We start from the raw sequence: 58,297 nt of genomic DNA on the forward strand, positions 1-58,297 counted from the left end.
AAAAAAAAAAAAAAAACAAGTTGATTTTTTAAAAAATGAAAAATTTTAATTTAAAAATAATATTTTTAAAAAAAATGAAATTTTTTTAATTTTTTTTAAATCGGAAATTTTTATTAAAAAAAACAATTACGAAAATTTTTATTTTTTTAAAAGGAAATTTTTATTTTAAAAAATTATAAAACTAAAATTTTCAATTTTTATAAAAAAATTAAAAAAAAAAAATCAATTTTTTTTATTTTTAAATTTGGTCACCGCTTGGATTTTTTTTTTTTCGTTAGTTTTAGATTTTTTTTCTAGAAGTTTTAGTATTTTTGTTCCTATTTTACTAAGGGTAATTTCATCATTGGGGGAATATTAATAATTTTTTGTAGTTTGGGAAAGGACATTGTCACATGCAATTGAAAGTTTGGGGGACATTATCAATTGAGTGGTAGTTTGAGGGGAGTACGTGGACTTTTCCCAAAAATAGTTTCTATTTTCTCTCTCTTTCCCCTATTATTTAATTTAAAGAATATTTAAATTGTATAAATAAATGATAAAAAGATAAAAATAAATAAAAAGTTATTGTAAAGTTTATTTGAATAAGGAAGTAAAAAGTAGTTTGGCTTCCTATATTTAACAAAAATACAAAAGATTTTTTTTTTTTTTTTTTTTTTGGAATTGTAACTCTAATCTTATAAACTCAAAAGTTGCCAGAATCAGCGATTATAGCCTTACGGATACAAGGTGGGCATTCAAGCCTCCAGTATTCCTCATTTCTCACGGTAAGAGCCAACTTTGCTAACCTATAGCTAGGCAGCCTTGTTTCCTGTCCTCTTGACATGTCACACCTCTCATTGACCAATCAAATTAAGAAGTCGTTTTGCATCATCCACTAAGTGACCATATCTCCTGCAGCATATTGTCTCCTTACATAAAGCATGAACTATTTCGATGGAGTCTCCTTCAACCACCATGTTTTATGCACCCAGTGTTGAGCAGAAACCCGCCATACTCCAATCCACGAAAGCTTCTGCTGAGACAGCATCAAGTAGGTACGGTTTCGAACCGCACATCGCAGCAATCACTCTCCCATCGTGGTCTCGGGCTAAAATACCAATGCATGTCCTCTCCTGCTTACAATCAAGAGCAGCGTCCCAATTTATTTTATAAATCCCCTTCTAGGTCGCTTCCAAATAGTTTCCACTGGGGCCCTTGGCTTGACAAGTTGTTCCCTCCTTTCCTGGTCTGCTACATAGAAAGCTTCTAATTGATCTTTGGCCTATCTCACTACTATCGATGGGGGAGTGAAGGTTTCGTCAAAGACAAACTTGTTTCATCGAAGCCAAATCTGCCTCGCAATGATACTAATCAACTGCATATCCTCCTCTCTGAACCTGCCATGCAGCTTGATAAAAATATTCATGAAGTTATCTACATCACTCGAGCACTTTTGGATTTGTGGGGGACTTTCTAGCCATACATCTCAGGTGGAGGTACAGCTCCATAATGCATGCCCAACTATCTCAGCCTCCATACCACAAATCGGGCAGAGAGCATCTGGAATAACCACCCTTTTGTAAAGATTATCTTTGGTAGGGAGAATACTACCCTCAGACCACTCATTTGTTACTTGTGCTAAATGGTACGCACCTTTCACTGAGAACTTGACGTACGTGGAACCTGCCCATACTAGCCGATCACATTGTTGTCATGGGCAAAGGGCTAGACTGCATACGAGGTCCGCCTCCTCCTTGTTGAAAATTGCGTGAACTAGATGTTTGTTCCACCATTTAGTATCGGCATCTATGAGTGAGCTTACCCGAGCCTCAGCATCAAGGATACTAACTAGTGACTGAACGGAATATGTTGTGGGTGAAGGAATCCATCTATCCAGTGGCGGATTTACACAGGGGCGCCCTAGGGGCAGGCGCCCCTGGTAAATTTTTTTTTTAAAAAAATTTATTAAGCATTTTCATTCAAAATTTTATGGTGCCCCTGGTAAAAAAAAATTACCAGGGGCACCCTTAGCCTTCTATTGGTCGTTAAATGGCCATTATGTAAAGAAATGAGGCTATTTTTTATTAAAGAGAGAGAGAATAAAGTTATATTTTATTAGTGGAGAGAGAATAGATAATAGTTTATTATTAAAAAAAGATAGTGGGTGGATTTTTTAGTGTTTCTAGTCATAGTTTATAGATAAATGTGATTTTTTTTTTTTTTTGGGTAAATTTAGATTATAGTCTCTTTTATGTAGGCTTAAACTCTAATATAATTTATGTTTTGAGATTTGAGGCTTTTCTAAAAGAAATAGCCGTATGCTAATAGCCCACTAAAAGTACTCATTTTTCTTAGACACTAGTAGTCATTTAATTGTGCTTAGTTTATTTTGTAAGTAGTTTAAATTATTATGTGTTTGTGATGTCGTTAGATGAAGATTTTTAATAGTTACTTTGATTTTTTTTTTTTTTTGTTGGGTAATTTGATGAGTTTGATTTGATTTGTGATACATATATTATGATATAATTTATTTTTTGATTGTATTTACCGTATTATAAAAAATATATATAATACATAAAGAGAAAAAAAAAAATTAATTTTTTACGCCCCTGGTAACTCCTATTCCTAGATCCGCCACTGCATCTATCCTACCATATTTTGATCTCTCTGCCGTCACCTACCCTCCACACCAAGTCATCTTTTAGTACTTTTTTTACTGCCCATATATTTCTCCAGGCATACGATGGTCTCCTTCCTAATTCGGACGGGAGGAAATTATTGTTTCGGATGTATTTTTCTTTGAAGATCTTTGCCGCCAAGGAGTCGGGGTTTTGAATCAAGCCCCACCCATGCTTGGCCAACAATGCCAAATTAAAACATTCTAGGTCCCGGAAGGCCAATCTACCCCGTTCCTTCCCCCTCCCCAATTTCTCCCAACTCATCCACACCATTTTTTCTTCATTTTTCTTATGCTCCCACCAAAATTTAAACATCATGGAGTTGATATCCTTACAAAGTGTTTTTGGGAGGAGGAAAACACTCATGGTGTACGTTGGGATCGCTTGAACTACAACCTTCAAAAGTACTTATTTCCTAGCTTGAGATAAAAACTCTCCCTCCATCCATTAATTTTGTCCCATATTCTCCCTTTGATGGTAGTAAAAGCACTCACCTTGGACTTACCAATGAGCGCGGGTAGTCCTAAATACTTCTCATATCTCCGAGTTGACCCTACTCCCGCATTTGAAAGAATAAGCTCTTTCGCCTCTTCTTTGGTATTCTTGCTGAAAAAAAATCGAAGTTTCCTAGCTATTCTTTGCCCCGAAGCTTTCTCGTAAGTTTCAAGAATGGCCTAGATGCATAACCACTCAAAAATGCTTGCTTTACAAAAAAAAAAAGCTATCATGCGCAAAGAACAAATAGTTTAGCCAAGTACTCCCCCTATAATAGACGCCCAAAAGCCCATTCCCTTATGAGGAAATTTAAAAAATAAAATAAATAAATAAATCACACACATCAATTTCCTTATATTTTCCCTAATGTAGCTACCCAAAGGTTTATATAATCATAAAAAATGGACGTATCTCTCCTCTCTCCTTTATGCGTCCCCATTTCACTTTCATTTTACCTCCATATGAAAACGGATCCTCGCGCGAGATAGAGAAGAGCAACTCCATAAAAAAAATAAAAACCAAAAAAAAAAAAAAAAGGAAACCAAGTATCCTCATGCCTTACCATCTTCATTCTTCACCTTCTGCACAACGAGAGAGAGAGAGAGAGACGGCAGTAGATCTCGATAGGTGCATGATTAGGGTTTTATGTGTAGGATTAGAATTACACGCCTTATTTGGTTTGTGGAATGGGTATTCTATTAGAAAAAAGAATATGTATTACTGTGAATAGAAGAGGTTGGAATAAAATAATTATTTCAATTCTTTAGTTTGGTAACAACACACATGGTCTAACTAGAATTGAATCAAAATTACTAAAAACCCCCTACATTATTTTATTTTTTCAATAAAATAAAAGATGGTCAGCTACCCACAGAACCGGTTGGGGGTGGTCGCACCACCCTCGATGCCATTGTTGAAAATCAACAAGGGTGGCCGTGGCCACCCTCGACGACCTGCGGGGGTGGCTGCGACCACCCAGAGGAGCAACCTGGATGAGCATCTAGGGTGGCCGTAGCCACCCCGAGATGCCACAGAGGTGGTGCAACCGCCCCCTGCCTCTTCTGTGCGGTGGCCGACCACCCCAATGGGTGGTTGGCCACCCCCTTTAATTTTCTTATTTTGCTTTCTTTTTTTAAGTTTATATATATATATATATATATGGGTGTTTGTGTAAAATGTATTACATTCCTCCATGTCTAATTTTTTTAGAGGAATAGCTATTCCTATGTGTAAGAAATTATTGATTCCCACGAGAATCACTATTCCTTTGAATAGTCCATTACGAAACAAAAGAATGACTATTCTGTATGAATAACCATTTCATTCCAAGGATCTACTCCATATACTAGACGAGTCCTTAGTGTTTTGACTCATGTTAGAATATCATTTGCATAAATGAGAAGTTTGATCTTTTTATAAGTCCGAGATTGGACTCGAGTGTTCTAGGTAAGTAATCACCTACGGAAACACCAAAATGCTTTGTCATCCAATATGAATATTTATCTATAAATTGTCCATTTTGATACTTATGACCCTTATAAAATTATGTTATGTGTCTAATGCCATGTCAATGATGTTCCAAAATTGCATTTATATTGCCTGCTTATTTATAAAATAATTTATGTTCTCAATTGAAATCTTTGTATGGTTATGTATTGTACATAGTACGGATGGTAGTTACTCAAGTAGTCCCAATAATGAATCGGGAGAGTTCTAGCTCCAACACATAAAGATATCATCCCACTTGGCCCTATGGCTTAAAGATGATAGATTATGATGCCTTGGATCCATTGGCCAAAGTGACCATTTCAGCCATGTATGAATAGTGGTCACAACTTTGGGCATCGCTAGTGGTATGTATCACTCGAGGTCAAATATGGTCGGGCCACTAGCGATGCCTAGCTACGTACCTTGCAGGGCATTGGATTTGTACAAAAGGTCCAACAAGACGCCCAAACCTTCCATAAGAGGGTTATATGTACATATAGGACATGTGGGAACAGTTATAGATTGTAAATTATTATGACTAATATATTGCACTCTTTATCAGCATGATTTTTTTCTAAATTAAAATATTTTGTGCATTTTTCCCAGAATTATACCTTAACTACTTACAAAATATACTACTTTTCTCTAATAGCGTAATACCAAAGGCAATACTCATCAAATTTATCCAAAACTCATGATATTTCTAAGTGCTTATTTTACTTATTATTTCAAATTAAAATAGGCTCATTGCATAGGCTAAGTTGTGGTCTTACACTTTTCACTTGTAAAACATCTTTGTTTTACAGTTAAGCAAGGTTGCCTCCAGAGAGCAAATTACAATTGTTTGCAATATTGAAGATGCTGAGCAAATGGCTTATAAATAAAAATTTAGGGGAAAATTCACTTTACCCCCTGAAGTTTCAAGGGTTTTTCAATTCGAATCCCAATGTTTAAAAATTGGCAATGTACCACCCTAATGTTTCAAAAAATTTCAATTCAGACCCTCCTTTACTAATTTTCGTCTAATTGGATGGAAATCATTTCACGTGCGTCTCACATGGGATTTTGATGTTCTCTATTCCAATTTTGTCTTCATTAAAACCTATAAAATTGAGGGTAATTACGTAATTTTATAAGTTTTAATTAGGGCACAATTAGAATAAAGGGCATCAAAATCCCACGTGAGACACACATGGGATGATTTCCGTCCAATTAAATGAAAATTAGTAACGGAAGGCTTGAATTGAAAATTGTTGAAACATTATGGGGTACATTGCTAATTTTTAAACATTGGGGTTCAAATTGAAAAACTCCTAAAACTTCAGGGGGTAAAGTGAATTTAACCCGAAAGTTTATGTATAACATTTTTGAATATATGTATTTGAGATGATATTGTATACTTGCAACTGTTTGTACTTAAAAGTTCTAGTTTGTATTGAATATTGAAAATAAGAAATGACACCAAGGAAATTAGTCTTTCGGCTCAAATCAATGTTTTCACTTTACACTATAATTTACTCTGATATGTGTTGGTTTAGGTAATTCTTTCAATTAATTAATTTTGTTGCACTACTAATAACATTCTATGTCAATTACCTTAGTCAATTAATTTTGGGGCGTCTCAGAAAGTTGCTAAGTGAGTGCTCAAATTGTGCCCTTTAGTAAACACCCACATTGCTACAAGAGAATTAGCTTCTTCTTTTTTTGTTTTTTTTTAATCAAAGGTGCTTGTATTATTTAAGCAGAAGAGGGGGAGGGTATCTCCCCCATAACAATCTCCTGGATACAATCAGGGCATTCATCCCTCCAAGTCCTTATTATATTCTCCCTAATAGCCATCTGGGCGACAACATGTGCCGCATTGTTTGCAAATCGCCTCACTACTTGGACGGTCCATTGTGTAAAATCCTTCAGCAAAATCCTGATGTCTTCCATTAGATGCCCGATAGTATTCCGGTTGGTAGCTTCTGAATTGACAGCATCGACGACCAGCTTGGAATCCCCTTCCATGACAATACACTGGAAACCCAATTCTTTCCCAAAAAATAAAGCTTGCCCACCAGCCTAAGCCTCAGCTGCTAAGGGTAACAGCCGGCCATGTATAACTTTGCTGCGAGCCCCTATTACCACCCCACAGTGGTTTCGAATCACTACTCCCATACCAATCACCCCCCGTTTGGAGCAACTTGCCGTGTCCCAGTTCAGCTTCACATGCCCCTCCAGCGGAACAGTCTATTTTATATCGTCCTGTTCTCGACGAGGAAGTTGATCCAACGAATTCGCCGCCACATAGTCAGCTTGAGCCACCATAGCCTGTTGAACCAACGTAGTGGGATGGAGGAAATTATTATCGTGCATGAACTCATTCTGTCGAAGCCAAATCCGTCGGGCAATCCCAACAAAGAGCCCCAACTCCTCAGTATCGCATATCTTGCACATCTGATCCACCACATGTCGAAAAGAGGGACTACTAGCTGTGCTTTTTTGGAATTTTTTCAAGCTTCCTCCCCAAACATCTCTGGCCGACGAGCAGTCCCATAATATGTGAAAACCAGTTTCTTCAGATAGTCCACAGAAATGACACATGGCTTCGTTAAGGATGTGGCGTTTTTGTAAGTTGACCTTAGTAGGAAGGATCTCATTACATGCTCGCCAAAGGAAATTTTTCTCTGCATTTGAGATTCTCAGCTTCCACAGAAAAGTCCACGTCTCCCTGGAGTCACCTCCCCGAGAGCTCTGTGCCTCCTTCTGGACCTCCCTTTCCTTAGCCAGATGATAAGCTGACTTCACAATGAATAACTCGTCTGCACTACCACTCCAAATCACAGCATCACTTCTGTTGGTACTGTTCAAAGGGATCGACATTATAGCTTCCACTTCCGCCGGGGTAAAAATGAGCTTCAACAGCCTCAAATTCCATCCTTTTGTGTCTTGGTTTATGAGTTCACTGACTATCGCAGTAGCATGTAACAGTCGAGGGGGAGAGTGGATAGCATAACTAGACGGGGATATAAACCCATTTCTCCCCCCATATCTGTGTATCATGTCCATTCCCAATCTGCCTATATAGACCATCCTTTAGTAAGTCACATGAACCCACAATGCTTTTCCACGCAAACGATGGTTTAGACCCCAATTTAGCGTCCAAGATGGAACCATTAGCATAATATTTTGCCCTCATGATGGTAGCTACCAAACTGTCCGGCACATACCAAAGCCTCCAGCATTGCTTCGCTAGAAGGGCCGTATTAAAAGATACAAGATCCCGAAAACCCAATCCCCCTTTTGCTTTTGAAACACCCAACTTACTCCAACTCATCCAAGGAATGTTTGAGTTCCCCCACCAAAACTTTTGCATGAGTGAATTAATCTTACCACACAAAATTTTGGAAAGCCTAAAGATGCTCATGCAATATGTCAGGATCGCTTGTATGACAGCCTTAATCATTATTTCCCTTCCCGCTTGTGAGAGAAGTTTGAGTTTCCAATCTTGTAGCCGCTTCCAAACTTTATCGATAATGCCCGTAAAAGCTTTTGTACACGACTTCCCCACCAAAGCCGGGAGACCCAAATAAGACTCATATTTCTGCGAACTAAAAACACCAGCTACTGAAAGAATTTGTTGCTTATTTGCATGTGGGGTGTTTCGGCTAAAGTAAATAGCCATCTTGGAAGCATTCAATTTTTGCCCCGAAGCTACTTCATAATTCTTAAGAATATTGGACAGTTTGTTTCATTGTCCCAAGTCAGTTCTGCAAAAAAGCAAACTATCGTCAGCAAAAAATAGGTGGTTGATACAGGGTCCCTTAGGAGAAGTGGGGACGCCGATCAACACACCTTCTCTATCGACCCTGGCAAGTAAGGAACTTAATGCCTCAGCACATATCAGAAATAAGTATGGGGATAATGGATCGCCTTGCCGGATACCTCGAGTAGGGAATATCCTTCTCATAGGGATACCATTTACTAAAACTGCAAAATGAGGTGTGGTCACACACATCATTATCAAATTAATCCAAGATGGTGCAAACCCCATTCTTTCCATGACCCTCTTCAAAAACTCCCACTCCACCCTATCATAGGCCTTACTCATATCAATTTTGACCGCCATATATCCATTTTTCCCCCCATTCTTGATTGCATGGTATGAAGGGTTTCATAAGCAACTAGGACATTATCGGTAATCAAGCTCCCCTTAATGAAAGCACTTTGGTTTTGAGATATAATATGCGGTAAAACCAATTTGAGGCGATTTGCAAGGACTTTGGACAAAATTTTATAAAAAACATTGCACAAGCTAATGGGCCGAAACTCAGTAACACACAAGGGGTTTTTGGTCTTAGGAATGAGAGCTATAAAAGTGGAGTTTATGTCTCTATCAATGGAAACATTATTAAGAGAATAGAGAATAACTTTGCAAACATCAGGTCCTATGATATCCCAATTTTTTTGAAAGAAACCAGCATTGTACCCATCCAGTCCGAGTGCTTTAAGAGGAGCCATTTGGAAAAGGGCCTCCTTGATCTCCTCATTTTTAAAAGGTCTCCCTAAAGACTCATGCATGGATTCTGTTACCCGAACCTCCACTGCCCTAAGCACCCATCATAATCCACCCCTTCATTGGAAGTAAAAAGGTTGTCAAAGTAACCTGCAAATGCCTCCCCCATCGCCACATGTGTCTCCTTTCTATCTCCCCTTTCGTCTACAATAGAGCTAATTTTGTTCACCTTGCGTCGATAATTTACGCATGCATGGAAGAATTTCGAGTTCTTATCTCCACCGGATAACCAATTTATTTTTGCTTGTTGCCTCCACTTCAAATCCTCTTGATCCATTAGGATTTGAATATCTTTTTGAATTTCTTCAATCTGTCTCAAAGCAGAATCGTTATCCTCTCCCTGCAGTGCTGCCAGCTGATTACATTTATCCAAGAGAATCTTTTTTGGTCGTCCCACCTCCTCACCCCTCCACCGAGACAAGTTTCTTGTACAGCTCGCCATTTTGCTATGTAGGAGGTTGCACGGATTGAGAATTCCTTCAGCTGGAGCTGGCGGAGTATTCATCCACGTCTGTTCAATGATCTCTCTACATTTACTATCAATTTCCCATCCAGCCTCATAGCGAAATTTGTCTCCCATCTTATGGCCTTCTCCGTTGTTTTTTAAAGACAAGGAGAGTGGAAAATGATCCGACCACGCAGCCATTCCGACCAAGACCTCCTCATAATTAAATAATTCGTACCATTCCGGAGTGGCAACCACCTAATCAAGTCACTCCTTTGTAAATTTTCTCCCTCCTTATGATTACTCCATGTGTACTTGGCGCCTCTATAGCCTAAATCTGATAGATTGCACTCCTCAAGGGCTTTTTGGAAAGCTTCCATCAAACCCCTTTGGCGTCCGTTTCCACCGAATTTTTCGTCAAGGCATAGAATCTCATTAAAGTCGCCAAGACACACCCAAGGTTCCGGGTTCATCTTGGCTATATGCCGCAACAAGCTCCATGACTCCGAGCGCTTACTAGGATCGGGATGACCATAAAATCCGGTAAGTTTCCACGATATATTAGTCGGAAAAGAATGTACTTTTGCGTTGATATGCCTCCAGCTATAATTATGGATTTCATCCTCAGCATCTTTCAACCAAAGTAATGCCAATCCCCCACTTCGTCCCACACAATCTACCGCAAACACAAAATCATACCCCAATTGTATTCGTACCATTTCCATCCGATTAGCACGTAGTTTAGTTTCCATTAAGAAAACTATTGTAGATTTCTTATCATTCACTATACGGCGAAGCTCATGAACTGTCCGAAGGTTCCCAAGCCCTCGGCAGTTCCAACTCAAGATACTCATTGCGGTCGGCGGGGCTGTTGTATAGCCACCGCCATTCCTGATCCACTTTTATTATCTATTTTCACCCCTACCATTTGACTGACCCTTTTTTCCTTCTGTCAGCCTACCCTTTTAATAAATTATCCTCCTCCCTCCACGAAATCACTCACCTTTCTTTTTCCTTGTGCTTCAGCACTAAAGCTCGATATCTGCACCGCTAGCCCCTCCTTCGTTTTTCAGGTCCACGTGGTATCACTAGCTAGTCTTTGATCATTACTATCCCCAAAGCTTTTGCCCTGCATTTTTTTAGCCACGTCTGCCATCGTTAGATGGTTGCCACTACCTTCCTATCCAAATCCCGTAACCTAGCTTCCACTCCCTAACGCCACGTCTTTGCCTTTCATGCTGGGATTAAAGCCATACACCCCCATGTACTGATGCCCCCCCACTCCATTCACATTAACTCTTTCCTTCTCCTTTTGGGAAACATTTGACATACCAGCTGTCTCCTTTTCGCCCATATTTGCGGTGGAATTGTCGGATGGCTGATTGAGACCTTGATCCGCAAATCCAGCCATATTCCTGCCAGAATCCCCCCCATCTGCTGTATATGTAAACTCTCCTTGATTCTCGGCATAATGATCTCTTCCATTATTTCCGCCAGTTGTCTTAATAACGCATGATTTTCCAGGAGAAAGAAAGTAATGACTCCAAGATTCACTTACCATAGGTGATCCCTCCTTGCTCCCCACCGTGCCTGAATCTTCTCCGTCTTCCTCCTGTCCACCTCCTGTTGATCGTTGCCGCTATGGGGTGCGCCACCGACCATGATCGGTCCTGCCATACTCTCCACCATTGTCTTGCCTGAATGGTTCACGTCAGTCAGGATTATGGCCGAGTCTACCTCCAAAAAACCGTTTAGGAGATGGTGCTCTCATCCAAGGTCCAAATTCAACGGGTGCATTTTGTTTTCATGATCCATTTCGTTCCGAACAGCCAGTCACTCCATGTTTAATCACCGCACATTTGAAGCAAAACTTCGGTAGTCTCTCATATTGAAACCCGATCAATGTAGATGCCCCATTTATTTTTACCACCCGCCCTCTCAATAGTGGTTTATGCAGGTCAAGGGTGACCTTAACCCGCAAAAACTATCCCCATCCCATACCCCCATCATCCACATCCACCTCTTCGACGTGCCCAAGTGACGAACCAATGTATTGGCCAATGGCCAAGCTCATGCTGGCCAGAAGGAGATTGAGCATTCTGACCCAAAAGGATGCTTTATCAAAGGAGTATTTTGTTGGGGCCGTTAATCCATCATAATCCTCTACGGCGAACAAGCTTCCCTCGAAGACCCACAGTCTCCCCTTCAGTACTCGTTTTTTGTCTCTGTCGGACACAAATCTACCAGAAAAAGGTTATCCCCCAACACCTTAAAGGCAGGTGTCTTTGATGGCTTCCATCCCCGCATGATCGTGGCTCGAATAATCTCTTTGCTCACCAAGTGATCAACAATCAGCTTTCCAACCACACAAGTCTTCCCCCTATTTGCTCCTACCTCCCATGACTGTTTTTCGATCTCCAACTCTATTCCTTTGACTTTAGAAAGTGAAAGGCTTGCCCACATTCGACTCAGATCATCTGCCATCTGCGCTTCGTGATTCATCGTTCGTAATACTTCCAAGACGTAAAACTGGCTTGGAAAACGGTTCCTTCTGCCCTAGGGTCCACAAGCACCTAGAGAGAAAACGTATATTTCATTTAGGCAAGTTACCACAATTTCAAATCTTGATCCAATGAAGATTACTAGATTTTCCTTATAAGCAATTTTGCAAGCTCTGGAGTCTTCATGTATTGGATCGCTGTTAATGGAAGCATTAATAGGCTAGCTAGCTGCCTTATACGATGAGCCAAATTAATTCGAAATCTCTTTCAATTATTGGCTCAACATGTTCATATTCGTACAAGGGAATTAGTTATTCATTGTTGAACTGAGACTCTGGTGCCCATTATTTTGGTTGCAAGAAAAGGCATAGATAGCCGTCACTTCACTAGATTGCCATGAGTGCTAGGCTTGATTCTCCTAATTTATTGCGAATCCGAGCCCAAATTGACCAAGGCCCCAACTAGCAGTATCATTAAAAATTTAACGGAAGGTAAACAAAAAATTCTATTTGATAATGGTTATAATCTTAGAGAGTAAATCACTAGATTGTCATGAGTGCCGGGCTTGATTCTCTTGATTTATAATGAACTCGGGCCCAAATTGAAAAGGCCTCCCAACTAGTAGTGGAAGATAAACAAAAAGTTCTATTTGATAACAGTTCTAAGCATTGGAAGGGAGAGGGGATGGCATGTGGGGTGGCCGGCCAGCCACACCCAATCCTGTGGGGTGGCCAGTGAGCCACCCCCAGGCCTGTGCGGCAGCCACCCCATGGGGGGTGTTTTTATTTTTTATTTTATTAATTTTTTAATTAATGTCAATTTGTTTCCAGGCCTGTTCAGTGGCCACCCAGCCACCCCATGGGGGGACTTTTTTATTTTTATTTTTATTAATTTTTTAATTAATGTCAATTTGTTTTCTAATTAATTTTTTAAGTTTTTTTTTTTGAAAAAAAAAAAAAAATTCAAGAAAACGACGTCGTTTTGGGTGGCCAGCGAGACACCCCCAGGCTTGTGGGGTGGCTGGGCAGCCACCCCATGGGGGCGTTTTTATTTTTATTTTTATTAATTTTTTAATTAATGTCAATTTGTTTTCTAATTAATTTTTTAAGTTTTTTTTTTTTTTTTTTTTAAGCAAAACGACGTCGTTTTGGGTGGTTGTGAAACCACCCACACTTAGGTTGGCTGGGGTTTATTTTATTTTATTAATTTTTTAATTAATGTCAAATTGTTTTCTAATTAATTTTTTAATTTTTTAATTTTTTAATTTTTTTTTTTTTTTTTTTTCAAGCAAAATGACATTGTTTTGAGTGGCCGGCGAGCCACCCCTAGGCTTGGGCATGGCCAGCGAGCCACCCCCATGGCCTATGGGCGTGGCTAGGCATGGGAGTGGCTCGCCGGCCATTCGCATGGCCTATGGTGTGGTCGGCAAGACACCCTCAGGCCTATGGTGTAACGACAAAGGAAAAAACGCTAGCTACATCTGTGCTATCACCCAAAAATGAGTCAATTTGGAACTTCCCTAGAATTCATTATAAAACCCAGTTTCACCTAGTAACTAAGCAATGTGGGACTTAGCACCCATGACTATCTTTATATACCACCCACTCTATATGAGCTTCTTTTCATTTTCCCAAAATGGGACCGAGGTGTTACAAACTCCCCCTCTTAAATTACTGATGTCCTCGTCAGGGCCACGTCATGCAGTGCTCCAGTACCACATGACCTGACGTTACTAGGTGGCTTTGATACCAAAATTGTAACATCCTCAGCCCGTTAGGGTTAGGTTTGTTAATAATTTTTCTTACTCGCAAAGATCCATAAGGTTTATCAACTAAACAATACTAGTATAACAATGAATGTATGAAAGTCTAGAATATCATGTCCAGAAATAATAACTAAACTAAAATATTCTTGTTTAACATAAATATGTCTCATAACGAGATAGAGATCCTTATTAAAATAAATTTGATAATCTCTGAAAGAAAACTGTGCCAACGCACTTATTAACTTGACTAATATGAAATCATAAGAATTCCTAAATACGCTTGCCCCCATTCCGGCCTCCTAGTGCAACCTGATCACCACCTGAAACAAGAAATAAAACTGATGAGCCCAAAAGGGGCCCAGTAAGTGAATTTACTATCCCTTCCAGAAAAATTATCATGTCATGCTATTTATGCAATTTTGTTTATATTATGGAATTATGCTGCATGAATGACAAGTTTGAGAAAAAGAAACATTGTGAAAATATTGATGTTCATAAAGAGAATTTTGAGAAAATGATAATAAACTCTCCTGCATGTTGCCATAAGATGTACCTAAAGAAGTACAAGAAATGAGAAAAGAGTGTTATTAAATGAGGGCACATGCAGGGAGGTCACCCCACATCAATGACACACAATATCCAAATCAGATTTCTCAGGAAATCACCCATCTTGGTACTACTCCAGCAGAAGCACGCTTAACTACAAAGTTTTGATGGGATCATGACCATCACGGCTTTAAAACACGTTATTTGGGATCAGAGATACACAACAGCAGCGTAGTAAAGCCCTTTCCATAACAATATTGTCCTCTTTGGCGCCTACTAGGAGTCGATCCCACGACCTCCTTACATCCCTTAAGGCTTTGTTCCTCCCTAGCCACCACTAGGCTAGGAGAACGCGTTGTTGTCATTAAGGGTGTAATATACATTTAAGCACATCCTCATCTCCATACTCAGGCTATGTGGGACGTCACAATCACCCCCTCTTAGGACCCAGTGTCCCCGCTGGCGACCCTCATGAGATTAGCCCATTCTTGGCGTCTGTCCTAGCGAGTGCCCGCTAGCGACTTTCATGGGCTTTTGCACGCTCCCCAGATCTCAGGCTGGGCAATGGCTTTGATACCATTTGTAACGACCTAGGAAAAAGCGCTAGCCACATCTGCGCTATCACCCCAAAAGAACTAGTCAATTTGGAGCTTCTCTATAATTCATTAAAAAGCCCAATTTTACCTAGTAACTAGGCAATATGGGACTTAGCACCCATGACTATCTTTATAAGCCACCCACTCTATGTGAGCTTCTTCTCATCTTCCCAATATGAGACTAGGGTATTATAATATCATATCACTTGGAGCAGGGATGTTACATATGATATCAGAGCCATAGCCCAGCCTGAGATGGGGGAAGCGTGCACAAGCCCCATAAGGTTCACCAGGGAGGACACTGAGTCCTAAGAGGAGGTGATTGTGACGTCCCACATTGCCTCGGCATGGAAAAAATGATGTGTTTATATGAAATATACTCTCTCTAAATGGTATGAGGCATTTTGGGGGTAAACCCAATAATAAAATTGTGCGGGCTTGGCCCAAAGCGGACAATATCATACTACTTGGAGCAAGGATGTTACAAATATTGTCCGCTTTGGGCCAAGCACGCACGGTTTTATTATTAGGTTTACCCCCAAAAGGCCTCATACCATTTAGAGATAGTATATTTCATATAAACACATCATCTTTTCCATGCCCAGACAATATGGGACGTCACATATGGGGTGGCCTTTTTTATTTATTTTTTAATTAATGTCAATTTGTTTTCTAATTAATTTTTTAATTTTTTTTCAAGCAAAATGACGTCATTTTGGAGGCCTTTTTAAATTGATTTTTTCCCACAAGGGCATTTTAGTAACTTAACTTGAAAAAACGACGTCGTATTTCATTTTCTATCCAATTTGACAATGCTAACTAACAGAGTGGCCAATTTGAAATTTTTTGGAACTTCATGGGGTTACTTTATTACATTTTGAACAATAGAGGGCCAAATTGCAACTGACCGGTAGTTTGGGGGGCCATTTTATATTTTTCCCAACAATTTATATGGCAATGTAGATGATTGGGTTGGTGATTATTTAGGATGATGGATCTAATTCTCAACAACCGGAATCTGGATCATAATTAAGCCCCAAAATCCATCCATTGTTTTTATTCTTTTTAATAAAAGGGTTAAATACTTCAGACCCCCTGGGGTTTTATAGCTTTATTTTTTTTTCACTGGGGTTTCATTTTTATCACATGAGGTCTTTGTGGTTTTGATAATAGACCAAGTTAGTCTTCCGTTAGTTGACCGTTAGTTAACTTAACGGAATTCCACGTAAACCAATCAAATGTTGACATGTGGCACATACTTAATTTTTTTAAATTAAAAAAAAAAAGTATTTTCTAAAAAATAAAAAAGAAAAAAGATTGGGGGTGGCCGAGCCACCCCCCTTGGCCATGGCCACCCCCATCTGGCCGGATGGGGGTGGCTCCCTGGGCACCAAGGGGGTGGATCGGCCACCCCCTTGGAGCCCAAAGGGGTGGCTCGAATGGTCAAGAGCCACCCCCAATCTTTTTTCTTTTTTTTTTTTAGAAAATACTCTTTTTTTTTAATTTTTTTTTAAAAAAAATTTAAGTATGTGCCACCTGTCAGCATTTGATTGGTTCACGTAGAATTCTGTTAAATCAACTAACGGAGGACTAACTTGGTCTATTATCAAAACCACAGGGACCTCCTGTGATAAAAATGAAACCCCAAAAGAAAAAAAAAAATAAAGTTGTAAAACCCCATGGACTAATTTAGTATTTAACACTTAATAAAATAATGAATGTAAATGATCCATTTCAGTTAATTGATAAAGGGTATAATTGTAATACAATATTGTTCTTCAACACATTAAAAAAAAAAGCTCACTTTCCATGTGAAACAGAGAAGAACACCCCTCACTTCCACAACTCTCTCTCTTTTGAGTCTTTCCTTCTATCTTCCTCCATTTTCTGTGCAGATCTTGGGCAAGGCCTGAGCTTTAACACCACATTCAATAACTTCATCATCACCAAGATATGGGTTTTCTCTCCTCCTTAGCCTCTGGATCCATTACAATGCGCAGCAGCTTTGCTGTTATGCTTGTGCTGTTGGCTTTTTGCTCCACTTTTACTTCTACAGGTAAGTGCCCCCCAAGATGCTTGCTTTCTTGTCCATGTTCACGAATTTAGTGTCTTGAAGCTGTAATTCTCTTTTTTTTATGGGCATTGGTTAGCTACCAGAGATCTGTCCCATTTTTCCTGGATTTTGGCTATTTACTATAATTGATTGACTGGTAGAGAAAACTTGGGATTTGAAAAGGTCTTCGTTTTGTTCATAGAATTTGGGGAGAAGTGAAGAAATGAGTGTTTAATTTTATTGTTGCTTCCTGGGCTTGTAAAGTTTGATTGGACTAAATCATGGGTATTATCTGTGGTGAATATTTCGACATTCTTATTTTAACTCTTTTTTCAACGATTTAACAGAAGTTAAATCCTGAGTTTATGGAGTTGAAATCTATTTCACCCTAAGAAAAACAGAGTTCTCGTGTTTGATCACTTAATTGGACTAGGGAATGATTGGTCTTTAATATCTTGAGGATAAACAAGATACGGAAGTCAATTTCTGTTTTAATGCTCTGTTGCCATATTATAAATAGCAAAAACAGAAAACCACAATGATCCACGTGGATTGAAGCTATAAATTTGTGCTGAAAGGAAATTGAGTTGGTATAAAGTATGAAATTTTCTATGTAGAGACTCTTTAAGAATTCAAGTTTTCAGCTTTGTTTCCTTGATGTTTCTGCAGAAGCCTATCATCCAACTGGAAATATCACAATTAAATGGGATGTAATGAGCTGGACGCCAGATGGCTATGTTGTAAGTTTTATGCACTGTATAATATTTATTTATTTATTTGTTTGTTATTAGCTATATTCAAGCTATTGCTTCAAGAGATCATATCGATTTCCTTGAAATTTTTTCCCAATAATATTAAGAAATTTATTTTCCTTCTTGAATAATGAAGTATAATACTGGTTTGTTAGAGTTTGGCCTAGCGGAAGCACAGTACATAAACAATTAATTAAAAATTTCCTGACTATGCAGTAAATTTTATTGTGATTTGTCCAACTCAAGTCTACATTTATAGGGAATGCCAACCAAAATCCTTGTAAACACCATAAACCCAATACATCCAACGATTTTCACACTCAAAAGAATTACCACACTATTCCTCTTTGTAGGAAGACCTTAAACACTCAATGGTGTTCTCATACTCAAAAGAAATACTGCAAAAGTCCCCTTTATGGGAGAACCACTATGAGCCAAAGCTTCCACTTGAGCTGGAACCACCAAATCCCTACCAATTCTTATATATAAAGCTCCAATTACAATTCATTACTCTTTTTTTGTTTTCTCAATGTGGGAGCGTAACTTTTTTCTAACCTCTCTACTTTTCGATTTGGAATTCACTAGAATTTGAGACAATTTACAACAATATGTTTCACTTTTTGGGTTGTGCAGGCTGTTGTTACTATGTTTAACTTCCAACAATATCGCCATATTCAAGCGCCAGGTTGGACATTGGGGTGGACATGGGCTAAGAAAGAAGTCATTTGGATCATGGTCGGTGCACAAACAACATATCAAGGGGATTGTTCGAGATTTAAAGGGAACATTCCACATTCCTGTAGGAAGGATCCAACGGTTGTGGATTTATTGCCCGGAACTCCATACAACCTGCAGATTGCTAATTGCTGCAAAGGGGGAGTACTGAACCCATGGGAAGCAAGCTCATTCCAGGTCAGTGTGGGTGATGCAGGAACAACTAACAAAACTGTCAGATTACCTAAAAACTTCACCCTAAGAGCACCAGGGCATGGATATACTTGTGGGCCGGCAAAGATTGTGCGACCAAGTAAATTTGTGACAGCAGATAAAAGGAGAGTCACTCAAGCTTTGAGTAAGTTACTTGCTAAAGGCTTATAACTGCATGCATCTCTTGCTGGATTGGTTTAACATATAATTGCAATCAAATATCTCTTTTTTAATTTTTTATGGTTTTAACAATTTTGGCTATGGCAAAAATATTGAACAATATTTACCTTACCTTGCCCTGTATCTCTTGTGGCAGTGACCTGGAATATTACTTGCACATATTCACATATCCTTGCTCAGAAGCGTAAATTATCACATGTCCAAGACTGGACCCGAGCGTTCTAGGTAAATAATCACCTATGGAAACACCAAAATGCTTTGTCATCCAATATGAATATTTATGTATAAACTGTCCATTTTGATACTTATGACCTTTATAAAATTATGTTGTGAATCTAATGCCTTGTAAATGATGTTCCAAAATTCCATTTATATTCGCTGCTTATTTATAAAATAATTTATGTTCTTAATTGAAATCTTTTGTATTGTGATGTATCGTACTATGTACATATGGTGGTTACTCAAGTACTTCCAGTAATGAATCGGGAGAGTTCTAGCTCCAACAAAGAAAGATATCATCATACTAGGCCCTATGGCTTAAAGATGATAGATTATGATGCCTTGGATCCATTGGCCAAAGTGACCAGTTCGGCCATGTATGAATGGCGGTCACAACCTGGGTCATCACTCGTAGTATGTATCACTCGAGGTCAGACACGATCAGGCCACTAGCGATGGCTAGCTACGTACCTTGCGGGGCATTGGATTTGTACCAAAAGTCCTACAGGACGCCCAAACCTTTCGTAAGAGGGTTATATGTACATATAGGACATGTGGGAATAGTTATGGATTGTAAATGATTATGACTAATATATTGCACTCTTTATGAGCATGATTTTTCTACATTAAAATATTTTGTGTATTGTACCTAAAATTATGCCTTAAATACTTACAAAATATACTACTTATCTCTAATAGCGTAATAACAGAAACAACACTCATCAAGTTTATCCAAAACTCATGATATTTCTAAGAGCCCATGTTATTTATTATTTCAAATTAAAACAGGCTCACTGCATGGGCTAAGTTCCGTTAATGATTTATTTATTAAGTCATGGTCTTACACTTTTCCACTTGTAAAACATCTTTGTTTTACAGTTAAGCAGGGTTGTCTCAAGAGAGCAAATTAGAATTGTTTGCAATATTGGAGATGCTAAGCAAATGGCTTGTAAAGGCAAATTTATGTATATCATTTTTGTATAGATGTATTTGAGATGGTATTGTATACTTGTCACTGTTTGTACTAGGAAATGACACTAAGGAAATTAGTCTTTCAGCTCAAATCAATGTTTTCACTTTATGCTATAATTTACTCTGATATGTGCTGGTTTAGGTAATTCTTTCAGTTAATTAATTTTGTTGCACTACTAGTAACATTCTATGTCAATTACCTTAGTCAATTAATTTTGGGGGAGTTTCAGAAAGATGCTAAGTGAGTGCTCAAATTGTGCCCATTAGTAAACACCCACATTTCTACTGGAGAATTAATTATTCATTGTTGAACCGAGAAAAAGTTGATCATGTTCTGCAAACACTAGGTCATCCCTTCTCCCTTAATCACTCTTTACTTTCCTCATTTCCTATTTGTTTGTTTTATATTACCATCTTGGATATGGTTTGATAAAATGCATGAAGTATTTCTCTCATTACTGATGCAGCATAGCACCCATGAACACCTACTGACGCATTATAGCATTGTTGGATACTTTATCGTCACACCATCTGGCATATGTGTAGTGACCAAAATAATTAATTAGGCTAAGATAGCTTGGCTAGAAAATTAATTGGACTCTTGGGTCACTAGGATTAGCTGGAGGGTATTCTAGGAAGTTTTGGGTTTCTGACCGACCGCTCGTGTAGGGGACCAGCCTGAACGTTTGTTGACTTTTGGTTGACCACTGGATATTGCCCAAGCGTACGACTGCAGCTCTAAAACTATTGGGTAAACAGTACTCAAACGTTCAACACAATAGTACCGAACGCTCGTTGCACTACACGCCAACTCCTGCAGAGTCTACGGCTTTTCCTACCCTATAAATACCCCCTCCCAACGCCTTTCACCAACCTATTCTGCCCTCTAAGCCCTAGAGAAACTCTGTTTGAGTGTTGTGTGAGATTTTGAGAGATTTCTTTGGTGTTCTTGAAGAAGGAGGAGGATCTCTTTGAGGATTCTTGTTGTGTGGAGGTAATCGTCTCTCTCTAGTGTTTTTCATAACTTGTTATGCTAGCCTTGTATTTTACAATAGCTTAGTTGTTAGAAATTTGGATGGATAGGTCTTAATCTTGTTTTAACATTTCCTTATCATTTAGCGTATTTCTTGTTACATGGTGACGCTATTTTGGGTTAGGATGGATTAGAGATCTTTTTGTAACCTTAGAACCAGTTTAGGACTGCTTAGGAGATCATTGGGCCATGTGGAGTTCTACTTGAAACTCTCTGGCAGAACGCTTGGCCTCAAGCCTGAACGTTCTCCCAGAAGCATTTTGAATGAATGCCATTTTGCCCAATCATTCAAAAGCCTCTGTTTTCAAAGTTCTAGGTTCGTTTTAGCTTGGACTTAGGACTAATACTAGGTTTTTTCATAGATTTGGAGAACTTGAAACCACCGGAGGGATTTTTTGAGAATTTATACGACCTGGGTGAGTACAAACTTACATAGATACTTGTTATTTCTCCCGCATTGCACAACTATTTTTGTGTATCAAATGTGTATTTTTAAAATTCTTATGAAATACATTTTGCTATGTTATGAACTATACATTTTGTGAAAATGTGCTACTTAACAAGATAACGAATATGATGAGGTTGTAAGAGTATGCATGTAAAATACGGACAGGACTAATTGCATCGTATGACATGGTACACCGGTACGTGTGGGATAACGGCCATGGGCTTACTATACATGTTAACTCTATGGTCAAATGTGGTGTGGATGTGATATATACTCCTTAAATCCAATGGTTATTTCGTGACTAGAGCAGCCTTAATTGGCGGGTCATTATAGGACGTACATCATTAGTAGTGCGGGCCACTCGAGGTCGGACTCGATTGAGCTGCTAGTGTTATGGACGGTAGCGTACAATGGTCGGGGTGCCGATATTGTATTACAGGTCTCCCAGGACAACGCCAACCCTGTTGAGAATGGTAATATTTTAGGTAGACTATACAGTTGAACTATCATTGATTTACATGATTATAACATGTATTGTATTTATACTGCATTCATTAATAGTTGTCATACCAAACTCCTACATAATTTGTCAAATGGAGTTCATTATTAAATTATATAAGTACCATGTGCATTTTTACTCACTAAGTCTTTAGACTTATCCTTGTATTTTTCTCCTCCATTATGTATAAATTGCGCGGTTTAGCTAGTCTAGCAGAAGATGAATTCGGGCAGCCAGTTGGTGGTGGCAAAGGATCTGATACAGGTCATCTTTGAGGACTTAGACCCAGTATGGCTCAAGTCCATGTGGGACGACGAAGGATCGATCCGCGTAGAAATGATAGAGATTGTTATCATGTTAGCTTTACTTAGGCTTATGCGCTAATGTTATTCCGAAACAATTACTTATAGTCTGTAATATTTGATGATTGGTCTTTGACTAGTACATTTGATGGTCTATCTATGTTATGATGCTTTATTATTACTTTGGTTATTGTGATTGTGATTTTTAGTTATTGCTATCTTTATCTTATGGTTAAAAGTCTTCCGTTGTAGTCTCTCTTATACTGGCAGAGCCCGGATTTTGATTAAGGGGTTCAAGATTTTTTTTTTAAAAAAAATTATTATGAATGAAAAGTTTAATAATTGAACAAAATTTAATAATTGTTTAAAATATTTAAATGTAACTTACAATTTATTTTTATCAAGCCTATAGTTAATTGATTCAATTGTTTTTGGATTTGGTCTCTAGCACTAGGATGGTAATGATAAGTTTTTTTTATGCAATGATATATTTGTTAAATATATCTTGACATGAGCTCATTTAGAATTTGATTGAAGCTCAATGAAATTATTGTTGTTCTTTGTAGTCTTAAGTCACTACAATTATATATTTCATACAATTAAAAATTGTAAATATTTCTAAACAATTAATTTAATTTAGCAATCTAAATATTAAATCATAATCGATATAAAAGTTGAATTACGTACTTGATTTTGTTTTTTTTAAAGAGAAATTATCAAAAAAAAAAAAAAATTGATATGAATTGTTGAACAGCTTGAAGAAATAAAATAGCATAATGAAAGAACGACTTCAGAGTTTCGTAGAAATCCATGTCGTAATTTACAATTTCTATTTTTACTGTCAATGTCAAAGCTTTTCTTCCAGATTGAAACCTCAGGCTTTTGGTTTTAAAGTAATGTTTGTTTTTCAGCAATTAACGTTGCCTTAAGTTTGGTTTGGACTAGAAAACCTTTTGGAATTTGGTTTCTCAACCAAATCTACCGCCGTTTAAAAGAAAGAAATATAGTGAGTCTTTTTCTCTTTTTTTTTTTTTTTTTTTTTTTTTTTTTTAACCCCCACGTAAAAAGTAAAAAAGGTGGGATTATAAAGAGTCAAACAAACAGTGCAGTTTTTGTTTCCAATAGGTCGTTTAATTGGTTGAGACCACATCTAATAAAGCAAAGGTCACTAGTTTGAATCTCCTTCCCCCTCTTGTGCGAATATATAAAATAAAAAAATAAAAATAAAAACAACTGTACAGTTTCAAAATAAAAAATAAAAAAGAGTTAGCCAACGTGCGTGTGGTATAAAAAAGGTCAAACAATAAAACTTAATGAAATGGTGTGTTTAATAAAAGGGTATTTGCGTCAATCGCAATCATCTTCTTTCTTTCCCTATGATCTAAACCTAAAGCTTAAAGGTAGAAACTATGACAGAAAAAATTCAAAACATTCTAGCCTCTTGAGTTGTTTGCCTTTAGATGTGTGATAAGTGGGTGTCAATTGCTCTTTATGCGTGGTTGAGCGTGGGCAACCAGGACATCTGGAGGATTTTTTACCTAGGTAAGGAAAATTTTTGGGCATTTGACCAGTCTCGACCTCCCTCCTTCCGCCCTTGCTCTCTTAAGAGAGGTTATAATCTTTAAGTCTTGTTCTATAAGGGACAAGGCTGAAAAGCGAACCATAAAGTCAATTACTAGTTAATTGACTTTCACATGACGTTACAATATGTCATTGTCAGTAAAAACTATTCCTATTAATCACTTTCCCATTATTTTGGTTGCAAGAAAAGGCCTTGGTAGCCGTCACTTCACTAGGTTGCCATGAGTGCTGGGCTTGATTCTCCTTATTTATTGCGAACCTGGGCCCAAATTGACAAAGGCCCCCAACTAGTAGTGCTGTTAAAAATTGAATGGAAGGTAAGCAAAAAGTTCTATTTAATAATGATTATAATCTTAGAGAGTAAATCACTAGATTGCCATGAGTCCTGGGCTTGATTCTTCAGATTTATTACGAACTCGGGCCCAAATTGAAAAGGGCCCCCAACTAGCCTTGCTGTTACAAATTTATCGGAAGATAAACAAAAAGTTTTATTTGATAACGCCATAACGGTTCTAACCTTACAGAGTAAATTGATAAAATTTAAACCATATGCAGAGATTTAATAAAAACTTATACTTTAGGGACCTCTAAAGCATTTTCTTTTTCTTTTTTTTTTAGTTTTTCTTTTTTTTAAAAAAAAAATAAATAACATTTCAAGCTCTAGAATAGGAAAGCATAAAAATAGAGATTCTGTTAAGTCTAATTGGAGGAATATTTATATTAGAATTTAAGCAGTAGAGAATGAAGGGATATAATGTTTTCCCTAAATAGTAGGATGCTATCTCTAAGTAAATAGTATGTTTGTAGAACTCTTAATTGTAAGGCTATAAAGCTTGTTGCTTAATAATAGTTCTACAAAGGTACTATGACTTAGAGATTGCACTATACTACTTGGGGATAACATGCTATTTCTGGTCAGGTTATAAAGTCCATCTGTTGTTAGGGCTTTGTTTTTTTGAAAATAAATGATAGTTTTAAAGGACTTAAGTATATTTTATTTTTTTTTCAAAAAAATAAAAAATTAAAGCCGATGGTAATAAAGTTGATTTTGAGATAAAGATCAACAGTTGATCACATATAAGTTGAATGCACAATAGATAAAGCAAATAAATGAGTCAAAGTCCCAAGAGGTAGCTTAATCGGTTGGGACCACGCTTAATGAAGCGAATATTACTAGTTCGAATCCCCCTCCTCTTTTTGCGCGAACATGTCAAAAAAAAAAAAAAAAAAGCAAATAAATGAGCCAAAATTGGAATAATATATCAATAGAAATATGTAAGTGATAAGGTCATGATCATGCATTAAAAATGATAATTAATTTATTGGAGGAACACTCGTGTGCTTGAGCAATTTGCAGATTGGAAGGTATTTAAATGTTTTAAGAGTAGTTAAGTTGTTGCAATCAGATGTTGTATTTTTGACAATAATTTGAATGCCCAGCTTGCATGATCATATTCCAAGAATACAGCTGTAACCAAATAGTTGATACGTCACATTGATTAATTATTATAAGCTCACCACAAATAAGCCAAACTTGGCTGTATTTATTTATGTTACTAATAAACATACTAGTACAATAGAAATACAATTTAGTACAATAATAATACATGTACAATATTTATAAGAACCCTCCTCAAACTCAAGGTGAATTGTGAGAGATCAATTTGAATTGGATATTAGATCGCGAAAATGCTCTACGAAATGTGACTTTGTAAAAAGGTTCGCGAGCTGATTCCTTTTTAAAGAAAAAAACCACATGGTAGCATGTGCTTTCCTTGATTCCTTCCATGCAAGATATTGGCTGCTGTTAGAACTGGGTCATGCTACAAACCAAATTATTCCTTTTTTTTATTTATTATTATTTTTTTATTCAATAATGGAAAAAGGGTTGTAGTGGAACAAACAAATAAAGCGAGGTGAATTCCCTAACAACAAGACCCAAACGGAAAAAACAATATGGAGAAAAACATAAATACAAATAGTAACAGTAAGCAATGGTTCCAAAAAGATTTTGGGCCTCTCCAAGGATTGCATGAAGTGAAATATAGGTGCAAAAGAACTCTGTTAAGAGTCTCGAGCAGTGTGTTCCAAATATATCAAATCTTTATTGCCATTATAAGCTCAAGCTAATTACTTAGAAAAAAAGAAAATTGCAATTCTAATGGCTTCGCAAAATATTTAGATTCTACTTGTTTCGGCATAAAATAATTTTTTATTTTTTTTATTTTTTTGTATTTTTCAGTGTTTGGTGCGACTGAAAATAATAGTCAACGAAAAATATTTTCGGTTTAACCGAAAATTCTTCTTTAATTTTTGTAAAATGATTTCTATTTTTGAAAATTGTAAACTATTTTTCAAGTTTGAGCTTCTTATTTTAAAATCGACAAATTCAGCCATGACGTTGCTAGGACCCCATTAGAATACGGTTGGGACCCCGTCAGAACACAGTCGGGACCCAAATAGACGGGACACCGCCAGGACTCGCCGAAACCGATCGGGACCCGAACAAGACCCGTCAGGACACCATTGGCACCCGAAAAAAGTTTTCAAGGAAATAATTTTCAAGAAAATATTTTTTGGCAAAAAATATTTTTCGTCAAAACAAATAAAACCTTAATTATACAAAATCTAAACAAACTGAGCCTTAATTATTAAAAAAAAAAAATTATATTATAAATAATGTAAGAAGTTAGGGGGTCAGGACTTTTTCAAAGCCACTTAATTTAAACCACCTTTCATTGGGTTTAGAAGACAAATACAAGGATTTGACAAAATTTGTTTAATTATGAACGACTCATATGATTGTCGGCAGGAATAGGATTAGTCCCATACACAAAAACATGGTTAATAAAAAACAAAATAAAAATGGTAGCAAATTTGGTGGGAAAGAGGGGCCAAATACTTGGTCAATAAAATATAAATAATTCCAAAAATCCCCATTTCACAAGTTCTCCACCGACACAGATGGAATAAGAGAAGGGATGCCTTGTGGTCCACGGCCTTTGCTGTCTACTGTCTTCTTCATAGGGCCATTTTTTTCCATGGTATTTTATTTATTATTTTATTACCAACATGGCACATATATTCTTCCCTTTCCCAAATTATCCCTACCCATCTCCATATATTTGCAAATAACTTTATGAATCTTGATGAAGTAAAACTACACCATCCTTAAAACATATTTTAACAAACAATTGTATGCTCTTTGTAAATTTTTTGTTTTTCTACTTTCTGTATGAAGAATAATGATATACTTCATAAACATTTATCATATAAATATGCTGATATAACGTGCTTTAAATGACTTATAATGTCAATTATTTTTTTTTAAAAATAAAATATAAATTACTTAAAACACGCCATATCAATTAATGTAACATGAATATGATAAATAGCTTTGGGCTATGTTATGTACGTGCCTTAGATTTAATCTGCTTTTAAAAGCTGAAACAGATATGTCCATAAAAAAGTAGTGCATGGATTAGCAAAGACTACTGTCATAAATAGTTTTTGATTATGAGATTTTACTAATTGTATCTATGACGTTATATTAACATAGTTTTGGGTTATATTATGTAAGAACGTTATGTTCTAGTTATGTTCTAAATCTTATTTTGAATAAAATACAAAAGATTATATATATATATATATATATTAGGTGCTAAAAATAGCATTAATAATTTTATATGGCGATGTAGATGATTGGGTTGGTGATTATTTAGGATGATCGATCTAATTCTCAACAACTGGAAGCTGGATCATAATTAAGCCCAAAAATCCATCCATTGTTTTTATTCTTTTTAATAAAATAATGAATTTAAAAATGATCGATTTCAGTTAACTGATAAAGGGTATAATTGTAATACAACATTGTGCTTCAACACATTAACTGGATGTGTCGCCAAAACAGTGATTACTACAGAGGACTTTACTAAGTCCACTTTAACTTAAAAAAGCTCACTTCCCATCTGGAACAGAGAAGAACACCCCTCACTTCCACAAACTCTCTCTCTCTTAGTCAATTTGCTGTGCAGATCTTGGGCAAGGCCTGAGCTTTAACATCACATTCAATAACTTCATCATCACCAAGATATGGGTTTTCTCTCCTCCTCAGCCTCTGGATCCATTACAATGCGCAGCAGCTTTGCTGTTCTGCTTGTGCTGTTGGCTTTTTGCTCCACTTTTACTTCTACAGGTAAGTGCCCCCCAAGATGCTTGCTTTCTTGTCCATGTTCACGAATTTAGTGTCTTGAAGCTGTAATTCTTGTTTTCTGTTTCTGGGTATTGGTTAGCTACCGGAGATCTGTCCCATTTTTCCTGGAATTTTGGCTATTTAGTATAATTGATTGACTGGTAGAGAAAACTTGTGGTGGTGGTGGGATTTGAAAGGTCTTCTTTTTGTTCATAGAATTTGGGGAGAAGTAAGAAATGAGTGTTTAATTTTATTGTTGCTTCCTGGGCTTGTAAAGTTTGATTGGACTAAATCATGGGTATTATCTGTGGTGAATAACTCTTTTTTCATCGATTTAACAGAAGTTAAATCCTGAGTTTATGGAGTTGAAGTCTATTTCACCCTAAGAAAAACAGAGTTCTTATGTGTTTGATCAGTTAATTGGACTAGGGAATGCATTGGTCTTTAATATCTGGAGGATAAACAAGATACGGAAGTCAGTTTTTGTTTTAATGCTCTGTTGCCATATTATAAATAGCAAAAACAGAAAACCACAATGATCCACATGGGTTGAAGCTATAAATTTTTGCTGAAAGGAAATTGAGTTGGTATAAAGTATGAAATTTTCTATGTAGAGACTCTTTAAGAATTCAAGTTTTCAGCTTTGTTTCCTTGATGTTTCTGCAGAAGCCTATGATGCACTTGATCCAACTGGAAATATCACAATTAAATGGGATGTAATGAGCTGGACGCCAGATGGATATGTTGTAAGTTTTATGCACTGTATAATATTTATTTATTTATTTATTTTGTTATTAGCTATATGCAAGCTATTGCTTCAAGAGATCATATCCATTTCCTTGAAATTTTTTCCCAATAACATTAAGAAATTTATTTTCCTTCTTGAATAATGAAGTATAATACTGGTTTGTTAGAGTTTGGCCTAGCGGAAGCACAGTACATAAACAATTAATTAAAAATTTCCTGACTAGGCAGTAAATTTTATTGTGATTTGTCCAACTCAAGTCTACATTTATAGGGAATGCCAACCAAAATCCTTGTAAACACCATAAACCCAATACATCCAATGATTTCACACTCAAAAGAATTACCACACTATTCCTCTTTGTAGGAAGACCTTAAACACTCAATGGTGTTCTCATACTCAAAAGAAATACAGCAAAAGTCCCCTTTATGAGAGAACCACTATGAGCCAAAGCTTCCACTTGAGCTGGAACCACCAAATCCCTACCAATTCTTATATATAAACCTCCAATTACAATTCATTACTCTTTTTTTGTTTTCTCAATGTGGGATCGTAACTTTTTTCTAACCTCTCTACTTTTCGATTTGGAATTCACTAGAATTTGAGACAATTTACAACAATATGTTTCACTTTTTGGGTTGTGCAGGCTGTTGTTACTATGTATAACTTCCAACAATATCGCCATATTCAAGCACCAGGTTGGACATTGGGGTGGACATGGGCTAAGAAAGAAGTCATTTGGAGCATGGTCGGTGCACAAACAACAGATCAAGGGGATTGTTCGAGATTTAAAGGGAACATTCCACATTGCTGTAGGAAGGATCCAACGGTTGTGGATTTATTGCCCGGAACTCCATACAACCAGCAGATTGCTAATTGCTGCAAAGGGGGAGTACTGAACTCATGGGTCCAGGACCCAGCCAATGCAGCAAGCTCATTCCAGGTCAGTGTGGGTGCTGCAGGAACAACTAACAAAACTGTCAGATTACCTAAAAACTTCACCCTAAGAGCACCAGGGCCCGGATATACTTGTGGGCCGGCAAAGATTGTGAGGCCAAGTAAATTTGTGACAGCAGATAAAAGGAGAGTCACTCAAGCTTTGAGTAAGTTACTTGCTAAAGGCTTATAACTGCATGCATCTCTTGCTGGATTGGTTTAACATATAATTGCAATCAAATATCTCTCTTTTAATTTTTATGGTTTTAACAATTTTGGCTATGGCAAAAATATTGAACAATATTTACCTTACCTTGCCCTGTATCTCTTGTGGCAGTGACCTGGAATATTACTTGCACATATTCACAATTCCTTGCTCAGAAGACACCCACCTGTTGTGTTTCTCTCTCCTCCTTCTATAATGACACAATAGTAAATTGCCCAACCTGCACCTGTGGCTGTCAAAACAATATAACAGATCCTGGGAGCTGTGTCGAGTAAGTCTCTTATTTATCTTTGTGTTGCGCTTCCCAAACTGCTTTTTCTCTCACATTCTTTTTTTTTTCTTTCTCTTCCACAATTTCTCCATGTTTTGCTTTAATTATTGATCTTTTTTTTTTAATTTATTTTTTTACCTTTTAATAGTCCAGAGTCTCCATATTTAGCTTCAGCAGTAGCTGGTCCAGGAAAATCTACTAATGCGCCTCTGGTCCAGTGCACCAGCCATATGTGTCCTATCCGAGTCCATTGGCATGTTAAACTCAATTACAAGGATTACTGGCGGGTGAAGGTTACAATCAACAATTTCAATTACAGAATGAACTACACACAATGGAATCTTGTTGTGCAACACCCCAACTTTGATAATCTAACCCAGCTTTTCAGCTTTCAGTACAAGCCCTTAACTCCTTATGCTGGCTTAAGTAAGTTACATTTCTCCAAAATTTAGTTGTATGAAGTAGCCCCTGCATCAATCATTATATAATCTTTTTCTGAACATGGCTTTTGGTTTTGCAGATGATACTGCCATGTTATGGGGAGTCAAGTTTTACAATGATTTGCTCACCCAAGCCGGCCCTCTTGGGAATGTGCAGTCGGAGCTCCTATTCCGCAAGGACCAATCAACTTTTACTTTTGAAAAGGGATGGGCTTTCCCACGAAGGGTTTATTTCAATGGTGATAACTGTGTGATGCCACCTCCAGATGCCTACCCATGGTTGCCAAATGCGGGTTCCAAACCAATTACCTCCCTGCTTCGTCCAGCCTTTACCATCTTGGCATCTTTCGTATTCTTGTTGGCTTTTGCGTAGAGTGTTATGGCGAAAACTAAAAACACTATCGGTTGTTCTAGAACACTCTAGAATTTTCCAAAGGGTTGGGATTGCAGCAAAGTTTATGGCAGTCCAGCTGATGAGGCTGAATGAGTTTGGGGCTACAAGTTCAAGCAAGACAAGTGGGGGTTCAGGTGCACTATTGCTTCTTACTGCAAAAGTGTGCTGTGTCATCCGTTTTATTTATTAGGGATTAGTCTTTTACTACCATTTTTGTGTAGATTTAGCTGCTGTATTGTACCATCATTTATATTATACATTTGGCGTGGTTGTTTGCATATGCACAAAAATATGTTCTCAGCATTGTAAAATAAGGAATTTGATGAAGATATCATAGTTGATATATGATTTCGTTCGATTTCTCATACCTTGCTGCTCTCCATTTTCATTACCAAATTCCAAATACATGATCAACTCTTATGTTACATGAAAGAAAAAGATCTGCACTAAAATGTGTGATATATGTACCTGTTATAAGTGATGGTCGAGACTCAATTAAAAATTTCAGGAAAGCATCGATGCCCCCATAAACTAGTGATCACCATATGGCCAATGCTAACAAGAACAGGGAGGCTGCTAGAGTTGAAATTGCGACTGGCTTTGCATAAGCAGAGTTTGGTAGAAATGGGTATGTGTCAGGTGGGGGAAGCTTACATTCGTCGCCATTGAAGTAGACTTTCCGAGGAAATGCCCATCCGTTCTTGAATGTAAATGTGTCCTTGTTCTTCTGCATAAGCAGTTCAGACTGGACATTTCCTTGGGGCCCAGCTTCCATTAGCAGGTCATTGTAGAATTTCATGCCATAGAACATACCAGTATCATCTGCACCCGCAAGTCAAACATTATAAATGTTAGTCAGAACTTAAATCTCATAATACCATAAAACTAAGAGAAACGCTACACGAACTTCACTTACACTCTCAAGTGCTTACTTCGTAATGTGTTAGTTGCCATATCAGCTTTCCACTACAACATTTTTTAATTTTATTTGCGTACTATCTTTTTACAACTGTCACGTTAAGGAGTAAGCACTTGAGAGAGTATATAAAAGAGATAATTCGTGTAGCATTTTTCTAAAACTAAACAGGCATTGTGTTTGTGTAACAATTAAAGTATGTGTGTGGGCACCCACTTATGGATTCATAGGGGACAAGAGGCTTGTAGTCAAAACTAAAGACTTGGGTGACATTGTTGAGATTGGGATGCTGCGCCACAAGTGACCACTGTGTGTAGTTCATCCGGTAGTTGAAATTAGTAATGGCAACCTTCACACGCCAATAGTCCTTATAGTTGAGCTTCACATGCCAGTGCACCCGTATAGGGCACATATGATGTGTGCACTGCAGCAATGGTGTATTGTCCTTCTTTGGAGTGTTTATCCCTGCCTTGTGTAACAGCTTTGAATCGCTCCTGTTTCAAAATACATCAGAAATGTTTGTTAACGTGCACTCCAGTTACTGTTTGTCTACATGTATGTATATGTATGCATGCTTGAGAGCACGAACATCGCTTGATATAGCGGTTGAGTGGCCTCACCAAAAAGGACCACTCGAGGCCCACTCGAGCGCGGAGCACTCATGTAATGGGACTATTACATGCAGTCATGTATGTATATGTATATGTATGCATGTAAAACATGATACAGTAAGCTTACATGCTCTCATGCTATCATGTAAGATTAAATGTAGTCCATCTATGACTACATGTATGCATATGTATGCATGCTGTCATGCTGATGAAGTAATGGGAAGCTCACCTGATACAATTTTTTTTGTTCTGGCAACCACAAGCACAAGATGGGCAAGGGGTGATTGAATCATTGTAGAAGGATGAAAAGGAAACACAGCAACTAGGATTCTTAGAGGCAAGAAACTGTGAATAAGTGCATGTAACATTCCATGTCACTGCATACAAAAATCATTTCATTAATATGATCAGATTTATCTGTTTAACAAGATATATATCCAAAAGACTGAAAAAATACAACTCACTAAGTGCTTGAGTTTTCCGCCTGCGATCAGGCGTGAGAAAGACCGTGGATGGCACGATCTTTGCAGGTCCACAAGTGTACCCTGGACCCGGACCAAGCAAGGTGAAGTTCTTGGGCAGCTTCACTGTTTTATTAGAAGTTCCAGCGAGCCCAACACTCACCTGTGTTAGAATATAAATTAAATGATTAAATTCATCCATTCTCATTTGTATTAGAATATGAATTAAATCTTATTAGCTTAATCTTTTGGGATAAGTAGTAATTTAACAACCTGAAACGCAGAAACAGAACTTGTAGGATCCTGTGCCCAACCTGCCAACACACCGCCCTTGCAGCAGTTGGAGAACTGTTGATTGTAAGGAACTCCAGGGAGAAAGTCAACTACTGTGGGATTCCTCTTGCAGCAGTGAGGTACGCCTCCTTTGAACTTGGAGCAGTCACCTTGCTCTGTGGTTTGAGATCCTACCATCGTCCAGATTACTTCTTTCTTAGCCCAATTCCATCCTAGAGTCCACCCGGGGCTCATGATGCCCCGATACATTTGAAAGTTGTTCATTGTCACTGCAGCCTGGTATAATTCATTGACAAGTGTTTTTTTACTTATCAAAAAAAAAAAAAAATTCATTGACAAGTAAAAGTATATGATGATGATTATAATTTCCATGAAAAGAAATATTCGATGCTTTCTATATTATCTCTTTATATTGGTTTTCATTCTCTCCCTTTGATTTTTGGCATATGAAAAGGGAATGAACTTTTTTCCAAATTGAATATTTTAGAGCAGTATGTTCTTGTGGTGGGTTAAAGTTAATTGCTGGCATGAACTAATAATTTGATGGTTTTACTTTTTGCTAAATAGGGTCGGAAGTGAAAGTTGGATAAGTCAGCTACAGAAATTGAGATGTTTTACAGGAAAAAAGAAAAGAAAAAAATTACAAGTCATCTCGTATATCAATTAAGATTCTTATCGGCAACCATATGGACTTGCTGCTTTGTTATTTGATGCAGTACAGCCGGAGAGCACATATTTGAGTGCACTCGATATAGTGCTCGAGCGGCCTCTACATCGGATGACCGCTCAAGGCCCGCTAGACCACTGCATGAGTAGTGGTCCTCTCCGAGGCCTGCTAGACCACCACTCGAGCGGTGGTCTTCCAGAACAGAGTGCTCGAGCAGCGCTCGTCCACATCTCGAGCAATGATCCTTCAATTGATGCTCGATAGTTCTAGATTTGAGTGCTCGATGGCGTTCTCGAGTGTTTCTCCTGATTTTGAGATTAATAGAATATCAGTCTTTCATCATCGGCGTGCGTGTTGATTTGTGAACTGAAAACTCAGCTTTTCATTCACTTCTATCGCTTCCGCTACGTCATTCATTATCATAGTGTTAAAATCTGGCAGTCATGAACAAAATTCTCAAATTGATATAACACTCACCACATAACCATCTGCTGTCCAAGACATTACATCCCATTTGATCGTTATGTTTCCAGTTGGATCCAACGGATCATATGCCACTAGAATCACACAAAAACCGAAGCAAAAATGAAACAAATACTCAAATGAAGCTATCAGCAGAAAAGGAGCAAGAGTGTATTTACCTGCATGGGAGAACATCATGACATATAGAATAGCCATGAGGTAGAACTTCAGCTCCGGAACCAAGTAGCACCGCCATCTTTGGTAACACTCTTTGCTCTCATGGAGATTTTCCTGAGCTGGATTGGCTTGATTCTTGAATTCCATGGTCTGAAGTTCACCAGCTCACAGACTCCTCCACAAATTACACAAGTATTTTGTGGCGGCCATGTGTTAAAAAAGGAAAAGAGGTATTAATAATTGGAAGCCAATGCCTCAAGATGTCTCACCTACTGGTTGTTAGGTGCTTCCCTGTGATATTTTAATCTCATCTTTTCATTTTTTTTTTTTTTTTTTTTTAGTTTCTGCATCTTGAAGCAAGAATATAGCAAGGAATGATGGAAAAGCTGGCGGGAGATTTTGAGGGGTTTGAACACAACAGCTCAACGGCCTGTCATTTCACTGGTTATGAGAGGTGCTCACTGCTCAAGCCAAGATGTGTTCAAGCCCACTTGAGCTTGACGACATGTCAGGGTTGGACTGCTTGCTTGAAAGACAAGTCATTTTTCTTTCCCACTTTAAACCAATCCTCTTGAGACTACTTTGGTCTTATTGAATGCTCACTCTTGTTTTGATGCATTCTCAGTTTATAAAGAGTGGTTTTCAAAAGTAAAACAGCCGATCCTAGGAAACTTATCCACTGTAAAAGAACAAATTATACTCGGTTTATATTTACAAAACATTCTGTAGTAAAAACCTGACTTGTACACAGCAAACGACTCATTTGTCTTCTACCGTAGTAATTTCAAAATTCTGGTATTTTGTAAAGCTTCCTCTGCAATATGAAACTTAAATGACTAAAGGTTTTGATTTGTGTGGTTTAATGGAATCAAGGAGTGATATGAAAGTTAAGGCATAGGAAGGAAAAATCTTTCTTTAAGAACAAAGAACAATGACCACAAGGTCTATGAAAATCGTGGCTTATGAGCTTTAGATGGGCATCGAGAAAAGTAAGGTTTAATAAGTTGGTTAAAGAAAACACTTTTTGGAGTTGTCGCGTTCAATCGGGAACTAGGGTTTCACAACTTAGTCTTTGAACATGATTGCGATCGAGTGTGTTGGATTTGGCTTGTTAGAAATGGGTCTTGGGCCTAACTCAACTCAAAAGCTAGCTCAAGAGTTGAGGTTTCCCCTCAACTTATAAATGGTCAACTTCTAACACACCCCCTCACGTGTGGCGGGAGGACATCCAAGCCAACACGTGCGACAATGGGTGACGGTGGGCCACAGCCAATTAATTGGGTTAGGCTCTGATACCATGTTAAAAATGGGTCTTGGGCCTAACTCAACTCAAAAGTTAGCTCAAGAGTTGAGGTTTCCCCTCAACTTATAAATGGTCAACTTCTAACATGGCTTACTGCTCATTGCATTCGAATCTGCTTCAAAGGCGATTGCAATCGGAGCATTCAGTGAACATTTGTGAACCAAAGTAATTCTACATGCATTCGAATCTTATGCGATCACCCTTGCGAACAAGCCTTTCAAGAGTTTGAAATTTTAAGCCTAGAAGTTTTCCGTTCGAACGGATTTGCGATCGGTGTTTTCTAAAACTCAATTATTGAAGTGTCTTGATAATTTAATTCAAACGCCTTTTGAACGGGCTTGCGACCGAGGCATTTGGATTGACATGTTGAATCTTTGAAAACTTGCCCTGTTCAAATGCCACTCGATTAAGGTTGCGAACAACCTCTTTTGATTTTCACTTTGAACCAAGTTTTGAACTTCAACTTAAAAACCAACGTAAACCTTAAACCTACACTTACAACACAACAAGTTTTGACACTGAATTTGCCAATAAACACCAAACCTAACACCCTCGGTCCAAATTAAGTGATAAGCACCCAAGTTGATGACCAACTCAGTAGTTGATTACCATCCAAGAAATTGTTTCATTTTTCAGTGAAACAGAGCTTCTCAATATGCCAAGTTATGTATACATTTAAATCATTTACCAACAAATGTAAGATTAAGAAATTAGACGCCATTATCTAACCCGTCTAATAACATCAGCACCTTATAAATTAGGTCATGCCAAACATATATATACATCAGAACTGGTGGGACAATTTGGCTCTCACCATCTGACAATTTTTGTTTTCTAAGCTTTCTTATAAAAAATCCCTTCAATGTAATGGTACAACGGACCAATAAACCCTTCTGAGTTATCATTATTGGTACAATTAAAAAATAAAATATATTAGATTATATATGATTGGCTGTACGTACGATGCCATTAGAAAGGGACACAAGCTGGTTTGTAGCTAATTCATACAAACACATCTAATAAAATGACATACGTTTTATAGCTATTAAAAAAAATGTGAGAAACACATGTTATTAAAAAAACATGTGATTCTCACATGTAAAGGGACGCATGTCATTAGGAAGCGTGTGCATATTAAAATGATATGAACATTCAAAAATAAAGACCATTCAGCAGTGAATGAAAAAATAAATTACAAGTGGGAAGGAGGGAAAGATCATAAAGGATAAGGGAAAGATTATGTGCCAGTGGAACGAAATAGTCTTGAAATAGCTATTCTTGTGTTATTGAGAGGAATGATTATCATGAGAATGACTATTTCAAGCTTAGAGCATAGGAAAAACTTCACAAAACGCATTATGAACTTCTACGTGTTTTGAAATTATCATCTTAAAGTTCAAAAAATTCTCAATTTAGGGTGTCGAACTTTTAATTTTTTGCAATATCTCCCATTAGTTAGGATTTTTCTTTAAATCTTGTCAAAATCTCCAAAATACCTTTTTTTTTTTTATTATAAACAAATAAAATAAAAAATTACAAAGATTCATGCATTAGTCAAGATTTTAAAGAATTTGCAAAATTACCTACACTTGAATCTGTGCATTTTTTTTGTTTTTTTAATAAAAATACAAATGTATTTTGAAAATTTTGATAATATTTAACGAAAAATCCTAATGAAGGGAAAAAAAATTGCAAAAAATTGAAAGTTTAATACCCTAAATTGAAGAGTTTTCAAACTTTGAGGAATAATTTCAAAATGTGTAGAAGTTCAGGAGAATTTTGTGAAATTTCCCCAAGTATATAATAGGGAGTCTATCCTTATCTTATACTTTAACGCCAATGCGATTATATTCCACATTCTTTTATTTTTAATAAACGCTATTCATTTTTGTTAATGGAATAATACGATTGGTATGCGAAATGGTAGTTCCATTAGAAAAAAATGAATACTCTTTATTAAAATAATGGAAGAATGTTGAATAAAATAGTCTCTTTTTGTGATTTAATAAAGGTAGAATAAAATAGCATTGATATTTAAGTATACATATATTCTAACACTTGAAATAACCATTCTCATAATCATGAGGGAACAAGTATTTCAAGGCTATTCTATTCCACCTTCTTCTATTTTCAATAAAAACTATTATAGTTTGATATTATTATGTAATATTCTATGTTCATTCTCTGATTCTATTCGTTATTCTGACTGACCTCATTCAACTATAAATAATAAAATCACCACAAAAATATATAGTTCAATTCTTATAGTTTGTTTCTTCTAAAAAGTATGTTTGACAAATGTTTTTTTAGAGGAGAAATGAGAAAGAAATGGGTTGATGTGGTAAAATGAAGAAAACTATTTGTTAATGTGAAGAAATAAGTCTAACTTTTTGAAAAGAAAAAAAAAAAAACAAAACAAAAGAGAAAAAAATGGGTTGTTAAACAAACCTAATTAAGCCATAAACTTCTATCACTTTTGTAATGTCTCTTTAAAGTTTGAAAACTCTTAATTCAGTATATCAAACTTTTCAATTTTTTACAATGTTTCCGTTAGGGTTTGGAATTAAATCAGGCGACAAAATAGTGAAATGACCTTTATACCCCTCACAATTTTATAAAATTTTAAATTTATCCTTTTTTTTTTTTTTTTTTAAAATAGTATCCACGTTGTGTCACAACCAGACCATATTGACGGCGTTTGGTGACTCACCAGACCATTATTTTTCTTAAAAAAAAAAAATAATAATAATAATAATAAATTAGAATATTTTGAGAATTTTACACTTATTCCGTTATTCGTTAAGATTGAACAAGAAAATTTTATTTTAACTTTTGGTGAAACCAAGCAAACGAGTCAAACTCTCATCTACGGCAAGAATTGAGCCATAGAGTATCGGTGGGCTACGTGGCCGGCAATGACGACATGGGACCCTTTCAGTGTCTGTGTCTCAAATAGGTTTGGAGTAGGCAATTATTACCTGAGAGACTTTGAAGGCCCCGCGGGGCCACGACCATCAACGCCCAGACAACAAAGGTCGCTCTCCGACACCAAATTCCTGCCGTCTGTGCCGGACTCAAACTAAAGAGCATCTTCTTTAACAAAAATTTCTAACCAAAAAAAAGAAAAAAAGAAAAAAGAAAAAGAAAGGTAATCTAAAGGGTTTAATTGCCATAGATTGGTATTTGTAAACTGGTATTTTTTTTATTTTTTATCTTTAAAAAAAGTAAACTGGTATTTGTAAATAATAATTTAGGATAATTTGAAAAAGCTCAAATATTACAAATGATAGTTTTACTATGTCTTTACAAAATAAATGTTTGGGTTAATTATATTTTCTTCAAAATTGTAATATTTGAGTGAGAATGGATGAATGATGTTCGGGAAAAAAAAAATATTGGTTAGTTCTTTTATTGCTCATTCTCGTATTATTGAATTGATGTGACAATGTTTTTTAGTCGTTAAATCAAATATTGTTAAAATAAATAAATAAATAAAGATTAATGGATATGTAACCTTATAATATGAGAGTAGAATGAGAGACGAATATTTACAACAAATGTGTCAGGTTCACTATACTATTGATTTTTTTTTCTTTTTTCTTTTTAATCTAAAATGGATTAGCATGTCAAGTCAACTAAGATTGCTACCGTATAGGAAAATGTTGAAAGAATACTAAATAGCATATTAATTACTCCTCTCTAAAAAATGGATTTGTACCCCTTTATGTTTTTAAAAATATGAGATTTTCATATTTTAAAATTTGAGCATTTTATTTCATCTAATACATTAAACAAATGTAAAAATTTGTGTTATCCAGTCAAGTAAATTTTACATATTAAAAACTAAAATTAATTTTTATATTTGAAATTTTAAAATCTCTAATTCCTTTAAATAAAATCCCCCCACCGTTCCAGCCTCTTTCAAATCTCTCTTTGGCTCTGTCCTCTCTCTCGGTGACAATGGCTGGAACCACGGTCTCTCGGACGCCTCTGCTGAAGGACGAGCTGGACATCGTGATCCCCACGATTCGGAACTTGGACTTCCTGGAGATGTGGAGGCCGTTCTTTCAGCCATACCACCTGATCATAGTCCAGGACGGTGACCCATCGAAGATCATCAAGGTCCCCGAAGGCTTCGACTACGAGCTCTACAATCGCGACGATATCAAACAGATTCTGGGTCCCAAAGCGTCCTGCATTTCTTTCAAGGACTCCGCCTGCCGCTGTTTCGGTTACATGGTCTCCAAGAAGAAGTACATCTACACCATCGATGATGATTGCTTTGTAAGTGGTTTTTTTTTTTTTTGTTTTCTTTTCCCAGATTTTTAATTTCTGGGATACTTTTTTTTTTTGGGAGTGTTTTGGATGTAGGTTTTGTGTATTAGGGAGTTTTGATGTTGTTGTGAATTCATTGGTTTTCAATTGTTGGCTTTTGTGGGGTTTGGGTCTTGTGGATAGTTGATTTTGATTATTTGGGTTGTTGTTGGGTTTGTTGGTTGAGGTTTGTTGTGTTTGTGTTTTTATGTAGCTGAGTATAAAAATCAACAAGATATAATTGATCTACATTGCCTTGACATTTTGAATTAAGTCATTGCTTTCCTCCCCTTGGGGCCATTTTCTGCATGCATTAAGATCTTTCTGGGCTCCTAAATGCACAAATTTTTGAATCTTGAAGTGCAGGAAGCATTACCCATCGAGCATCTCTAATGCTTTTCTTTTGTCTAGATTGTTAGGATTCAATTGTTATCCAGTTTGAATTTGAAGGGATCATTCAGTCATTTACTTGAATCTCAAGCTTACCTTCTGTATTCTTTGCAGGTTGCTAAGGATCCATCTGGCAAGGACATTAATGCACTTGAGCAGCACATAAAAAACCTCCTGACTCCATCAACTCCATTTTTCTTCAACACCCTTTATGACCCATACCGAGAAGGTGCAGATTTTGTCCGTGGATATCCATTCAGTCTCCGAGGCGCCCCGACTGCCGTTTCTCATGGCCTCTGGCTTAATATCCCAGACTATGATGCTCCCACCAGCTTGTCAATCCACTTGAGAGAAACACAAGGTATAAAAGATCCTGTGTGCACTAGAAAATATATGTTGCTTGTTTGCAAAAAAAAAAAAAACTCTTTCTCAAATGCCTCTCTTCTTTAGGTTTGTGGATGCAGTTATGACAATACCCAAAGGAGCCCTATTCCCCATGTGTGGTATGAATCTGGCATTCAACCGTGAATTGATTGGGCCTGCAATGCACTTTGAACTCATGGGTGATGGCCAGCCAATTGGATGCTACGACGATATGTGGGCCGGCTGGTGCATCAAGGTATCGACATTTTCATTGTCAAGTCATCCTAGTTATATAGCAGTCGTATAAGAATCTACTAAATAGCATTACTCTTTCATTTGTTCGTTGATTTGTAATGCGTGTTTCAATTTTTGTGCTTAAAATCTGCTTCTCTAGCAATCAGATCTTCACAAGTAGTTGGTTTTATTGATCTGCAGGTGATATGTGATCATTTAGGATATGGAGTCAAGACTGGTCTGCCATATATCTGGCACAGCAAAGCAAGCAACCCTTTTCTGAACCTTAAGAAGGAATACAAAGGAATTTACTGGCAAGAAGAGATGGTCCCATTCTTCCATTCTATTAGCGTCCCAAAGGATTGCACCGCTGTGCAGAAATGCTACGCTGAACTCTCCAAGCAAGTCAGGGCTAGGCTTGGTAAGGTTGATGAATACTTCAACAAACTGGCTGATGCCATGTTCACATGGATTGAAGCATGGAGTGAGCTGAACCCATCTGCAGCAAAATCTGCTGATTTGCTGAGTGGTCCTCCAAAATAGATTTTTGGTAGCACTAGACTTCTACCTTTATCCAAGCTTTTGCATTGAAGCTTGTGAGAGGAATTTTGTATTTCTATAGATTGCTTAGTAAAACAGTGTTTGGCTATTTATTTGACAATTAGAGGTGGGCAGATTAACGGTTTATCGCTTACCAACTGCTTATCGACCACCACCGAACCGTCACCGACCGACAATTAATTTCTGGCCGTCGGTAGGCGGAATAAAAATATTGTTTCGTAGATTTTTTTTTTTTTTTACGATTAACCGACAATTAACCAATTTAGCCGATTGTACAAGTGAATTTTGAATTTTATTAAGAAACTTTCTTTGTTGCGTTTGTCCATCTAATTTGTGGTCGTCATTTTGGTCTATGTTCGATGAATTTTATGTCTTTTCATTTATAAAACATGTTCTTTATTGATTCTATAGTTACAAAGAAATTGATAAATCTTAACATAAAAACTTGTAATGGACAATTAAACAACTTTACCGATTAACCGAAAAAGTCGAAACTATTCACTGATTAACCGAAAAAGTCGAAACTATTCACTGTTGGTATGAAGTCGGTTAATTAATCGATTTAACCGATTTTTACGAATTGATAGGCAAAAATGTCCTTACCGACACCGACTGAATCGATACTCACTCCTATCGACAATGATTGAATTGAGATTATGGTCTTGGTAAAAAAGTTAAGAAATTACAGCAAAATTGCTATTGCAGAAAGGGTAATAGAATCCAAAAATTGTTATTGCAACCTAAATCTAACAAGGATTGTTGGTGGTGGCTGTTCTTTTTCTTTGGCCATTAATCTTTCTTCTCTAAGGAATACTGTTGCAGAAAATATCATTTAAACATTAACAGTTTGCAGAATCTTCTTCTCGATCGGCATTCATCAGGGAATGAATTATATTTATTTGTTCTAAAAAATCCAAAAAAAAAAAAAAAAAGGCAGGGAAGAAAACCTATATAAAAACCATGGTTTTCTTTTATTTCCCAATATATAATATGTCTGTACTATTGTATTTATTTTTTTTAATTTTCCATCTACAACAAATAAAATATGCTCATTTTCATTTTTTGTGAAATAAAACAGTTCTTCAGTTATATATATAAATTTTATGTTCATTTTTGCTTTTTTTTTTTTTTTCTTTTCTTTCTTTTTTTTTTAATAAAACAATTCTCAACTTTTGTATACAAGTTTTACAAATGATCACAATCGAGTCTAAAAAGTAGCATTAAAAAAAAAAAAATCTTAACAAAATTACCGCCAATCCAACTTTTCTTGTATAACCATTTATATAATGGAAAGGGGGAGAGTATTTTAAAGATTGAGGTTGTGGTTTAGTGTGCACACTGCCTAAGGTTTAGCGCCTAAAGGAGGACTAGAGTCCTATTTGTATGATTTTAAAATCACTAACAAATCAAAATTCAATAATGATCATCTCAAATTCAATAGTAATTTAAAAAATCACATCATATTTGAAAAGACGCATAGAAGACTCTAATTCTCCTTTTAACATTACTCTTTAAACGAAATAATATTTGAAGATTTCCTCTGTCGAAACGCCCCAATGAAGAATTTTCTTTGTGCCATCAAATGAAACAATAAAAAACTTGCCTCAACAATGAGAGATTTTTTATTGGTATTCCTTGTCTTGCATTGCTGATAAGCTCTAGTTGTGTCTTGTGTTTTATGTGCATGTCTCTCTCTCACACATGGACAAGAGGTATGACAACAATGCAGACTGAAAAATCATCGGTTGTTTCAATGTAGAAATGTATGATAAAATTAAGAAAAATAGGAGAGTGGAAACAAGAGACAACAAGAGAAATGTGTTACATAGGGGTCTAGTTATAGAGAAAATATGATAGCATTGATAGGTGAGGTGAATTAAGAAATGTAATATTACACTTTACAATGTTTATCCCACTTTGTCGACATGGCATTACAAATTAGTCATTAGATTTTGTTTTTTTTTTTAAAATAAGGTCTGGTCCAAAAGCTGATTGACAATGTCATATCAATATAGTGAAATAAAAATGTAATATATAATCTTTTCTAATTTAATTACAGATATCTAATAATAAATTATTGTATATCAACATAAATATAAGAAAGAAAAAATTAAGAGGTTGGTTCCACGTCAACATTATAAGATAGTTGTAAGATAAAAATGTGGTATATAATATTTTTCATGTTAAATCCTCTGATATTGAAATTGTCATGATTGGTATTTGAAAATCACATACATGTTATGTGTCATTGACGTGCAATGGGAAGATTTTTTTTTTTTTTTTTTTTCACCTTAAAATGTTTTCTGTCGAAAAAATTAGGCAAAAAATAAGCATGTTTGGGGGAATCTCATTTGGAGTTTATGAAAGAAAAAAAAGAAAAAAAAAAAGAAATGAATGATAGATCAAAATTTCAATTAAAAGCTATGTTTGTTTCGAAGTAAAATATCTTTCTTACATTTTTATTGTTTGGCCTCTACAGAATTCTGGTGGAGATCCAACTGACTCTGACAATATAAGAATGAAAAACTTAAACTTAAGAAATAGTTTACGATTTTAAAAAAGAAAAACTATTTTTCAGTTTTTACCGAAACTAAAAAATAATTTTGATTTAACTACAATTTTTTGTCATACCAAATGTGAAAAGAAAAAAAAATATAAATATAAATAAATAAATATACTTACCAAACAGGCAAACACTACATGGACGTCCGGTTTTTATTCAGTTGTTTTGTCTTCTCACAAAAACAAAACAGAAACGTAAAACGCCGTTGCCGGGGATCGAACCCGGGTCACCCGCGTGACAGGCGGGAATACTTACCACTATACTACAACGACCTTGTTGCTCTTTTAGTTTGCTAATAATATATAACATTAATTCACAATTTCTCTTTAGAAAGTTTAATTTTAATTAAGGAGTTCACAAAAGTATGACATGCAGATGTGTCCGCTATAGCGATAGGTGTCACCAATGTTTTCATGACCTTGTCCGTTGAACTAGAAACTCCCAGTATCAAAAAAATGAATAAATTGATTGGTACCCTACCTTTTGTCACCATTATATGTGGGTTTCTAATTGCTTATACAAATCAAGTGAAGGTATCAAGATCAATTATATATAATATCGTGGAATTTATTGAATTTTTTTTTTTTTTTGTTAAAGCCTATAATATGATTAGTGTAATTTCAGTTAACTTTGAGGGAGGAAACAGCACATAGTTTAGCTAAATTAGCTATTTTTCAATTGTCCGATTAGGTTTAGAGAGAAGATAAGTCTCTTTGTATTAACAATATTGTCCTTGTTGAGCAAGGTTCTCCTATTATCAATTAAAGCCTAAGATTTCCCTTAAAAATAAAAATAAAAAATAAAATAACATAAAAAGAAGAAGTAGTAGAAGAAGAAAATATGCCAAAACAAAAAGATTGTGAGCTAATTTAATGTTTTGATGCAGTGTTTATATCTAGCCGTTCTCAAATAATGTAATTTAAAAATCTACAATTTTTTGGAAATTGTGGAAGATCTTGATCCCTTAGGGAGCGGATCCAATTGGCGATAGCACCGACTAAGTGGCAACAACCAACGGACGAACACACTAGGGTAGCGAAGGTGTCAGAGCTGCTTCACCACCCGATGAAGCCACTCCAGATGAAAAGTCTCGCCATGTGCGAGGCTGAGGATCCAGCTATGGACCCTACACCACCCTCTTGCAACCGTTGGAGACTTGGAGGAAGAAAGGGTTTGGCTGCTTTGGATTTTCAAGATCTTCTCTGGAAAGCATTAAAGCAGATGCCCAGTAGATGTGAAGGCTTGCAAGCAGATGAGATTAGCTCCATTCTTCTGGCATGTGAATGCAGCCTTGTTTTCAATTGAAATATTTGTCCTTGTTCATTACACTGAATCCCTCATCAAAATAATTGAAGAAAAATCATTTCTTAAATTCACCTTGACCATTTCAGGGAGCATGATTTGGTTACAAATGATTATAGAATCACCTAATTCATATACAAGTGAACATATAATTTTTGAAGCCATTAAGCCACTCTAAAAAATGTCTTCCTAATTGAATTAACAGAGTCAGGCTTGAAGACTTCCATCTTAGGTTTCTTCCAGCCTGCCACATTCTAGCACACCTTTCTCCTTGTCTGGATACATGTGCAACCATTCAGTCTCTAAGCCAAAAAAAAAGGTATTAAAGTTAGTAAAACTCCCATAGAATGGTGCATTTCTTAATGCTCACTTGTGACAGTAAGATATATTTCTTAATTTAACACTTACACCTTTTCAGAGGATGGAAAAATTATGAAATTGTTTTCCAAAGGATCATTCTGGAAGCAACATAGTAACTTACATTTCTCGTTTGCCTTTTGCTCTTACCACAAAATGGTTTAATGTTCTGCAGCTGAGATGGCAGGACTAGAGGTGGTAGGCATCACCAAATTTCTTGATGCTTGTGTAGTTGATGTTCATAGGTGTGATGATGCCAATGTACTTAACAGTATATTAATAAAAACATATTTTCACTTCCCAATTACTAATTAGTATTGTAGGATATTGCCAATATGTTATCCATGCAGTGCCTATATAAGCAGTATAGCATATAATAGCTATGGATTCTTCACAGCTCTTTTTTCTCTCATGTCAAACATCTCGTAAATAGAATAATTATACCCAAATAATGCACTCACATTTATTTGTTCCATGAATAAAGTGGATCCTTTGTTCATCAGCTTGAGCCATTATATTTAATTCTACAATGGTTCTTTAGCATTCTGATTATTTGCATATTTTGTATGTTTATCATGGTTAGTTTTAACTGATGTGTTGTTACAGCTTCAATAGGCCCACAAACCCCTTCTTTCCAATTAACAGCATATAAATTTACAAGTAAACATTGAAAAGATAGAAAGTTCCTTTCTTTTTTCTTTTTCATGAGGAAATCTCAGGTTATTATGTCATGTAGAAACACAGAAACTTGGCTTTCTAAGGGGCAAAGTAATATACCTTGTTTTCTGAGCATTTAAGTGATCCGCAAGCAACAGAAGGCATCATTATCCTGCTTCATCTGCATGAATTGCCTCTGATGCTCCACTCGCTGGAGCTGTGATGACAGTTGAAGCAAGTCCATGGTAGGTCCATTTTCACAGGAATGACAATTGTCGGAATTCAAACAATCAGACCTTTGGAACATCCTATCTGTGATTTCAAAGTTAACAGGACCACTACTATCAGATATCAGTATGGGGCCAAGGTGATTCTCTTCTGCAGCATTCATTTCTGATGAAGGGAACTTATTTGACACTCCACTTAAGGAATCCTGTGAGGCTATTCCTCTGAAGTTCTCAGAGACTCGACTCATGCCATAATGGGGATGGCTACCTGGAATGATCAATGGATGAGCCATGGGAATTCCAGATGAATGGCTTGAAGACTTCTGTGAATGAGATGACAGAAGAGAGAGAGCACAACCGGAGTCCGAAATTGTCGATAATCCTTGAACGGTTGAAGCTGCATCGAAAACATTGAAGTCTTCACTTGCTAATGGGGTGTTTTGGAAAAGAGAATGCGAGCTAGAAGTTGGGCATCCTACATCATTTGTATATTGGCTTGTATTCTCGCAAAAAGTGCTTCCTGTTGCAGTACTAGCTCCATTGTCATGAAATGTGGCGAAATGTTTCCCAATATCATGAGGGAGGAGGGATTTTGAATGCAGATTCCCATTGGTAACAGGAATTGTTGACAGAGGCCTATAGTCAGTCCCATCTTCAACTTTTATAGGCTTGCACCAGTCATCAGTTCCATATTTCTCATGATGCAAAAGGCCACGAGGGAGAAATTCTTGGCAAATAAAGGATGTTGTTGATAAAGAACTTCCCACAGATCTGATATCTGCAAAGCCTTCAGAGTTAAAAACGTTAACAACATAGTTTGAAGAATACAACAAGACTACAACAGTACCAATGGGGACTCGTGAATCAGTCTTTACAAGAAATAAATATATAGCACTAATTAAACAAGAAATCCTTGGAAATTTTAGAGAACAAAAGGGTGCTGTTGTCATGGAATTTGCTAAAGATGTCCTAAATATTAATTTGTCAATGATAAAAGTAGGTAACATACGATGGAAAGTTTTACCATATCAGTAAAATTAGAAGAAGGTAACATAAAAATAGAATTCTACAAGTGATGATTTGTAATACTAGCTCCCACAACCTTAAGTGCCCAACAACTAGTTAGTTAATTTACTCAGAGTCTGTCATTTAATAAGTAGATTGTATGCCTGAGTTTGAAAAGGAATGATGGATTTCAATGGAAAAAAACCTTTCTAGAGCAGAGAAACCAGATACAGAAATAAAGGAAGAAAAGAAGACCCTGGTGAAGTAACTCTAAGAAGCTTGGGTTGCTACACCTAGGAGACATTTTATTATGAAGATGTTTACTTATCTAAAAAAAGAAGGAAGATGTTTATTTCAATGTCAAAGAAATAGGGTAATTTGATACTTCATTAGTTTGAGTAAGTTTGGCACCCATTTGAGTAACAATACAGAAATGGAATTTATTTACGTTAAAGTTCTTTGAAGAAACTAAATATGTTAAATTACAACTTATCCCAAGAGCTTAAGCTCATAGAAAGAGGTAAATTTAATCACTTAATCTACACTTTAACAAAATCAACTAAATTGTGACTAAACACTGCACACACACACACACACACACACAAAAAAAAAAAAGTGACGAATTAGATGTTAAGGATAAACATGAGTTGCATGAGCTGCTTGCTAATAACCAAAAGGACCCTCAGATCAAGCATGAAAAATTAGCAAAAGCATCCAGTAAAGATCTCCAGATTTCATGCCGACTTGTCACCCCACAGCAGCCTGCTGCAGCCCTTCTTCCCTAATTCATGGAGCTTATTCAAGCTCGTCTCACGGTCGGTCTCCTGCTGATCTGCACATAATCTCAGCACACCTTCGTGTTCCTAATCTTTCCCTTTTCTACTCTTACTTGTATTTCTTGTTTTGTAAACCTTGTACCTCTACATTCTAGCTTTCTGTTTTTTACTCCGTAACTTATTGGATATATAAACATGACATTGTTCTGTTTTGGGCTTCTCGCAACTCTTTCGTTAGAGATAAAGAAAGGGGGAGAGCAAAAGCCAGAAGTTATAATGTCATCTCTTATTATGAAATTCTGCACGCCATTATAGTTATGCAATACTGAAGTAGTCATATAATTTAAGTTGGAAGATCCAAAGTTTGATTCATGTGAACCAATTAGAGAGGATGTTTCATTAATACCATTATATGACTGAAGCAATCTCCCGCCCCTTCCAGAGTGAATACCCACTTGAGGCTTTCTGCGACGCTGATTGTGGCCAGCAAGGCGTTTACGGCAGCTACGCTTACCATCATCAAATTCACCCAGCAAATGAAACCTGAATGGCGTGCACATAATAGAAACAATGAGAATGATTACACTATAATTGTGTCAAGTTCATGGCTTACACGATTAAATGTCATACAAAATGCACATAGTGTAGGTTTGGATATATAGCTTGTCCAAACCATCAACATAAGACAACCATACAACATCGAAGTTATAGGAATTTAACGAGTTTAGGATACAACAACTTCAAACAATATGCCTTCATGGTAACCTAAGAGGTTTGGATGGATAAAATACTATCTTCTGATGGAAGAAGGAAACATTAAACAATCAAAGATAATGGTAAAGAAAAATTGTGAAAAACAATGAGGGGATTCAATTTTGGAAAATGCAATTGACCCAAACTAACAAGTGGAGAGGGTGAATAGGTGTTTGCAAGAACAACAGCAATTTAAAAATCCAGATTTTTTTGTTTTTGTTCTTTTGTTTGTTTTTACCCTTGTCAAGCAAACTTGGATCCATGCAAATCGCTTCTTCTACGTGGATCGGGTAAGACTCTATCGTCCTCCGTCGGGCGTAGCCCCAAAAAATTGTTTTGACACAAGAATTTGCCAACACACACATAAAACCTAACAAATGTCAAGAGGTCCTGTAATGAGAAATAAAGCACAATATATAGAGTCCAACAAACTCTTAAGTTCCTCAATGCTCCTTCTGGCTGCCATAAAAGTACATGGAAAGTGAGCTTTAAAACATATAAAACATAACTTACCTGCTACACTGCTGACAAAACCTCTGTTCAATGCCGTTGACAATAACTTTGGCTGTCTTCGAGTGATCCTCACAAACTTTATGCCTCTTGTGGTAGTCTTTAGAGGCGTTTAGATCCTTGTTGCAGCCATAAACTTGGCAGAAGGCAGTTTGTGAATAAACCCCCATTGCTCGCATTCTCTTTGCAGGTCTAGATGACTCAGAGGAAGCTAAAATGGGAACAACTCCTTTTGAAAATTTAGAAAAGTGGTCATCTTTCTGATCAGGAAGCCGCCCCAGCTTCAAATCAATGGAAGAAGAATCTCTGCTGTTTGAGTCCACCACAGAGCTTGAGAGCTTCGAAGTGGAGTCATCTTGTTGACTTGAGAGAAACATGTTGTTGCCAAAACTACATGTTCTCAATTCCCAACCCAAGAAGCCATTTTTGCTTCTCAGGAGAGAATTTGTAGGTACTATTGCTTCATCGGATGCAAACCCCTTCCCTTCAGAAACGAAGTTCCAAGATTCCATATCATGCAACAGAATCGCTGTTAACGATTTCCCACACAAACCCACTTCAGTTCATGCACAAAAATGAAAAGAAACAAAATCTGTGATACACTTTTAGTTAGAAAACAGGTTGAATTTTAATTTCCATATCCACTAATTTGCATATACAATAAATAAATATGGGTAAACATTACAGTGAAAAGGCGGCTACCGCGGCTACCACTAAAACCGCTAACCGCAACTGTCTGAGTGTTAAAAAAAAAAATCGCTAACCGGACCGACTTAGACGATTAGCAGTTCGGCAGTTATGGCGATTAGCTATTAACTGCCGGCTATTTCAGCCTTATGAACATCGGATAATCTTGTAAAGCACTGTACACAACCCACAAAGCCAACCTCAACACAATGAGAAAAACGTCACAAATGCCCTTCCATGGAGCTTCATATTAATTGAACTCTCAATTCCTGAGAAACCAATTAGACTGAAAGAATGAACCCATTATAGAAAACCAAACCCAGATAACTAAGAAAAAAAAAAGTACAAAAAAAAAGGGTCTGAAACCCACCTGAAATTCAATCAGGAAAGAGGTCAGAATGCTCAATGCAAAAACTTAATCAGTGGAAAGGTACAAAACAGAAGCATGAACACACTTCAGACACCAATAAAAAATAAAAAATAAAAAAAAGGAAAAACTAAAAATTTACCTAAATGATATGAGAGAGAGAGAGAGAGAGAGAGAGAGAGAGGTTTGCTTTACCAAAGTAAATGTGCAATAGTTGAATTGCAGTGTGGGGATGAGACAGAAGACCAGAGTGTGAAAGAGAGATTAGTGCATCCCAAACTCCATTGAAGAGGTTGTTGTTGCTATTTTAGGAGAAAGTAAGTGAGAAGGTGAACCAACATTGAACACCTTTTAACTTCTTTTTGCCTTGTTTGCTGTTGAGTGAGCAGGGAATTATATATACTTTCCACACTGAATTTCATAGTAGTACAGTGAGTCTAGAGTCTAGGACAAGGAAAAAGGTCATTTAATTTTTTTTTTTTTTTTTTAATAATTTCAACAACCCTTTTTCTATATTCTCCAAAAAATAGAAAAAAAAAAAATGGTAAAAAAAGTAAAAAACCAGAGAGTAATTATGTGGAACTAGTATTACTGTTTCTGCACAGTAAAAGCCGGCTCTCTATTTATGTTGGGATCTAGAAGACAGGCCGCACGCTAGAATTATAACACCCGGCTACGCTACAACAAACCGTCCCTATCCTTGTCATGTGCGCGTGTCTCTCAGTCTCTCTCAGAGAGACTGGGGATCACTAGGGCCCATAATTTTAGTTACTGGAATTACTTTTTCTCCTCAAGGAAGCAAATGGGGTTAGCTCACCTACCCCTAATCCCTATCCTTAACATTGGGTGGGGGAACAAAACACATCTTTGTTTGAAAATCAACAAACAATAGCAATTAAAGTGTTAAATATAGTTATGCCCCATATCTATCAACTATCAATCATTTTGAAAAATGTCCTACAAATTAATTCGTCTAACATTTAGATATATTAAAGGGCCAATTACATTTTGCCTTTATGAATTATAGCGCCTTGACATTTTTTTCTATGAACTATCAACTATGACATCTGACTTTATCAAACTATCATTTTATGACAAAAAGTCAACTTTTGTCAGTCAAAGAGGTTAAAATTGATGGTCAACGATCATGTGCAAGTCATGTGACATTTTAAATTTTTTCCTTCCACTTTTGCCCCCACTTCAAACCGAAAAAATGACACTTATACCCTCTTAAACCCTAATCTAACACATGAAAACAATTTAAAATGAGGGCAAAAGTGAAAGTAAAAAAATTTAAAATGGCACATGACTTACACATGACCGTTGACCGTCAATTTTAACCATTTTGACTGACGAAATGGGGCTTTTTGTCATAAAATTGTAGTTTGATGAGGTCAGGTGTCATAGTTGGTAGTTCATAGAAGAAAAATGTCAAGGCGCTATAGTCCATTAGGACAAAAGGTAATTACTCATATATTAAATTATTATTTTATTTCAATTAAGAATGAATTTATTAAAAAAAATTGATTAAATACTAAAATATAAAAGAATTTGTATGAAATTTTTCATTTTCATTTTCATTTTTAATTACAAATTTGTTTTTTTATAAAAAAAAAAAAAATAGAGGAAATTTTTGGAAGAATGACAGAAATATGGCTTAATTGCAATAAAATTGTAGTTTAATGTATCAAAGTGTCACACTTGTCAGGCTTTTTTAAAGATGACTCATAGTTCAGATGCTTGAGAACATATTTAGGAATTATAATTATTTTAAGAAATAGAACTTTTAAATTCTAAACAAACTTTTCAACAAAATTTTAATTTTTAAATTTTTGCTAAAAATACATTTTAACAATTTTTAAAATAAAATTTTAAAAAATACTTTTAAAAATTTTTACCGTGTCAAATGTTATTTGGTATAACGTTTTTAGATACCTAAAAGAAATAAAAAATTATTTGGTTTGAACTTTCAACACAACGTGTTGATGAATTGTCGGTAACAAGGTGGCACTAGAGCATTGGGAGGGAGAGAGTGCTGAATGCCACGTGTAAATCTCCTGGTGGTGAAGAAATAGCGCGTGTCCACGTGGCCTAGTCTGGGAGAAGCAGAGAAGGAGGTGAGCGCATCATGACAAACCTACTGCACCGACTATGTGACTCATCATTGTGTTGCCAGCACGAAAGCTCCTAATCCTAACAAAAAATTCAATGGGACGCCAACTCTCTACCCCAACCACTCGTACACGTACACGTGGTCCTCCCAACTCTTACATTATTAACTCTCAAAATTTAATGCCAAGTATTTATTGAACTAGATAAGCTTTTAACCATAACTAAAATAATTACCTTTGTTGGTGTGATTTTACAGTCTAAGAGCATTTCCAGCATAGGGAGTCTGTTCCACGAAATATATTTAAAAAATTATAAAAAATGTTCCACAATCAACTTCTTAAAGCATTTTTAGCAGATTCCTAATACGAGAGTATGTTCCTTATGCGTAGAAAATATGTCCAAAAATTGTAAAAAATATTTCACCGCAGATTCCCTAAATAAGCCTCAACCATGAAAATCGCTATAGTAAAATTCAAAGTATAGGGTTCCACTATTGCAATCATTATGATTATTAAAATAAATAAATAAAAACGTTTCTCTCTCTTCTCTACTCTCTCCTCTCTCCTCTCATACGTATAATATAATTTAAAAAATAAATATTTTAATGATATAAGAAATGATTACGGGAAGTTATTGTGGTATATTTTGACATATGGAAGCAAAAAGTAGTTTGAATCCTTAAATGTAGGGAAAATGATGAGGAAGCTGCTGGGAATGCTCTTAAATAAGCCTCAACCATGAGGATCGCTATAGTTAAACCCAACCTTATGATTATTAAAAAAAAAAAAACCTTTTTCTCTCTTTTCTCTCGTCTTACGATTCTCTCTCTTCTCTTCTCTTATATATATATATATAGAGAGAGAGAGAGAGAGAGAGAGAATAATTAAGGAAAGTTATTGAGATATATTTTGACATAAAAAATATTTTGAGTTATTAGTTTCGGTCACCCCCAGTGGGTACTGGGGGTGGATTTGGCCACCCCCATCCGGCTAGATGGGGGTGGCCAGGCCACCCCCATGGCCAAAGGGCCCCCCAATTTTTTTCCTTTTCTTTTTTTTTTTTTTTTTTTTTTAAATATACATTTTTTTAATTTTTTTTAAAAATTAAATATGTGCCAAGTGTCAACATCTGATTGGTCCACGTGTCAGTCCTAACGGTCAACTGATAGATTAACTTTGTCCTTTATCAAAACCTCAGGAGGTCCTGTGATAAAAATGAAACCCCGTAAGATAAAAATAAAATTATCAAATTTCAAAAGAGTATTTAGTATTTAATCCAAAATAAAAAGTAGTTTAAATCTTTACGTGTACGAAAAATGATGAAAAAGTTACTGAAAATACTCTTAAGATTTGTTATCACAACAGTCTCTTTGTGGTTAAGTTGAGGTGGGAGGCTCCGATACGAGAATAATGTGCCTATGAAATAATGAAGACGTCAAAAGATGTCCTGTCGAAGCTATAGGTCATCCGATGCTGAAGTCAATATGATCATTATTAGAGTGAGAAAGAGAAATGGGGAAGTGGTTTCTGGTTCCAAGTGAACCAGCAATGCATTAGAGAAAGAGAGAGAGAGAGAGAAAGATTTTGGTCTCCTAGTGGGAGTTGAAGAAGATCTCCTCTTCTTCCCTTGTGTCAAAATAGTGCTCACACGTGTAAAAGTTATGTGCTGGCAATAGGTGTCAAAGTTGGGTATGTGGTGACATTTTGTTCATATTTGTAACCAAAAAAAAAAAAGGAAACTTCACTAAGCACCCCCAAACTTTCACCCGTTTTGAAATACCCTCTCTGAACTTCAAAATCTCTCAATTTAGTCCCCTGAACATTCAATTGCTTTCAATTTGGACCCCTCCGTCAAATTTTAAACGTCACATGGCGTTTATACCCCTAACTTTTGTATAAAATTCCAACTTCTAAAACGTTTTTTTATTTTTTAAAAAACAAAAATCAGGGATATTTTGGTCTTTTTTTTTTTAATTTTTAACGGCTAAAACTAACGGAATGGTCCAAATTGAGAGCAATTGAAAGTTCAGGGGACTAAATTGAGAGATTTTGAAGTTCAGGGGGGTATTTCAAAACGGGTAGAAGTTTGGGAGTCCTTAATGAAGTTTTCCCCAAAAAAAAAAAAAAAAAAAGTAAGGATTTTATCCCCCAACTTTTTTATTTATTTATTTATTTTGTATCCCCAACAACCTTGAATATGAAAATTTTGCATGAATTTTATTAAATATTTTTTTTCATATATGTGGAAACTTTATCTTGATTTTCAAGTTTTATGAATTATTTTTTTGGATTAATTTCACAAATGTTTCTCAAACTTCTAACCCACTGTTAACATTTGACTTTAAATCCTAAAAAAATAAATAATAATAAATAAATAAATTTAATTTAAAATTAAGAGTAAATTTAGAATTTTATAAATGTTTTAGGGGCATAAAGGTCATTTTATCTATTGATATTTCTATTTATTCTAACATAACGCTCACCCCTCACTTTCGAGTCTCTGACACCGAAGTATTGATCTAAAACCAACAAATACAAACTACAGTGACTCGCTTATATGATTTTGTTAGTAAATATTATGTCTATGAAGTAGTTTTTTAAAATAATGAGAATTATTTAGTGTGAAATGTTATATAATTTTTATTTTGGTGTTTCAAACTTATGTATTTGCTTCTTATTACAAGATGTAAAACATTTAATTTATGCTACAACCTGATTAAAGTCATTAAAAAAATGTAATATATTGGTGAGAAAATCTCCAATTATTTTAATTACTTAGAAAATTGTTTTCCTGCTGCTCCAGATTGTCCTTTCCTCTGTAATTCAGCAAAAACTAATAAGAAGGCTTGACAGTCCACGGGACATATTATGACAATATTAGCGACGTACTGTCCTGTCTTTGGCGGTCATTTTGGGAGAAAACGACATATTTTTATTTATGAAATGAACATATCTTAAGTCGTTGTCCCAGTTGCACTTTCTGACTGTCCAACGATTAGGTTGAGGCGTTGGGAGGAGAGAAAGGCAATTAGAATTTTTGTCGTTCGCTATTCTTTTGTTTTTCTGAGCTTGTCGTTTACTATTCACTAAGAGACTAATATTGAATGAAGCTAAAAAAAAGAAAAAAAAAAAAGAAAGGAAAGATGATAGAATGATTTCCCTGTCATTGTGCTTTTCTTTTTTTCTTACAAGGATTTCCACCATCAACACCCAAAGAGAGAGAGAGAGAGAGAATTTTAAATTTATACAACAATAAGAATTTATTTCATTTTAGATATTAATTAAAGAGAGTGAATCGTAAAACTCACTCACTCATTAATAAGAAAATTTAGTTTGTAAACTTTTTTAGTTATTGGATAAGAAGTTTTAATTAAATGAATGGGTATTTTTAAGATAAATCTTTAAGTCAATGGCCAAAACACATCATACCTTAAATGTTTTTTTTTTTTTTTTTTTTCAATTTTAATGGCTTAAGTTTATCAAAAAGGTGCAATAGATCATTTCACTAATTTTCTGTCTGAAATTGTGCTCTCTGTTATTGCCAAGCCAGCATTTTGCCACATCACATTAAAATAATATTGTTTTAATAATTTAATTAAATTTTTTTTTAAAAAAAAAAAATTAAAAGGATGGTCAATGGAAATGCTGCTACCCCCAACTCCTCTAAGGTGGCAGCTAGGCACCCCAAAAACCCCATGGGAGTAGACACAAACACCCATGGGCGTGGCTTGCGACCACCCTCACGTGGTATAGGAGTGGTCGTAAGCAAACCCAACCCCATTTTGTGGCCACAAGCCACTCCCATGGGAGTTTGGGGGTGGCCAGCTACCACTAGGGGCAGAACTACCTCTAGGCTTGGAGGTCCCCAGCCCCCCCCTAAGACAAGGGGTGGTTCAATTTTATTTTTTTTTATTTTTTTATTATTTTTTTTTTTTAATTTTTGCCCCCTCAAACTAAATATTCTAGTTCCGCCCCTGGCTACCACCCTATATGACCTAGGGGTGGCAACGCCACTCTTGGCCACACCTCTATTTTTTTTCGTCATAATTTTGTTTTTTTGTTTTTTTTTTTTAAGATGTGATTTTTTTAATTAAATTATTATTTTAATGTGAAGTGACAAAAATGTTGATGTAGCACTAACAAATGACACAATTTTGAATAGTAAACCAATGAAATGATCTATTGCACCTTTCAATAAACTTAGCCGGCTGAAGTTGTAAAAAAAAAAAAAAAAATTAAGGTATGATCTATTTTGGCGCATTGATTCAAGAATTTATCTAAAAAGAGAGCTCTTACTATGAGGTCATGGTATAAACCAGCCATTTTACAGCATCCAATTACCATGTGACACATCTTCAATTTAAGAGAAATGCAAAAAATAAAAGATAGAACAACCATACCAAATCAAAAAGAGAAAGAAAAAGAAAAAGAAAAAAGAAAAAAAACCCTAGCTGGCAAGACCTAGGCCAGACTCATGCCATGGGTTCGGCTAGACCCACACCGTGGGTCACCCTCTCTGGCCACTTTTCTGCCAAACCCAACCTCAAAATCCGTTTTTAATGCCTCAAAACTCGCTTCTAATACCTTAAAACTCGTTTTTTGATTCAAAACTAAAATCTAGATAATGAAGGTTAACATTTTAGGGATTCTATCACCCTAAAGAGATCCGCTAGAGAGGGCTACCGCTTGCCGTGACCCAGCTGTGAATGTTGCTACTGCGGCTATAGTAGATGTGGTGGGTGAATGGTGGGAGAGAGAGAAGAAGAGAAAGTGGGAGAGAAAGAAAAAAATTCAATGTTTTTGTTCCTATTCTATGAGGTGTAACTAGCTGATGTATACACCTTCTATTGGATGCTATAAAACATCACTTTTGCATATGGACCTGATAGAAGGTTTATCCATCTAAAAAATACCCTAAATGAATCATGTTTATGCTATGTGATATAAGAATTGTTATGATCTTAATATTTTATCAATGAAATTTGAAAGATTCTATATATATATATAT

At 36.2% G+C, this 58,297-nt stretch overlaps 4 protein-coding genes, 1 non-coding gene and 1 pseudogene across 9 annotated transcripts; 3 read left to right on the plus strand and 3 right to left on the minus strand.

The window, feature by feature from the left end:
• The first annotated feature begins 16,860 nt into the window (after positions 1–16,860).
• Positions 16,861–22,617, plus strand: LOC132175946 (protein COBRA). Of its 2 annotated transcripts, none has more exons than XM_059588043.1 (5): positions 16,861–17,107; positions 17,774–17,844; positions 18,490–18,928; positions 19,100–19,188; positions 22,339–22,617. In XM_059588043.1, exons 1-4 carry the CDS (start codon positions 17,005–17,007, stop codon positions 19,186–19,188), a joined length of 702 nt encoding a protein of 233 aa, XP_059444026.1. In that variant the 5' UTR covers positions 16,861–17,004; the 3' UTR covers positions 22,339–22,617. The 2 variants fall into 2 exon arrangements, with proteins under 2 accessions (XP_059444026.1, XP_059444027.1); XM_059588044.1 differs by lacking the exon at positions 22,339–22,617 and adding an exon at positions 19,430–22,330.
• A 5,337-nt stretch (positions 22,618–27,954) lies between these two features.
• Positions 27,955–31,586, plus strand: LOC132175945 (protein COBRA-like). The gene is made up of 6 exons (XM_059588042.1): positions 27,955–28,212; positions 28,876–28,955; positions 29,601–30,057; positions 30,228–30,387; positions 30,536–30,813; positions 30,908–31,586. The coding sequence occupies exons 1-6, from the start codon at positions 28,110–28,112 to the stop codon at positions 31,198–31,200; spliced, it is 1,371 nt and encodes a 456-aa protein (XP_059444025.1). The 5' UTR covers positions 27,955–28,109; the 3' UTR covers positions 31,201–31,586.
• On the minus strand, positions 31,533–35,019 carry LOC132175944 (COBRA-like protein 4). Its single transcript, XM_059588041.1, has 7 exons — positions 34,812–35,019; positions 34,648–34,727; positions 33,483–33,779; positions 33,213–33,372; positions 32,978–33,125; positions 32,354–32,631; positions 31,533–32,043 (listed from the first exon to the last, which is right to left on the minus strand). The coding sequence occupies exons 1-7, from the start codon at positions 34,954–34,956 to the stop codon at positions 31,760–31,762; spliced, it is 1,392 nt and encodes a 463-aa protein (XP_059444024.1). The 5' UTR covers positions 34,957–35,019; the 3' UTR covers positions 31,533–31,759.
• Positions 35,020–40,057: 5,038 nt separating this feature from the next.
• LOC132175921 (probable UDP-arabinopyranose mutase 2) lies at positions 40,058–42,123 on the plus strand (annotated as a pseudogene).
• A 2,614-nt stretch (positions 42,124–44,737) lies between these two features.
• TRNAD-GUC (transfer RNA aspartic acid (anticodon GUC)) lies at positions 44,738–44,809 on the minus strand. Its single transcript has one exon. It is a non-coding gene; the product is annotated as a tRNA-Asp (tRNA).
• A 981-nt stretch (positions 44,810–45,790) lies between these two features.
• Positions 45,791–51,569, minus strand: LOC132175185 (squamosa promoter-binding-like protein 6). Of its 4 annotated transcripts, none has more exons than XM_059587050.1 (5): positions 51,374–51,569; positions 50,128–50,680; positions 49,268–49,404; positions 46,974–47,858; positions 45,791–46,141 (listed from the first exon to the last, which is right to left on the minus strand). In XM_059587050.1, exons 2-4 carry the CDS (start codon positions 50,634–50,636, stop codon positions 46,990–46,992), a joined length of 1,515 nt encoding a protein of 504 aa, XP_059443033.1. In that variant the 5' UTR covers positions 50,637–50,680; positions 51,374–51,569; the 3' UTR covers positions 45,791–46,141; positions 46,974–46,989. The 4 variants fall into 4 exon arrangements, with proteins under 4 accessions (XP_059443033.1, XP_059443032.1, XP_059443030.1 ...); XM_059587049.1 differs by having other exon boundaries at positions 46,974–47,867; positions 50,128–50,653; positions 51,374–51,568; XM_059587047.1 differs by having other exon boundaries at positions 46,974–47,867; positions 51,374–51,568.
• Positions 51,570–58,297: the final 6,728 nt, after the last annotated feature.

Source organism: Corylus avellana, chromosome ca3, assembly GCF_901000735.1.
Source record: "Corylus avellana chromosome ca3, CavTom2PMs-1.0".
Classification (NCBI taxonomy): domain Eukaryota; kingdom Viridiplantae; phylum Streptophyta; class Magnoliopsida; order Fagales; family Betulaceae; genus Corylus; species Corylus avellana.

Excerpts from the sequence above, each read along its gene's own strand:
- LOC132175185 (XM_059587049.1), bottom strand. The coding sequence starts at position 50,636 with ATGGAATCTTGGAACTTCGTTTCTGAAGGGAAGGGGTTTGCATCCGAT. Across the intron at positions 49,405-50,127 it reads TTTTGTCAGCAGTGTAGCAG|GTTTCATTTGCTGGGTGAAT; the intron begins GTAAGTTATGTT and ends CACGCCATTCAG. Across the intron at positions 47,868-49,267 it reads ATTGCTTCAGTCATATAATG|GCTTTGCAGATATCAGATCT; the intron begins GTATTAATGAAA and ends TTAACTCTGAAG.
- LOC132175945 (XM_059588042.1), top strand. The coding sequence starts at position 28,110 with ATGGGTTTTCTCTCCTCCTCAGCCTCTGGATCCATTACAATGCGCAGC. Across the intron at positions 30,058-30,227 it reads GAGAGTCACTCAAGCTTTGA|TGACCTGGAATATTACTTGC; the intron begins GTAAGTTACTTG and ends CTCTTGTGGCAG. Across the intron at positions 30,814-30,907 it reads AACTCCTTATGCTGGCTTAA|ATGATACTGCCATGTTATGG; the intron begins GTAAGTTACATT and ends TTGGTTTTGCAG.
- LOC132175946 (XM_059588043.1), top strand. The coding sequence starts at position 17,005 with ATGGGTTTTCTCTCCTCCTTAGCCTCTGGATCCATTACAATGCGCAGC. Across the intron at positions 17,108-17,773 it reads CTCCACTTTTACTTCTACAG|AAGCCTATCATCCAACTGGA; the intron begins GTAAGTGCCCCC and ends ATGTTTCTGCAG. Across the intron at positions 17,845-18,489 it reads GGACGCCAGATGGCTATGTT|GCTGTTGTTACTATGTTTAA; the intron begins GTAAGTTTTATG and ends TGGGTTGTGCAG.
- LOC132175944 (XM_059588041.1), bottom strand. The coding sequence starts at position 34,956 with ATGGAATTCAAGAATCAAGCCAATCCAGCTCAGGAAAATCTCCATGAG. Across the intron at positions 34,728-34,811 it reads CATGATGTTCTCCCATGCAG|TGGCATATGATCCGTTGGAT; the intron begins GTAAATACACTC and ends GTGTGATTCTAG. Across the intron at positions 32,044-32,353 it reads TGTCCCCTATGAATCCATAA|ATGATACTGGTATGTTCTAT; the intron begins GTGGGTGCCCAC and ends TTGCGGGTGCAG.